Raw genomic sequence first — 71,118 nt, 5'->3', positions numbered from 1 at the left:
AGCACATTTCATGCAGTCCTTCATGAAATCTAAATCTATTTATTACTAATTGTGGTCCTCATTCCTTCTGTTGTAGACTTTCAGTGTACTCACTACACTCAATAAATACCTACATAAATATTTTTAGTAGAAGTGGAGTCTGCAAATAAGTCTTTGTTGCCCATGGTCGTACTTCAAATTAACCAAGATTTGAAAGACAGATATCTTAAGGATGAACATCTTTCACCAATTTCCAGTCATGGTGATTCAGAGTATTTTTTTTTTCAAAATTACAATTTTTGGTTTGCTGAAACTGTATGAACCCAAAATAAACTGTTTTGCTGCGATAAAAACAATACTACACTTTGAATGAATGCTTTGCTAGGTCTGTCTGTCTATTGAGGATGGGGTCTTTGACTAAATTTCAAATGGGTTGCTGTACTTTCTCTGCACTCTTAACTGTTCTAAATAAATACATTGTTAGCATATCATATGCTTAAAGAGCAACAAGCTTTAATCAGTGACTGAATTTCCAGACAGAAAATCACAAAGGACGAGAACTAGAATTAATTCCAATTGACTATTTCCTAGGTGTAGCTCACAAGTGGATGAGAATGCCACAGATGAAATCATTGGTCTGAACTTTCAATCGCACACTTCGGTCTACCAAGATTAAATGAAGTACATTTGATGACAACTCTAATGCTAAGAGCCTTTGAGACTTCCAGTGCAAGTATTCTCATGAGTTCTCCCTCTGTGTTTTTCCTTATTCAACCTAAGTGCTGTCGGTCACTTACTCAGCACTATGAGGCTGATTGTGCTCCAGTGGTATTGTGAGCCAGTCTTGACTTTGCAGCTGTACTCTCCTGAGTCTGCTAGAGACAAGTCCCTGATCAGCAGAGAGGCATCACCTTTTAAGTACTCTCCAGCGAAGGCTACACGGCTATGCTCTTCTTCATTTGGGTCAAAAACCCGTCCAGCAAAGTATGTTATCACCTGTTGGGGGAGGTGAAATACGTAAGTCGGTTTATGATGGAGTATACAAGATAAGACACATACAGTTTATGCCTAAACCTGCTCGGATTGGGACATGCTGGGTATTAAAACGTGTGACACGTTTAAAAAATAAATAAATAAATAGATCCCCAACCCCCGATCGCAGTCTGAAAAGTCAAAGGAACACGAAAAGAAAATAGCCCGGCCGCACTTGAATTTTTCAGGTACTCATTACTAATTACTAATACACAAACCCAGAATTGACCATACCTTATTAGATTCATACAAGCTTGGAGAGTTACAGAGAGGTGTTTTCTAAAACAAATGAAATCAGACTTTGTCAAGTGTAGTTATTAACAAAAAGGTGAAATGCTACAGCTGTGCGAAAAAGTGACGGCGAGGTTTTTGAGGTTACGGGGTTTATGTAATTACATAACCCTAACGGTAAAAGTTTGGATAGGACTCTTTACACAAGCCTTTACTGTATTTCAGAAATGTAAATGAAGTTTATCAACGTTGTTGTTCCGTAGATCTTGTAGGAATTGTCACTTGACTTTTTTTTTTCATCATTTCCTTGGCTTATAGTGGGCGCTGCTGGGCTTGGAGTGCATCGGGCTCAAGAGGTTAACCTCTTGTATGGAGAGGCACTTACCACTCTTTGCTTGTTGGTTGGTTTCAGAAGCAGCCATTCAATGTCAAGAGTGGGGTCATCACCCACCGAGAACTGATGGTAACACGGCAGTGTAGCATTGTCTCCGACAACCCTCTTCGTCTCCGTATGGGCGCATGTCGTCCACAAGCACAGTAGAACTGTAGTAAGACAAGTCAAAGACGATTGTGGTAAACAATAATAAATGATAAAAAGTAAAGTTACATTTATAAATAAGACATCAAACACTTCTGTGGAACTTGGTTTTAATATAAAACTTCTGACTAAAGCACTGAATCCAGGTTAAATCAGCTTTAAGAAATTCTGTGATCAGGATTACACTTCAAGGACACATATCAGCAATTTAATTTTGCACTTGGATTTTTCAGGTACTAATATACAACCCACAAGAATCTATCATATAGAAGTAAATAATTGAGCTGTTCCTATGCCCCTGCTAATAATTCTGCAATACATTTCCAATCTGCATTTAAAGCAAGTAGTCAGAAGAGTTTAATGGATTTGTATAGCGCTTTTTTATACGCTATAGAACGCTTTGCACTAAAAACACTTACATGATTCACCCATTCATACCCTCCTGCCTATCAGGAGTAAATCACATTCAAACACGATAGGCAAAGCTACGAAACACCTTAGAGCTAAAATCAAAGCTATTCAAATCTATCCTGCCGCCTTACCGAGAGCCTAGGTCCATTAGAGGAAAGTTGCCATTAACTGACAAGACGGACAGCTGCATTCAGCCAATAGGGCCTCCCTTTCGAGTCGAGTTGTGAGTAGAAGCAGGGTAGTTGTCAGGAGGGACGGCAGTGAGACAGCCAGATGAGTTTCCTCGACCACTAGCTTAAACAGATCTCCGAACATCTCGGAGATCCGGACTTATTGAACGGAGAGCTGCTTAATTAGATTAGCAATCCCCAACCTTTTTAGCGCCACAGACGGGTTACATGTAAGACAATATTTTCATGGACCGGCCTTCACAAAATTATATGACCGAGATAAAGACAATTAAGTGCATGAAATTACAACTCACAAATACACCAAAATAGTGGGAGCCTTGGGATTTTTCCTCCGCTACGACACCCAACGCGTGTTCTTTATGTTCTGTCTATTTCGTGAAACCTGCTTCACAAAGACAGGATGTTTAAATGGAAGCAGGGTTTTCAGTGCTTTTTTGACAATCGCAGGATTTTCTGCCTTGATTTTAATGCAGAAGTTGAGACAGACTAACCCTTCCGGGTCCGCCCCTGCATTGAAGCGAGCTATGATGTTTACGTTTTTATTAAATTCATAAGCATAGTCAGTGCTGGATGCAATCTTACGCGTCCCTAAGACGAAACGGTGCACAATCAACTATTGTCACGATCAACGTTAACATTCTTTTAGTAAAGTTATGACTGATATGTAATTTACAGAGAGGTTTCACAGCTGCTAGGGTCCAGTGGACAACATGCTGCATCTCTGCCTCGCACGAGGTCACCACCGCCGGCCACAACGACAGCCACTCTAGCACATCCATCCCCACCATATAATAAAACATTTGGTTTTAGACATTTATTTACCATTTTATTCATATATTCCACTGCTTTAGTGAACCTAAGACCTTTGGTAAACCAATTTCTATCCCCAAAGCAGTTTGTCCACACAAGTAAAGTTATGTTTTCAACCGCAATAGGGCCTAGTCCGCTGGCTACCTGGGTTGTTGAGGAAGAAACACTTATGCAAAGGATTTTTCTCCCTTTTATTATCAACCTTATTGCAGGCTCATTAGCACTGAAGGTGGCCGTCCTTGTGACCCCTGACCAAGGGCATATTCTTGTTGGATTGCATGACAAGGCTGTGACTGCTGCACCGATGGGGAAACAGAGATGATGATCGCGGTAATGATGGCGATGCCAGTGTTCTTGTTAAATGTCATATCTGTCCTCATTAAAAGCTTTTGAATTCTAAGCAGACCTCTCATTTGGCTCTGCTGCCAGTTCACATAAATTCTAAAAGGACAGATACATTAAATACAATCTGACGTAATCAAAACAGTTCTTTGTTTCAGAAGGTTGTTTATGATTGTGAGGGACAAGAGGGCCCTGATGGAATGGCTCATGGTGTATCATTCATTATCAAGGCTGTCAACTCCCTGTTATCACCCCTTCTGTTCTTGCCTCACCTTGCCTCCTCTGAGCCCACTACTCGATAAGTCACGTCTTGAAAAACTAAAGTTTAGTAAAAAATAGAAACAACATCAAAACATTGTTTTCAGTGGAGCAAGTATTTTTTATGGAAAACAAAACATATATGTCAAGCCAGTACTTTTTTGTAGCTGTTACGGACACAGGTCTATTCATTCTTGCGTTTAAGGGAGACTGTGGCTCATTGTTGTGCGGGGTCGTCATTCAATCAGAAATTTTGGCGGGTCGATCCCCGGCTCTGCTATTCCATGTCAATATGTCCTTGAGCAAGACATTTAACACTAAATTACTCCCGTAACTGTGACTACATTGTAACGAGTTTCTCGAGTACTGTAGAACTCCTATACAGTATGTTGCTGTTGATTTGCAGAGCATCATGGTCAAAATTCATTCCCGGTGAATCTTTCGGTGAATAAATGTTGCTGTGAATCACAATATAGTAATACATGTTACATGTTTAGCATTTCTTTCCATTTTCTGCAATACACAATAATCCATTTTAGCATTATTTTAAACACAGATGTTTTTGAACTGTATATTAATTACAGACAGCACAGTCTTCGCAAGTAAAGTTACCGTGTAACCAGTGGCGGCTGGTTAAATTATTTTTTTGGTAGGGCCATCTAATCAATTTCAGTAAACATCCCATGCAAAAAAGGTATCAAACACGCATTACTACATTGCAGTTAAATATTTAACATTTATTTCAACATTTGAAGAACATAATAACATAATACAATGCAGTATATATATATATATATATATATATATATATATATATATATATATATATATATATATATATATATATATATATATATTATATATATATATACAGTTATCTGTCCTTATATATATGCAGTTACTGTGATGACAAGTAAAGTATTTTTTTATTTACTCTAATAACAATGATGTTACTGGGATTATTACTATAAAAATGACTACAGTATTCCAATGGTACTGTTTACTACTGTATACTGTATACTTTTTAATTATTAATTACTTTTTTTTAATGGCAGAACATCTAGTTACACCTGTCGATGGCAAACAACAAATAATGCAGTACAGCTCCTTGTCATTTACAAAAGGCCAGAATGACAACACAGCCTACAAATCTGTGAGCTTGGTTAGATTTAATATTGTGAGAAAGCTATTTTGGAAATTATATCAGTGAAAACATGGAAAACTTATGGTCTATAAAGAAACTTGCAGAGAGAATGTTTCCTGTCTTTAATCCAGTGCTTCAAACATTTGTTTAATTTTGACATTTAGAGGAAAAGACATTTTGAAATATCGTCATTTCAGTAAGCATTTTTCTCTGTGTCATAAAAACAACACCTAAAGGTCTATGGCTGCAACACAGCTGATTTTATTAATAACCACCAGCTTTGTATGGATTGCATAGCTGCTCCTCAAAGTCTCCAGATATGCTTTGAGTGATAAAGAGGGATGGTTTTGCTGATTAGGCGCATGGAGTGTGGGCAGAAAAGGAGAGAGGGTGTTGGGTGAAGGATGGAAGATGTGAAGGGGTGAAAGGGAAGAAGGATGAAGGTTGTCACAGTGATTTTTGTCAGCTTGCTGAAGAGGCACTCTGTAGGGGAAAGTTTCCCCTCGCTGCAGTGCTCAGCAAATTATAACTCGCCCCCTTAGCACATGCCTGTGTGCACACATGCACATGCACAGCTGCAGTGAGTTTTAAAAGATCAAGTCTGCTATCAGAGGAATCTTAACTTGTAATTTTGTAAGAGAAATAAAACTATAAGGCTCATACTTGTATCTCAACTAAGATTGTTTATTGCAACAACATAAAAAGTCATTCAAGTTCAGAAGCCTTTCTGCCTGCTTAGAAGGTTTTGTTGGAATAAATCAAAATTATTATTTATGCCTATTATTTAGGGCTATCTTTCCAATAGTGTATAATCACCTGAAACTTAGAAACTACGATTTGTTTAGAAAGATACATTTTTATCTACAAAGAAAGGTTGGTTGGGTTCCCATCCACGGAGTGTGCAGCACCATCTTTCTACAGCAGTCTAGAATGGACAAACCAAATACTGTAGCCTTTCTCGTTTTTGCGTTAGGCCCTAAATGGGCCCCTGTGCGAAAGTATTAAACACTGAATTATTGAGGACCCTTAACGTTGCAGGTGCTGTTTTTTGCTGCCAACATCTCTCTTCTGCTCTCACTGTCGGGGCGAAGTTCATCCTACTACATACATACAAACATACAATCACACACAGGCCAAAGTCAGCAAGTACAGTGTGTGTTGGTGACAGTGAAGTGAACTAATTGAAATGACCATTACTCAGATTGATAGATGCTGGATGAAATCGCAGTGATGCAGGGAGACCAGGAAGAAGCAAAGCAAAGCAAAGTTCGCTCCAAGCCCAGGCAGAGAGGCAGGCCCCCACACTCGAACAGCTCGCCACCCGGCTAACTGCAGCCATGTCGGTGCCGAACCCCTCCACCATGGCGAGGGTGGAATTGCGTAAGGCGGCAGCGGCGGACAACATACATTCTTTCTTGGAGACATTCGAGACAATGGTGGAGGGATGCAGCTGGCCGGTTCCGCCAGGCCACAATGGGCATCAGCTGAGGGACACCGCAACCAGACAGCTGCAGTCTGGAAGCCCAGGAGGGGCATAAGGGGTGGTGGAGAAGATCGTCCTGGAGCAGTTTGTGGGGTCTGCCGGCCAGAACTTTAGCCTGGGTCCGCTTCCATCGCCCTATGTTGCTATAAACCGCCTTCGCACTGGAAGAGGACCAAATAGGGGTTTATCCCTGCGGTCAGGGGGACAGTGATCACACACCGGCTGCAGCCTGCTGACGCCCGCCCCGCAGAGGAAGCTGTTACCGCTGCGCCAATACTACCCCTACCGATTGGCAAGGGGGGTCTGATTAGGGCAGGCTGCAGGCGTACATTCATGACGGACAGGGTCATGCAGTATGTGTGCTATGTTAAGTGGAGAGGTTGTCCGTCACTGGGGACAGGGTGGGGAAACCGGAGGAGCCTTCCATGAAAACTTCCGAATTTCACTCCATGGAAGATTTTCCACTCGAGCAGTCTCAGGATGATACTCTGCGTTCACCGAGTGGCCGACTGTGGCTCAGTGGTGAGCAGGATAGTCTTTCAATCAGAGGATTTGTGGTTCGATCCCAGGCGCCGCTAGCCCATGTCGATGTGTCCTTGAGCAAGACACTTAACCCTAAAATAGATCCCGTAGCTGCGCCTAGTAATTATTAAGCTTTTTATGATTTTTTTTAATAATGGGACCTGTAGTGGCTAAAGTACCGTTATTGTCATTAGTAACTGTTTCTTAATAAATTCATTCGTTTAACCACTCTTGGACGGAAAAAAAACGAGTCTACGCGTGTATGTATTTCAACGATGGTAGACAACAGTGTTTCGCTCCGTCCTTTACTGAATTATTGTGTCACAGTAAAAAAGGTCCGACAGTGTACAACAATACGTGAGCTCAAACGTCAAACTTATCTATCAATGTTCTAATCAATGCATGTACAAAAAACATTCTAACTGAAATACAAATAAAATACAATTATGCAATCACAATAATATGAATCTAAATAATATAATATATACATCTGAGTCTAAATTACTGTTAGAATTATAATATGGAAATTGGCACTAACAGGACCCAATGGAGAAATCTTCAAATCACTTCAAAAGTCTACAGGTTCTTCCATACATTCAGCTAAAGGCAATATTTCAAATTTCAAATGTTGTCAAAACCTTCAGCTATTATTCTACGCTTTTACATTCTTTATATTTTTTCAAATATTGAAATTATTCAGCTTTTTATCAAAACAAAAATGAATGGTTTCCAATGAAGAACATCTTCAAATCCGCTTTCAACTTCTTCAACTTCAAAAGATAAAGGCTCTGCCATGCCTTCAGTGAGAGACACCATTTCAAGTTTAAAATGTGAACAAAGCATCCAGCTATATCACTGAACTTTTTTGATATTTTTTATAGTGTCTTAACTGTCTGCGTTTTCGTTTTATGTTTTTTCCGCACCTTTTTCTGCCTTTATCATTGGTGTGTATTGGGCAGCTCAGAGTGGGTGACGTCAGAGTAGAGAGAGACGTAGGATTTTGTTAAAAACATATTTTAAACTTGCCCTTTACTGGAAACCGTTTACTCTTTGGCCATAATTTATAGCTCAAAACGTGGGAAATCTTGTCTTCTGTCGTAAACTGTGGTCAAAAGGAATCCAACACATTCAGACGTCTTGAAATCAGACTGAATGTGAGAGCAAATCAGTCTATAATCTGCATCTTGTTGGTCTGTGTGCATCTGCAGGCTGCAGACACGTGAACGGCCACGCATGCGAACAGATGCGCTCGTGCATGTAAACGTTCGCGCACGTAAACGGTCGTAAACATGAAACGAACGTTCGCGCGCGCGCGTCTTCACGGCTGCGCACGTGAACGGCCGCCACTGCAAGTGAACGGCCGCGCTAACGCGTTATTATGGTCTCGTGCACGTTCATGTGTGTGTGCACGCGTGTGTGCAGGTCACTTTGGTTACAGACGTCAAGATTAACAGCTCCACTGACACTCACGTTCAACTTCTGAGGTTTAACAGTTGGTTTTGTAGACACTCTGCAACACAATAATATCAATTGTCTCATGAACTGCGCCTGTGGATCAATGGTTTACAAGTCTGTCTTAGAAGCAGAGGATCAGTGATTTGGATCCCAGCTTTGCCAACTTTGATCTGAAAAAAAAAAGTTTTTTTTTTCTTCTGTTGGCACCACTGATTGAGATGATGCAGTTTTTCTTTCAACTCCAATTATACATTTAAACGACAAGGATTCTCAACAGTTCAGTTAAATGCTTTTGGACTGTAACACTTTTCAGCAGTTACTTTGCCTTTTCTATATTTTCAGTAATTATTTGCTATTTATTTATATGTTCATCTATTCCGCTATTTTTTTCAAATATTTCAGCTATAAGTTTCAGCTTTTGGCATTCCAACACATTTTCTGCAGGAAATGCTCTTTCTAGTTTATTTTCAGAAACACTTCATGAATCGTAACTTGCAGAATGAGAACTGGCAGTAGTCTGACACGGTAAGCTACTAAAACATGGCAGGAAATAATAAAGCCTCATATTAGTATTTCGTTTTGTCTCAGCATTGATATTGTTGACCCTTCTATTCTTTGTCGATAGGAAAATGCCACCCAAAATCAAAAGGTAGATATGAAGTTTATCAAGAATGCCCCGGGTCGACAAGCTCCTGGACCGACTGGGCACTGCAACACTGGAGTCCAGGGAATGTTATGTTCATGTTATTATGATAAAAGAAAAACTCACAAACACTGGAAAATATCTGAGAAAATATGATTTTTGTAATTTGGGTGAAACAACTCTGATATATATATATATATATATATATATATATATATATATATATATATATATATATATATATATATATATATATATATATATATTTGTATTTATTGTATTTTGGTATAAGTTGCAAATGATGTGCTCTTATACTCTGCGATGACTCACCTAACTTGTCTGACATGATAGGCACGAAGCACGATACTGGTGAGCATGCAGTAAGACCCAAGGTGAATCAGCCATGATTCGAGATGGCATGTGCATCACAGAGAGAGGGGTCTGAGGACATCAGTCCTTCATTCAAATAACAACAACAAATCGAGTTTTCTACCTATTTGAGTCTCTTGGTGGTCTAAGTCACCTTTCAGACACAAAGCAAAAGCGATGAGAACAAGAGACAAGAAGAAAAGAGAGCAAAATGAAGGGTAGTTGTGGGAGGTTGGATCTGATCTTTAAGTCCAGAGCCCTGCAAGATGTCGCATCCTTGCCTCTGGCATTTGAGACGTCTGTCAGCTCTACACTTGACAGATACGTTGGCCTGCCGCTGGTGATCTACTCATACCGGTGGCACAACAAATGAGTATCATTAAGGTAATAGTCATTTATTCAGTCTCTAGTTTTGATGTTTTTGATATAAATGATGGGTAAGATGAATAAATCCTTTAAAAAAGTTTTTTAATTGTATGGAATTGACCGAGAAGACACTGTCGTTACCTTCATTGTTATTGTCACAATAACTGGCAGTTGTTGGATGATAACAGCTTTCAGCACAGCATGCCTTGGAAATGGTAAAGTCAGTAGTGACCAAAATGCAGACCATCCTCAAATATGTTAATTATTAAATGTGCAGAGCTTAGTGTGTACACACTCAGAGAAAATACAACCGTTTGCATTCAAAACAGCTAAATGTTCATTCAGTTACATATAATTTATCAAGAAAGCAAGGATGTTTTCAATTGCAGAGCAAAGGATGCTGTGCCATGAGATAGAAAATGTTGTTTTTGCCATGGCCTGTCAACCTCAGTCCCATAATGCAACTAATGAAAGCTCCCGTCACCCCATGGACAACTTGACTAATTATAATGTCATGACCCTGTGTGGCTGAGCTGTGGTCACATGTGTCTGATGCATGCTTACTAACACACACACACACACACACAGACACACACACACAGACACACACACACACACACACACACACACACGCACACACACACACACACACACACACACACACATACATGCACACGCACACACACAAAGGCTGATGAAAACCACAACAACATGCATTTCATAATGGATCTACTGATGATGTGCTTTGACTAAGTAAACAAACATGATCAACTTTATAGAGATGATGAAAAAAATAGGTATAACTTATTTAATTTTCACCAAACTAAAATGAACTGTATTTGTACACAAACATATACAAATTCAGCAATATATATTTTACTATTTGGTCAAATATGCAGTCAGCAATCTATTTCTTAATCCTAGTTTTGAGGAAAATCTTAAAGCTTGATCTAATACACCATTTCTGAAATGAGGAGTAGTAAGAGGGCTTAGAATTGAAGAAGAAAAGAACATAATTGAACCGAATACATCATTCATTCAATCAGAACAGGACAAACAATTGTCAGCAGCAAAATCATTCATATTCCATTAATATCCTATTTCTAAAGTAAAATGTTTAGTTGGTATGTATTTAGTGGTGACCTTTGAATAAAGATCCTTGTTATTTAACTAATTAATTATTATGATATTTCTAGCATAAAATACCAACGTGAATCACATTAAAGTGATCTCATTGTTATGTTATTTTCATATCTATCTTCAACATTTCCATTTGAACACGGTGTTCTTGACCTTTTAGTCAATAATATCAATTACAAATATTTTGTACATTGCATGTCACACATTTTACTTTTAGTATGCATTCCATAAACTCTAAAGTGGTTCATGGAATGCAAAACTATAGTTCTTTTCCAAATGTTTAAGCCTACTTTGCAAAAGAAATACAGCACACAAACTCAACTCATATGACTTGTGTCCAAAACAAAACATTTAAAAACTGTCTGATTACATTCATGCGTACACATTTCTCAATAATAGTAATAATAACTTTATTTATATAGCACCTTTAAAAACAAAGTTTACAAAGTGCTTCACAGATAAGCAAAGCATGGACACAACTTAAATGCAAACACATCTATAAAATATACAAACAAAACCAGGGGAACAAAATAACTGCACAATAGATCCTAAAAGGATGACATCACTTAATAGCTATTCTATAAAAACGAGTTTTAAGAAGTGATTTAAAAGAAGTTATTGATTCTGCCAGCCTTATCTACTCCGGTAGGTCATTCCAAAGCATAATAATTCAACATTCTAAATTAAATCAATGATCGTGCATGAAACTTACCAAAAACAAATGTGACAAGAGTAGGGGCAGACATCCTGGCACCCAGAGAGGACAAATCCCAGCAGGAGAGGGGAGTATCTAGACTGTCTCTATGACCGACTGGCTGAATTTAACAGTAACGACAGCGTGACTTGACAGAGGACTGAAGAGTGACGCATGTCTCCGCCACGCTGCGCAGCATACAACGTCAGCATTGTCATCGATTCAAGCGCAGCAGAATCTTCTTGCTCTTTTACACTGATCATCCGCAAAGCGACTTCTCCTTGTGCTCATCTTAAACTGGTGTGCAGCTGATTCACATGAGATCACACGCTGCCTCTGTCCGTCCTGCACTGTGACCCACTGTATGGAAATCTAAAGAGGAGGTGAAAAAAAGGTGATGCCTGCATCAACCGTTAAGACCTCCACATTTGAAATGGGTGTATTATATGATACAGTACTACTGCGTCTCAAAAGAGGCATCATCCAACGGGCAAAGATGACATCATTATTCTTCGGATAAGAGGATTTATATATATATATATATATATATATATATATATATATATATATATATATATATATATATATGTATGTATGTATATATATATATATATATATATATATATATATATATATATATATATATATATATATATATATATATGTAGATAGATATATTTCTTCAAAGAGGTCACTTTAATATGTGTATATATATTTATAGTCTTACACCCTTCTTTAATATTAACACACAATGACATTGACTGAAACCTGGCTGAGTCATGAAGAATATGTCAGCCTAGATTAATCAACTCCTCCAAGTCATATATACTCACATTCCTCGAGACACCGGTCGAGCAGGTAGAGTAGTTGTCATCTTTTACTCAAGCCTATTAATAAATCTTAAACCTAAATTAAACTACAACTTAGTTGATCTTAGTTTTTCACATCCAACCTGAAAAACAATGCAGCCAATTTTATTTGTTTAAGTACACCCGGCACCAAAACAGATGAGGTTATTTTATTTTAGGTAATTTCAATATTCATGTGGATGTCGGCATTGTGAGCATTAATGCTGCATTTATCTCATTGTTGGATTTGGATGGTTTCTGTCAGAGAGTACAGAAACTGACTCACTGCTTTAACCACACCCTCGACCTTGTTCTTTTGTATGAAGTGCTTGTCCCTAACAGGGACCCTTACTACTGAACACACTGTTTATGTTCCCTGATAAAAGACAAATCTTCAGAAAAAAAGAAAACCGATTCATATACTATATATCTAAGTTAACTTGATGTTGCTCCAAAAGTGCCTGTTGTATTGTTCTGATAACATCACTTTAAAATAAAAGCACGCAATACACTAGTTTTTACTTCATTGCGATTAATCAGTTCAATTTTTTTCAACTTTGCCCAGCCCTATAAACAATATTACCTTATTGTTTTCCACAATGAGCTATTTAGTAGCAACTAAATATGAGTTATTTTTTGCACAGATACTCTATTTGCATTGTTCTAACAAAGGGATTGCCCATTTTATTAGTATATTGGTGTATATCTATACATGTTTATTCTTTTAATCAAACTATTGTCTTAAAATTATTTGTCATTTACAGTTTACTGTATGCTTTGGAATTCTTATTGTTAGTTTAAATACTACATTTTCTCACTTTTTCATGAGATTTCACCAAATGTTTGGTCATGTAAATTTGGTTTAAAGTCATAGAAAAATACCATATTTTGATCATAACTATGAACATCCAGCATGATATGACCCAGATTCCCCAAAAATGCCTCATCGAGCAGCCCCCGAGGAGGCATACAAATAAAACACCTTTTTTGGAAGTTAAGACCTAAAGAATCATAGTTTCAGTCAAAAAACTGTTGTTTGTTTCAAAAATGGAAAAATTACTTCTTTTATCGCATAACATTGACCGATATGGACATGGCATATGTACAAACCTGAGCCAGCCTTCACTACACTGCTGACTATAGGCAGAGCCATGTGTCCTGTAACGTCCAAAAGATCTCAGATGACACTGGTTGGTCGACTTACCCGAGGCAATGACCTGGCCTATAAACGGGAGGTTGAATAAAAAGATCAGAAAGGCTGGCTCAGTAATTGACCTTCCCCCGAACTCACTAGAGGTCACTGTAGAAAAGAGAACAAGGGCCAAGTTAAAAACGATTGTTTCTTTTTCAGGCCATCTATTACACTGTGTTTTTAATGGACCCAGAAGCTCTTTCAGTGAGCGACTCAGGATGTCTCCGTGGTTTACTGATTACTAAGAAGGTCCTTTGTTCCGGCTGCAGTTAGATTTTTTTAATCAACATCTTGAGTTGTGTTTTTTTTAGATTTAGCATATTTTTGATGTTAATTATTGTTCATAAGACATTCTCTGGTGTTATTTATTCTTTGTAATGTTTTTTTTTTTGCCTGCTGTGCATTGTGGACTGTGTCTATTGTCTGTATGAGTCTATCGTTGTCTCTATAAATTTTTGTCTTGTTGTCTGTTATTTTTTGTCTTTTTCTGGATTGTCTGATTGTTAGAAAGTGTAAGGTTTTTGGTACATCTGATCTATTATCACTGCAACTTAAACAGCTCTTGTGGCCTCCAGTGTATAACTATATATCTGGGAAGACATATGTATTACAGTGTCCCTGCTCAATACAACAATTAAAAAGAAATAATATGTATGAAACCTGAATTTTTAACCTTATACTTTGACTATGTATCACATGAGAGTCCCTCAACCCAAAAAGTTGATGGAAACCACAAACTGTGATGTCATGGAAGGTCCCTCAGTAGAGAGAGAGTACAAATAGATTATGAGATGAGGAAGCGCAGCAGAGTCGAAGTGTGACTGTTTGTGAAATGGAACTGAAGCTGCAGCTCAACGTCTTCGTGTTACTCATACAGGGTGAGTCCTCCGACATGAAAAGTATACTGAAATGAGACAAAAAGCTGAATCTGATCATTAAAAAGACAGATGAACCAACTTGGAAGTGATGGTTTTGCCCATGACTCCTTTACATATGACAGTTACAGTACTCGTCTTTCTATGGCAATGTGTGATGTTTCAAAATGTGAGTGTTTATCAGGGAATATTTGGGTCAAGTTATGAACTCTGATGCTTCTGACAAATCAAATGGTTACACTTGTCGACAGTAAAAAGCCATGTTGCTTGAGCTTGTGCTTTTTGAGGCATTAGATTTGTTTTACATGTAAAGTTTTTAAAGTACCAGCATCTTTGATGAATTATTTTGGATTTTACTTTTCCCCTTCATTCTAATGTATGCATGTACATCTACTGCAAATATCCGCTTGTTTGATCTTAGGTGATGCCTTTGATTTACATTGTGTATAATAGTTCCTGTGAAATTATATGTTCTTTATAAATCAGTATTTAAGAACTTTAAAAAAATCTGAAGCGTAACAACTAAAGTCTAGAGATAACTCTCAAAAACATGTTGCCATACAGTCAAAAAAGTTCTATGACATCAGATTAGTTGAACATTGGAACAAATCATGTTATAACACGATCTACGTGTGAACAAGTCTCATGACCCCTGACTCTTCAAGCCCACTGTCCTCACTGCTGGTGTCATCAGTGGGTTTTCCAAACAGCTCGTTATTCTCCCCCACAGGAAAGAAAAAAGCACCCAAAGCCCCTGAGAACCACCCGCAGCATTTCTCCAACACCTACCTTTACTTTCTCTTTCACCATGAAACAACTGACCACATTACTTCCTGTCACATCAGAATATGCATTTTGTGTTTGACAGGGGGGTTGCTTCTTTTGAGTTGCTGTACAGTAAAGAACAGTACTTTTTCTTTCCTGTCACAACCCACATATGCACACACACGCATATACACACACACATACACACACACACACACACACACACACACACACACACACACACACACACACACACACACACACACACACACACACACACACACACACACACACGCAGTGTCAAACTGTGAGAAACAGGGTTGGGACACCTTTACTCTTGACTTTAACGCCAATAGTAGGTAGCTTGTGAGGACTAGAGGGGTCACTGCCTGGAATTAGTCTCATTTTATGAAATGTTATGTATCGTTAACCTGCATGGAGTAAAAATGACATTGTGCTCTCAGTGTGAATTTACAAGGAAATTGATGTTTCTATTTGTTTGATTGCAGTTTCCCTTGCGATATGGCAGCATGTGACTGTGAAAGAAGGTGAGACACTCAGCTTAAGCTGCCCAGTCACTGATGCTCACATGACCCATATCGACTGGAAGAACCCTGAAGGATATATTATGTTCTTCAACAACAAGAAAGGTGAATATGGCATATCTCATGCTTTAGTCACTCAACATGTGTATAAGCCGCAAGAACATTGTCTTTGACTTTTGAGTTAAGGATATTAAAAGGTGAATTTAAGAAATTATGTAAAATCAAAAAATGGCCTCTGACTCCAGAGGGTTAAACATTTTTTCTTTTTCCAGCTTTAAAGGACAAGCGCTACAGCATCAACAAACTGTCTCAGTCAGAATTCACCATCAGTATTTCCGACATCACCTTCAAAGATGGAGGCGTCTACACATGCTTTCAGTATGACGCTGACCAAACGCAGAAAAAAGTGGAGGTGACAGTGTTAGGTGAGGATAATTGATTGAGTCACGGATAGCAATCTTGTGACATTGACAATGATTTTTACTACCATTCTGACCATTGGTGATTTGATGAGCATTTTAGAATAATGTCATAACATCTGCTCTGGTGTTGATTGCTTTAAAGGCCATCCTAAAATGCAAGTAACAAAGGATGAAGGAACATCTGTAATAAAATGCACTGCTGAAGGGAACCACCATCCTCCCCAGATCTCTTGGAAATTAGATAACGGACCTGAATTTCTTGGTAAGTTTGTAAAAACTGAATAAGTGGACATAGAATGAACGCGAAAGCTACACTGTAATGAATAAGTGAAACAAAGTAAGGGATTGGCGTTAAAATAACTTGAATGTGGTATCTTTAGCTGCATGTTGGTGTTGCATCTTTGCTGACTGCTATTGTGAATCTCTACTCTAGTTAAAGAAAATGTTTTGCTCCATAGAGATGAAATTTCACCTTCTGTTTCAAACGTCATTCAATCTTTTTGTACCTAGTACAGTGTCTATATGAATAGAATAGCACATTGTCCTTGTTTTTGAACAGCCAGTTTTGAAGGTTAGACCCAGCAACCTCTGAGTGGGCTCATCTTTCCGTGGTATCATCTTTACCACCTTACGTGGGTTAGTGGATTTGCAGATGCCATTTATTTTTTTTAGGGATAGCAGTTCAAACTCTTTGGACAGTTCTCAGCTATGTCATATTTTTATATTTGGTGTTTGTCCTTTTTTACTATTGATGCCAGCTGGTTCACCTATTTGAAGTGATGCTAATGACATCTCTCCCATTCAACAGCTCAGGGCAAAGAAGTTCGAAAATATGAAAACAAGAAATATGTCTCTGTGGAAATGCTACATGTTCGCCCAGAGGAGAAAAGGATCACTGTCAAATGCTTTGTTAGGCATCCAGCTCTACACTCACAACCTCTGATGAACTTTGTCAAAATTGGACGAGACTGTAAGTGCAATTTATTCACTTCCAACTTTCACTAGCAGAGACAATAAGTAAAAATAGTGCTTGTAATAACCAAAAGTTGGTTACATGAAGTACTTCTGCATAAAGGCTGATATTTGAGGAACAGTGACAACGTAGTTATGTCGTCACAAAGCATGGAAAGTACTAAAGAGGTTTTTCTTTCTCCATGACACTGCCTACAGCACCAGGCTGTGAAACTGACCAAAAAACAAAACAGCCCCTTGTGATTTCCTCTTCTGTGTGCTGCAAATACTTGGGTTTCCTGTGTTCTATTAGAAAGAAATACAGATGTGTTATGTGCATTTTGTTATGTTGATAAATGTCAAGAAGGGTTTTCACTGAGACAGTCTATGTATATGTTGTTGCTGCTTAGTAATAATAATAATAATAATATTAATCCCCCTCTCTGTCACAGCAACAAAGCCTCGGCGCACAACCACGACCAGTTCCCCGACAACCCATTCTCGAGGGTCAACACAGGTGCCACGAACAACAACTGCCTGGTTCAGACACGGGAGAACAACAGTGTACCTCACAACCAGAGACGTAGAAGGGCCTTCACCAGAGAGCTCTATAACCTTATCAGCTGCTCCTTCCAATCAGCTGTTTTCCTCCAGTGAGCCAAAGACGCTCACAGCACCCAGTGAACGTCCTCTGATCACTGTAAAACCCGAAGGCTCACATCTTAACACCACTGGTGAGGGGCTCGTTTTTATTTATGTATAATTTTTAAGTTATGTGGACCTTAAGTGACAAAATAATCCACATTGGATGATACGCAGACTTGAGATGAGGGACACAAAAGCAACAATCCACAATAATTTTTAACAACAACAAAAAGTTTTTTTAATGTAATATGACATAATAATTGTCATATCAGATTCAAGTGGATTATGGCATCCCTCAAAGACTCAAAATCCATAAAATATAATAATAATGTCAGTTTTCATTCATCAATATATTTTTCTCTTTCTCTTATTTTTGTCATTATTGAAATACCTGAATATCAAACAAACTGTCAGCCCGTGGGATGGAAACTACAGATATCTCAGTTTACACAATGCATTTAGATCAGGCTGTAGTTCTGATACTAAATCTATTTAGTGTGGAACCCTGTTATATGATGTACAGAGTTGTACATATAGATACACTGAGTTTACACAGTATCAGCAAAGCTAAAAAAAAACAAAAAACTACTGTTTACATTTTCTGAAATATTTAAATAAATAAAAAAGTTGACATTTATAGCTTTCAGCTTCTTAAAAGATTGAGTTCATTCAGTTTATTTTGTATAACCCAAAATCACAAATTACAACTTATCCTTATAGCTTTACAATCTATACACATGACATCCCTGTCCCGGGACCTCACATCAGATCAGGAAAAAACTCCCTCAAAATTAGAAGATACCCTTTCACAGAGAAAAAAGGAAGAAACTTTTGGGAGAGCAACAGAGGAGGATCCCTTTCCCCGGATGGGCAGGAGCAATACATGTCAAATTAATGACATCTATAGATGTCAAACAAAATACAGAAGAAACCTTAACAGGGAAAAAAGAAGAAAAAATAGTTTTGTTTGAAGGTGCAAAATGTAAGATCAGGCCACCTGCTCCAAAACAAAAAGTGGGCAGCATTTCAGTCATTAGTTTTGAAAAAGCTTGGGCTGACTGCTAACTGAAATTAGAAGGTCCATCAGTCCCTCGGAGCTGCTGTACGCTTCACTCTCAGCGAAGCAGCCTCCTTGGTGGCGCGGAGAATGTGGTGAGACTTGGTGACAGTTTTTATTGCAAGTCAATTACCTGTTTCTGCCTCTTTGGATCTAATCCATGAAACAAACTAACAAAATATACACGGACCATGAATGAATTATTATCAAGCCCTCGTGGCAGCTCTATATCTTACAAGTTGCACTTTTAATTCATTAATTTAATGTAACTTTTGTGAAGAAAAAACAAATTGAAGCATATTCATCAAATTGTTTTTATTTCTTACAGATGACTCAACAACGTCTGTGGTATCAAGTTCGACCAGGAAGAGAACCGACACTGTCAGTAATGCAACCAGCACAACAGGTATGATATGAGTGTATGTATTGTAAGAGTCTATTCAAAATATTGTTAACAGATATCTGACCCCACCTAGTGGTACGTCTGAGCACCACAGCTAAGTTGCTTTCTATAGAAAACCAGGTTGACTCATTTACTTATTCCACCTTCCTCATCCATTAGGCCTTCAAGACTGGACGTCTGTGTCTGAGACAACACAAGACATCATATCCAATAACAGTACGGAGGGAAATGGAACAGGTATGTTCATACTGATAACAGAGGTTGACTGAAGTTCAGTTGCCCTGCTATGAAAATGATAATGAGATAACAGTCTTAAAAAAGAATTCAGGGTTTTGCTGAACTAACTAGAATTGTGTCAATGTCCAGGGAGCTTTAATGACCCAAAGACGCGGACAGGAACTGGAGGAAGTTCATCATTACTGGTCTTCCTGGTCACATGCCTGATCTTCGGTCTACTGGTGGTTGTCATTTTCTTTGCCATCAAGCTGAGGAGAGCACACATCGCCTGGAAGAGAGGTAACAGTTCTGAAGAGCATCTTGTAAATACACCGCAAAGATGCAAGTTTCTTTCTGAATTGATATTAAAAACAGTTTTGATTGTTACAGAGAATGAGGACACTGATCCGTCAGAGGAGAGCAGTAAATCAAAATCAAGCCAAGAAGAGAGGAATGCCCAAGGACAGAAGCGAAGAGGTGAGCAGATGATTCACCACTCTCAACTGCAAACATTCTAATGAAACTCAGTAAAACATGGTAAGGTGGAGAGTGTTTGTGGACTGTATGAAGAATGCACATGCTCTCTACTTGCCAATTGTGAAATAAAGGTCATTTTAGGAGACCCAAGCATAAATTATAGGTTCAAAACATTTCAAAACATTTAATTATTTTCAAATGTATTACTGGTCAGTCCTTCTTTTAGTGCTGTTTCTGTACGTGCACATCATGTGTATCTTTATGTTCGCACATATATTAGTATATTCAATTGTTATCCTCAATTATTTATTACCTCCCAAAAAATCCTTTTTTATTTTACATTTTCAGTTGATACATTAAACTTGCAATACCAGTGACACACTTGTCTTTCCACAGAAACAGGGCAATGACCTATTTCTGAAATGAATCACTGATGTAAAAGTCTCTCTCTTTCTCTCTCTCTCTCCCTCCCACAGGGTTCTTCAACACGGCATTCACACAGTACGTCGTTGAAAAACCAGCAGTTTTAACTTCAGTGACAAACACAAATGCGATGGCAGCAGCAGAGATAAATAAAGAGCAGCCTTCTCAACCTCAAACCCCGGGACAAACTTCAGCCAAGTGTGAAATAAAGGAGACAGAGCTATGACAACCCGTACTTACACAGTACAATATCAGTAATATGAGCTTCAATAGAATGCTCACAGATTCAACTGATCAGCTTTGTACTGTAAGATAGAGTGTATGTTTACACAGAAATTGATGTGGAGAAATTGCTTATAACCGTGTAAATATTGTATACATTTTGTTTTTACATGTACCAATACATTATGTTTTGCTAGAACACTGATTTGTTTTGATTCATGCCTACCTCTTATTGTCCCTTCTTCTCGAGTAAACACTGATTAAACATGTGAAATGACAACAATCCTAAAATCAAAAGCTGTGAATGAACAGAAAGAATCGCGTGGGTGGACCTAAGGGTAGGTTTGTAGGTAATGTAGTTGATCCAGCTGGACACAGGGAGCCAGCAGAGGTTTTGTAGGACTCATGGAGCTCGCACTAATGGCTTAGTGATGTGTTCATACTGTACATACTGTTTATACCTGTTAACTTATTCTTAACTACCACTTTTGTTTATAGATAGATAGTATTATTCTATGTATTGCCACCAATACATGTGGACATTGCTTTGCACATACCTCTATTTATTTTCATAATAATCCCTCAATCGGAAATAATATTAACACATTCTATTATATAATTATATAGATACATAGACAATATACATGTTTGCATAACTACATCCATCCCCATATGAAGCTTTTGTCGAGGCATGCGGTCTTTCATTGTGATTGAGATTATATTATTATATACAGATTATGAAACAGGAAGTATGCTGGGTCGTTACTAAAGTCATCAACTATACAGAGCGCCATTGGTGGACTGTTAGGTAAAAACCCAAAGACTTAACGTCTCATTGGTTGCCTTGACGATCATATATACCGATTATGGTGACTCCTCCCCTTCCCCTCTTATACCCGGCAAGGACGAGCAAACCGAGCGGCTACTCATTCCAACGGCACCTAAAATCGCATCGGTTCATCAATTCGGTAAATTATTCTCTAAACAGTTAAAGGATTATTTAAATATGTTGTGGGTCGTTTAATGGGCTGAGTGGCGTTTTGCTCACTCGCTGTATGTTGGTAACGTTATTTACTTTTGGTTTTTAATTACTGGTGCGGAGTTTTATCAACAAAGATGGTCAACAAAGTGAAATATTCTTCTCTAATGTTGGTAAAGACGGGGCGTTTCTCGCGGGCATCATTTAACATTAGCCACTTAGCATCGTGGGAAGGGTGGGGTAAAGATGCTGAGACGTTGGAGAATGTTCTCGAACAAACGGTCAAGCTAGCTTGTTATGAAAAGGTTTCCGGTTACTTTTTCAGAACAAAAGTATCCGTATCGCCATTCGTTTGAGATTATTTATATGCTCTTACAGTTCAGTCTTAACTATTTCATTATCAGACGATTTCATGGTAATGTTTTGAATAGATTATTGCCTTTGTGGAGCAATAAATTAACCAGAACGTGTTTGTTTTTTTTTAACCGTCCGGTCCTAACGATTCAAGGAGACACATATGAATGTCTCATTGTAACATGGTTAGAGCTAGCGCTATGTAGTCAAGATGCATCCTCAGTGGCAGTCGGGGTAAACTTAGTTTATATTCGCTGCAGTGAAGTCAGGGCGATGGTAGTGGTAATGGTGCTTGGTCGCACACCTGCATTATTGTGACTAGGTCAGTATGTTAAGGATTATAACAAGACCAATTATATTTTAAATGCTTTAGAACCGGGTCTCAAAAAACTCTTCAGTTAATACTTTACAACCAGATCAAATCGTATAGAGGATATTCAACCTATTTAAAATGCATTAAATACCCGCCCAATTGTGTATATTCAGCTCCTCAATGTGTCATATTTATGTTTTTAGGATTTGTACTTCAGTATTTCATGTAGTGACTCAATGACACTAACATATAAAACTTTCCTTTTATGTGTGTAGGAAACATGTCCAAAGGACCAGCAGTTGGTATCGATCTTGGGACCACCTACTCCTGTGTTGGTGTGTTCCAGCATGGCAAAGTGGAAATTATCGCCAATGACCAGGGCAACAGGACCACACCCAGCTATGTGGCCTTCACAGATTCAGAGAGGCTGATTGGAGATGCAGCCAAGAATCAGGTTGCCATGAACCCCACTAACACAGTTTTTGGTACGAATTCCATCTTTTTTTAAATTTAATAGTGATATTGTTGTCAGTTGTTCTTGTCACTGCTTAAACATTATACCACTTTTTGCTTATTTTTTCTCTGATTCTATAAAAGTGAGTTTTTTTTTGCACTTTTAACTGCCTGGTTGAAGTTAACTGCCATGTTGAAGTTTTTGCTCTTGTGACAAGACAAATGAATTGAAATATCTTCGATGACCTTGGTAAAGCACTTCCTCACCGTGATGATGATTTTCCTGACATTCGTAGTTTCCACCAGAGGTTGTAAGGCCATCGATGGTTGAATTCCTTCCTCGGACGTCTGAGTGATTTTAATAGAAACTGACATTAAAGTTTATTTCTTTTCACTTTAAAATAAGTTTTCAAATGTTTAATTTTACAGATGCCAAGCGACTAATTGGTCGCAGGTTTGACGACACCGTTGTGCAGTCAGATATGAAGCACTGGCCATTTAATGTCATCAATGACAACACTCGTCCTAAGGTTCAAGTTGAGTACAAGGGCGAGTCAAAGTCTTTCTATCCAGAGGAAGTTTCGTCTATGGTGCTGACAAAGATGAAGGAGATTGCTGAAGCCTACCTTGGGAAAGTATGTCATTTGGCATTGCCCAGGGTAAAAAAAATCTTTGCAATCTTTGATGAAAATTATGCTAATGTATGCCTTGTTTCCTTTTAAGACTGTCAACAATGCTGTAGTTACAGTACCTGCCTACTTCAACGACTCTCAGCGACAGGCCACGAAGGATGCTGGTACAATCTCTGGCCTCAATGTCCTGCGTATCATCAATGAACCAACTGCTGCCGCCATCGCCTATGGGTTGGACAAGAAGGTAGAAAACTTGGGACAATTCCAATTTCACCCATTTGAGGAAGTTAATCATCATTGAGTAGTTTTGGAAAATGTTAACACTAGTTTAATTTCAGGTTGGTGCTGAAAGGAACGTCCTCATCTTCGATCTTGGTGGTGGCACTTTTGATGTGTCCATCTTGACCATTGAGGATGGCATCTTTGAAGTAAAATCCACTGCTGGAGATACACATCTTGGGGGCGAAGATTTTGACAACCGCATGGTCAACCATTTCATTTCTGAGTTTAAGCGCAAATACAAGAAGGACATCGGTGACAACAAGAGAGCCGTCCGTCGTCTACGCACCGCCTGCGAAAGGGCAAAGCGCACCCTGTCTTCCAGCACCCAGGCCAGCATAGAAATAGACTCTTTGTATGAGGGAGTGGATTTCTACACCTCAATCACCAGGGCTCGTTTTGAGGAGCTCAACGCTGACCTCTTCCGTGGCACCTTGGACCCCGTGGAGAAGTCACTCCGTGATGCAAAGATGGACAAGGCGCAGATTCATGACATTGTGTTGGTCGGTGGCTCAACCCGAATTCCCAAGATCCAGAAGTTGCTCCAGGATTTCTTCAATGGAAAGGAGCTCAACAAGAGCATCAATCCAGATGAAGCTGTGGCTTACGGTGCTGGTAAGTGTCTTCAGCCAGATGGATGCACATACCAGTTCATATGTTCTTCTCTCAGTTGCTTGCAGTATGTGAGCACTGCTATAGCAGCTGGAAGTCATAAGTCTTCTTAGGCGTAAACTTCATTTATTTACCTTAAAATTATCTTGATTTCTAACCATTGTTTGTTTTTACAGCTGTTCAGGCTGCCATCCTGTCTGGTGACAAGTCTGAAAACGTCCAGGACCTGCTGCTTCTTGACGTCACCCCCCTATCCCTTGGTATTGAGACTGCTGGAGGTGTCATGACTGTCCTGATCAAACGTAACACTACCATTCCTACAAAGCAGACTCAGACCTTCACCACCTACTCGGACAACCAGCCTGGTGTTCTTATCCAGGCAAGCACAACACAAACTATACCAGTCTTTTATTTCGCAGTGATGATGTTTATTCCTGCCATTCGTAGTTTCCACCAGAGGTTGAAACACCAATGATGGCTCTGACCTTCCTTGGATGTCTGAGCGAAACAAAGTTGTCAGAACTGTAGACGCATTGTTCCAAAATTGTCTGCCTAACCCTGCATACTTCAAACAGGTCTATGAGGGTGAGCGTGCCATGACCAAGGACAACAACCTGCTGGGCAAATTTGAGCTGACAGGCATCCCTCCTGCTCCCCGTGGTGTTCCCCAGATTGAGGTGACATTTGACATTGATGCCAATGGCATCATGAATGTCTCTGCTGTTGACAAGAGCACCGGCAAAGAAAATAAGATCACAATCACTAATGACAAAGGTGAGTTTTTAGTTTTACTCAAAACCTAATCTCAAATGTGTTGTAACACAATTACTAACAATTTGCAATTTGCCCCCAGGTCGCCTCAGCAAGGAGGACATTGAACGCATGGTCCAGGAAGCTGAGAAGTACAAGGCCGAAGACGATGTTCAACGTGACAAGGTGTCTTCTAAGAACGCCCTGGAGTCGTATGCCTTCAACATGAAGTCCACTGTGGAGGATGAAAAGCTTGCTGGCAAGATGAGTGACGACGACAAAAGAAAGATTTTGGACAAGTGCAAAGAGGTCATCAGCTGGCTGGACAAGAACCAGGTAAAGCTATCTTTTTGTAGGCGTTATTTTTTTACTTTGATAAATCGGCCAGAAAACTTAAATGTTGCTTTTGCTTTTGCAGGCTGCCGAGAGGGATGAGTATGAGCATCAACAGAAGGAGCTGGAAAAGGTGTGCAACCCCATCATCACAAAGCTGTACCAGAGTGCCGGTGGTATGCCAGAAGGCATGGCTGGTGGCTTCCCTGGAGCTGGTGGTGCCGCACCTGGTGGTGGTGGATCCTCTGGACCGACCATCGAGGAGGTTGATTAAAAACATCAGTCGCTATTCTTAGATGTTTTCTAAGGAAGTAACCCTCTTTTAGCACAAGTTGCAACAAGCTGAAGAGTGTAATTTTTTTTTTTTAAACGGTTCAGTATCACACTTATTGCAAGGTTTGGGACACAGCTGGGAACTTGTAGTTTGCACAATTGAGCTGTTGGTTCATGTGTGGTAAATCGTTTTTGTATACTGAGATGTCCCTGAATTGAAAATAAAAAGAGCTTGTTAACCCTCTGCTGATGACATTTCCTTTCATGCTCTGTAGAACCCTTTAACTTCCAACGGACACTCACTCCCATAGTAGTTTACATAGAACATACATTTATGATAGAATAATCAGTGTATTCTGTTTCTATATTGGCTGCATTGTGCTTGGTGGCTTTTAGTCGAATTTAAACTACAATACGGTGTAAACGGAAGCCCTTTATTGGTCTAGTTTGCTGGAAGTATTAGAATATTGTGTGTTAAGAAAATAACAGGGAGTTATACTTTCTTTAATATTTGGGACACTCATGTAATGAAAGTACAATACTTTAAATATAGCAGCTGGTGTGAGATCATTTGGGTATAGCGACATCTACTGGTCACAGCGCCGTTCTGTACCATCAGCCAGTATGTGAACACGTACTTGTCATTCACGCTAAGCATCCATTCTCATCAGTGCTGGTGAACCCATGAGGCGTGACGAGGTGATCCAGTCCAGAGGGGAATGATGGAAAGTTGTCACTAATTTCTCGTTCCAACACGACGGCGTAAGCTAAACGAAAGCACGGAAGACATTACTCTGCACAAGATACACCGGGACGGAGCCCTTCATTTGTAGATGATTATAAATTCCTGCACAAAAATAAATATGGTGTATTCTTGGTGTACTGTTTGACCTCTTGTAACAAAAAAAGTCGGAGCTTTTATACGAAGCACTTGAAGGCAGCACGTGTGCGTCTGTGTTTCCATGGTTGCGTTGCTGTATAGTACAGGGAGAAGAACAGGTTAGTATCTGAACGCGTTTACTTTTCTCTCTGAATAGTTATCTAACGACACGTTTTCCTACTGTTTTACGTCACTATTACCACGAACGCGGTGGATATTGTCACGTGGTCTGAACTAAATTTTTCTTCGGTTTTTACCTCAATGCTCTTGCCGTCTGCCAAAGCAGCTGCTAAGCTAGCTGACTGGGCTTTAACGTGATACTAGTTAACCCCATTAGATTAAGTTACTTATGTTGTAGTTAAGCATTGGGAAATAAAGGGGCATACCAACAGGCTATGTCTTACCTGTAGAATAAGTTTCCTCTTTAGAGTACGGGCCTTATTTGGAGGAAAACGCCACAGCTGTTTATCTACCGTTTTCATTTGACGTGATGTAATTCAGGCCTCTATTCCTACACGTCTGTGTGTCCCGTACAGACGTCTAGGAATAGTGACCATAGCTGCACGTCCAGTAAAGCTGCTGTAACGTTTATTTTATTAACACAACATGCTGGCCCTGGCTTTACTGGAACTCTTTGGTTGCGGTCAAAATGACCTCCTAATGTCTAACCCTGACAACTTCTCTTGGACCTCTGTGGACAATGTCACGGGGTCAAGGAAAGATGGGAAGGACAATTTATGAGGAGTTGGGATCTACAGTGTTAGTGACGGTCTGCAGGGGTGAAATACGTCTCTGTTCTTACAGTTTTGCGTCATGCAGACACAAACAACCAGGTTCAAAGTATTACTGTATTAACGAGGTTGGAATAGAAAAGAAAGAATATAACAGTGAAACCAATGGATTGTCACAGAGAGTACAAAGCTACTAAACTGTCTCATTGTTTCGTAACATTTCAAACATGCTGAATTAAACACAATCCCCCTTAACAATACCATATATCCCTTTATGTTGTTATGTTTTACATACATATTATAATCTGCTCATACGATTTTGTGAACTCGGGTTAATTCCAACTTTTTGACAGAAAGGGAGTCAATAATGCATGCTAGACGTTAGACCTGCAATGTTCCCAGACAGAATGGTGCAGTTCAAAGCCTTAAAATCAATACACGGATGCTCAACATACTTCTGCTACTTTTACAGCCTGCTGTTCTTCGTGTACAATATATCTGTTTTTGTTGTTTGTTGTGTTTCTAAGTTGCCATCCTGCTGCAAGCCAACAACACCGATGATCAGATCTTGAAGAAGCAGACAGTCCACCTCCAACATGAACATGGATAAGAAACTAAAACATGAAAAGATGTTTCAAGTGTTGAAGACTGAGCCAGTGAGACGTCCTTCTCCGAGACAGGCAGTTCTGGCCAACCAGCGGGACTCTGTGGAGTCCGACACCGAAAGCATGGCGCACGAGAGAGCTTACCAGCAGGGAGATGACAATGCAGGCAATGATGATGAAGCAGAGGATCCTCAGGTTTATGACAGCCTTGATGCAGCGACACAACCCCATGACAAATGGACCCCCACCGTGTTACAGACCGAATATTTGGACATTCAAACGGACGAAAGAGAGGGAACAAGGTAAGTTACTTTGTCACGTTACGTTCTGTTTGTCGGACACAAGCAAGTAATTTGATGCTGTTATGAAATAATGGCGCTCAAAGTGACACATATACATGTATTACCTTGGATACCATCATTTCATGGCAGCATCAGGTAGTAGTGGAAAGAGGTGTCTTCTGACACCCAACTTTGATACACTGGCAAAAAAGGGCGACCACCAACACTGTTCACACTGAAATTAAATGTAAATTTTCTTTACTTTTTAGTTAATAGCTTTTACTTTTAATTTGTATTAGTTCAAACACTCTCCCATATATCTGATACTGGCCTGGAACGTCACATTTTAAAACTCATTGTGGCCCCTGAGACAAAAAGTTTGCCCCCGCCTGCTCTACAACATAACATAGGTTAGAAAAAACCACCATCACATAATAGAAACTGTAAGCATAGCAAACTGAAAAAAAGACTGACATATAAAAGAAAATCTGAGGATTTTCTTTGAAAGGCACAGAATGCAAAAAGTAAAATCTAAATAAAATAAGATAAAAAGATTTAAGTGCATGGTAAAACAAATGAAAATGTTGAATTCATTCTTTATTTCCTCATGCCTGTGTTGTATTATTTAGTGGTTATTATTAAGTATAACCTTTCACTAACAATTTTTCATTTACACTTCAGGTTTTGTTTTCAATGCTAAAGTCTTAAGCCCCTGATAAGTAAATCTGCTAAGTTTACAATCTCCTGCTAAAAAAGCGTGATAGGCAACAGTCAGATGTCTACTACTCTATATTTTTAAATGATCTTTCATGCTTTTAGATTGAAGAACGTCCTCTTTACAAATACTAGGCTTGTTTCATACATGGAGAACAAAACGCTGTACAAAAGGTCAGACCCGTCTGAGTAGCAGTAAAATAAAAACAGAAGAAACCACCAGTCATAGGTAAAAAAACAACAACTGGAAGCTTGGCATGAAAATGTGTTTAGATTTAAATATGAACTTGTTTCTCTTTCAGTGTCAGAACAATAATGCTTAAAATAAGCAGGAATTAGCAGGGAACGTGTTGTGCTTCCAGCACTACCGGAACTTGATCTGTGACATCAGCTGTTCAGTCTCACCGCTGACTAAACTGCAAACAAACAGCTTCCCAGCATGTTCAAAGCTCAATCGTTCCGTAATGATCTCATTCTGTAATTATCTCGGGCAACTAGGCTTTTCTGCCCTGGAAAACAAGTTGACGGTCAAAGTGTATTTTGGGCAAATGCTAACAGCAGCATTTTACTCATTTCAGTTTTTATCTCAAATGTAAATACCAGATTTGGTGTCAGTATTATACTGGTTTAATTTAGGTAAAATAGTTATTATAACAGGAGAGAAAAACATCATAAATATAACAGGTTTTGATCAGTAGAGTTCATTAGACATTGATACACACAAAATACTTGTTGGTTTTAGCCTTTGATGGAATTTATTGACAATATCAACCAAATTTCTTCTTCCAGTGACATAATAGTTATGAGCTTTGGCCAGTAGATGGCAGTGGTTTATGTCAGATTTACACTTCTGAAAAATTTACCTGCAGGCTTAATTTCTTTGTGATGTTTTTATCACAATATTTGCTGTGTATCCTTGTGTATCACAATAATGGCATACATATGGCATTTTATGAGCTATTCACCATGATGAGAATGAGATGGGCCTGTACTTGTTCAATTTGCCTATTGAACTAGACCGTCTCTTTCAGTGTCTAGGACAAATTAATTGAAATTAAGCAGATAATAGGGCTGCTTAGATGGTACACAGCAAGGAGAATGGCAGCGGCAATCAAACCTTTTACGTTTAAACAGTACATGGATGATGAAAGATAAATAGCCCTCATTCATCACTTAACAATGAAGTGGTGTCAGTTATTTAATGAGATGCAGGCATCGATGGCACATTGTAGTGAAAATAGCCTAATTCAGGAGCTTTCAGAATAACAGCTTTCATTTGAGGTAAATTAGATTTTTGTTTTGTTTGGGTGGATCACAATAAGTGGTCACTCATGCTCCATTAACAAGGATCGTTGTAGCTGTAAAGGAGATCTCTCTTTCTTTCTTCTGAAGGAGCAGAGGTAGGCATCTATGGTGGGAACAACACCACATCTGTTTTTGCACTCTATTCGCTCCCTTCTCTCTCGAGCAGACACAGACACAGTCATTTCCATCCAAAATAGAGAAGGGGCATTCTCCTTTTTCCCGTCATTAACCCGTGCAGATTCATGCCCACCAAGTGTGGGTCCGCTCCCAAAGTACATTGTTTCAGAGGAAAATGACCATGACATATTCTCACAAAAGGCTCCATTTCATAGAGCCACGGCAGTGGACACAGTCCCATTCCCATCATCGTGTTCTCACAGTGCTCCTCAAAGTGGCTAAGCCTTTTCACACAGTGCCATTGCATAGTTTACAAACCCAATGGGCATTTCTCATTCACCAAAAGATTCCTATATAAGCAACTCTATTCATCCTTCTTAACTATGTTTTACACCTCGCTCAAAATATTGTGAAAGGATATTTGAGTATAGTCAGCTTTTTTCATTTTCCCATTCAGTGTGTGTCACAATATTTCTTGGGCTTTTGTATTTAGGTGTCTGTATCTCGGACAAGAAATATTAGGCTGCGGTGTTTTGCTAGTGTTGGAAGCATCACGTTCAATGTCTATAATGCATTCTCCAACTTGTTTGAGTCTGAGTCATTAGAGAGACATCCCTTACCCATTTGGCCTCATCGAACTGAAGGGCCCTACACCTAGGCAACCCTCCCCCCGACGCACAACATAACGGCAGGAGAATCAGGCTCTCCTCGTCCTCCCCGTAAGCACAACAAAGAGGCTCTCTGCTATTTATTTTAATGAGATCTTTTCATCACCATCAGAAAGAGCATTTTAGCCCGCAATTTTCAAGCCATTTCATAAGCTGAAAATTGCCGTTTGTGAACCATTCCCCCGCTAGTAGCTCTCAAATACACTCTCATTAGTGAGCCTGGAGGTGAAAATACGAAAATTATCTGTAAATACAGGCACATAATCTCCCTCATCTGTTTCAATTTCAGAAGTCTCTAATAAGGCCCGGCTCTCTTTGTTTGAGGACATCATCATTCTAATAATTGTCTAATGCCTCTTGTTCCTTTGACCTGAAGGAAAGGCCTATGTGACATGCAGGTGTCTGTACAACTTCCTTTGGATATGGAAATGTATTTAATAAAGCTGCTTACCAACAATTGGATATGATTGAGCTTGTACTGTACATATATGGGCATGTTCGTTGGTAATTCTAAATGCTTTCTTATATCCTATTTTCTTAATTGATTGCACTTAGCAATAGAGTCTTACATTACCGATGCAATTATTAAGGCTAGATGTATTGAACATGTAATCACTATTGCCATTGTCTTTTTTTTTTACCTCGCAGCCAGCTGCGCACTGGCGATGCCTATTCTGTCCTACGCTATGATCCCAACTGGAGGACCAACCTGAGGGGAGCAGGCCGCTTCAACAAGAGTCCACACGTTTCTGTTGAGGACCACTACCAGTTCCCTGAAGAGAAACCTGGTCCGTCACGTGGTGACAGCCAAGGACCCGTAACAAAGGGAGGATACAGATACATCGTCAACACAAGTCCAGCTGTAATCGTGACTGCTGATATGGCCGGCAATGAGCCTAACCAGCCCTACCTCCTTCACCCACAAGATGTCCAGACCAGCGCAGTAACATCTCCCCACAGTCACAACAATGCCTTACAACTTCAATCACCAGAGGCTGACCATTCAAAGCCGTCCAGCAGTGTCACTAAAAATCAAGGTGACAAAAGTTTACTGATAGAATTTAAAGAGAAGTGTATGAGTAGCTGTGACAATGCTGGGGAAAATGCTAGCACGTCATCTGAGCTGACCAAGGATATGCTGAACGGACATGCTATGTACATCCAAAAATTTAAGACCCTCTTAATGCAAGACCTTAAAGGTACTCAAGGGGGACCCACACAAATAAATCAAATGAGCACTTTACCCATGACTTTATCCAACAAAAGGTCAGAGGACATAGTGGAACGCAACAAAACAACCCTGGGACGCAAAATGTCCAAATGTGGCTCCTATGCGAGTGTGCACGGGCGTAAGCAGGAGATGCCTCATAATATCAATAAGGTGTGTATGTCATTCTCAATCAACAACACATGCTGATGGTTTGAATCTCTGAATGAGAATGAGATGTTTGTCATGTGATAAACTTGACAGCCTCATAATGGCCTCTTTTAGGTAGTCCCTCTCTGAAATAGGTTGCAATTACAGAAGCAGACAGCAGGAGCTGCACTAACATTGATAATGATTCTTGGGCTGTCGAGTGTTTCTTACACTTGCAGGACTGAAGGTTATGTCTTACGGGCCTACCGAAAATATTGGAATGAAATATACAATATGAATTCTTTGAATCACAAAATAAATTGACCGTTTTTATGATGGCCAGTTTCATCTATTGGATCTTTTGGCCTCTATGAATGACCTTTTTTTTATTCCTACACTTCAGTTTGTTTTGGAAACGAAGATATTTGTGATGTATTTGCAGTGCAGTATAGCTTTTGTGGTATCAGAGAATAAACGTGATAGTGATGGTTAAACACAGGGGTCAGTTCTGGGTCTTGTTAGTGCCCATGCACAGCACATGCTGTTGTGTCTTTATGTCTTTCAGAGATCTGGATTTACGGTCCACTCAGGTGAGAAGTAGTGTGAGTGTCAGTATATTTACTCCTCTTGGAGACACTGTTAATGGGCGGTTCCTTGAATGCAGGTTTTCCACGGAGCAGAATACAGGCCTTGTTTGTTTGCATCTTCGTTTTCTTTCCCTTCTGCATGAGTCATATTTGTGCTCATTTAGTAATATTATTTGTATCTATATGCCTCATATTGTCATCTCAGATAACTAAAGAGAATATCCTATGATGTTTGCTCTGACCCAGTCTGGAAAATTAATTTGGCAGAGGAGCATAGCTGTTTTCATCTGCCTTCTTCCCCACCATATGAAAAGAGCCATGTCTGGCAATGCAGTGCTTATTATGAGTTGATGTGTACAACAAGAACATCAGAGACGCATGGTTACCAATAGGCTCTTAGACATCCCTGCACCTGGCACAGTGGCATAATTGGTAGGGATGGCCCGCATTCCCCATTTGTTGGGCCACAAGACTGTTTGCTGGCTATAATACCCCCCCACCCCCCAAACCATCTGAGCCCCAGCCCTCGACAATGTCTCATATCATCACCATTTACATAGTCAAGAGCCGTTAGCTTTGTGCAATGGTAAACAGAGCCAGAGCCTTTCCCTCTCCGGAACCCTTGTGTTTTGTCATTTCCCTCTGAATTCGCTTATTAGTTTTCCATTGCCCCATCTCCCAAAAGACGTGTCTCACTTAACGGGGGACATGGGGCACAAAAGAACAGGCACCAATTTGCACATTGTCTATTTTCTGTTTTATCATAGGATTAATCTATGAATTGGGTATGTTCTGGCAATTGTATAACCTATCAACTAAGCTGATCAGAAATAGACATAAAGCAAAGTCATTTTAAACCCTATTTTAAAAACAGACTCACTAAAATAAAGGGATAACAATTGCAGTTCATTGGACCATTCTGATTAACATGCCAATTCACCCCAAAACAGAACAAATATATAACATTTGTATGAACTTGGACTGTTCATTCTTGATATGTTAACAAAAGCATCGACTTCACGGGACTTCTCTTTGACCTGTATTATTGAATAATTATGAAATAAGAGGCTGAATTAAGTCAGTGGCAAATGCTTAAGGCACATTTTTGTTTCGCTGTTAAATCAAATGTACAAATATTGAACTGATTCCACAGATTCACAGTTTCTGGTTATTAAGACAGCACCTTCTGGTGCCTCACGTCTCAGAATGGAGTTTGGAAAAGGTCTGGTTATTTGTACAAGCACTGAATGAAACATTATATTATATGATCAAATAAGTAATATATGAGAATATTGTTATCTTCCACCTTCAGTATTTGATTTTTGGAAATGGAATTTTAAAGGTCAGATAGAGAAACAGAAACCACTTTTCATACGAGGATAACCACATGTTCTTTCACAAACATATTTGTGCTTTCTCCCACCCTTTACATTTGTGGCTCCTTGCAAAAGATAGAAACACTCTATGTATCAATCACATCAGTTTCACAAATCAACATGTGTCCAGACAAGCCTGTTATTACGAGGTCCTTTTTAAAATAGCTCATTTGGCCTTTTGAAGACCGCAGCCATCTGAAGGCAACTTGTGATAATTAGACGTGTTATTAAATGTACACAATTTCCTAATGCAGCAAATGTTTAGCTCAGCCAAGTGGCAGTAGCCATGATTGGCTTCATCGGGGCTCGGGGCTCCTTTGATAAAGACAGAAGTAGCAGATCAATCTTCTGCTATTGCACTCACCCCTTAGAGTCCCTACTCCTCATGCAGGCCCTCACTTCAAAGCCAAGGCAACATAATGTACAATCTTTTAATAGCTTTAGACCAAAGCTCTGGGGAGCTCTCTGCCACTGTATACCCTGCCTCAGTCTAAACACCTAATCAAGATTACCTGGGCTGGCCACAATAGGAGCTAAATGCAATTCAAGATCCAGAGCCCCTTTGAAGTCATCATTGCAAAAAGCAGATGTTTCCTGGGAACAGGAGGTAATACAACTTGCTGCAATTGCCAGACTTTTGTTGTGACATCGTCTCGCAGGGAAGCAATTACGAGCCACCCAATTTAGTAAAAAAGATATTACACAGCTTACCATGCGCAAAATGCAATACAGGCTTGATCATTTGCTCCAACTGATTGGGATGTTTATAATGGGGGACAAAAGGCAATGGCAATGGGTAAAGGTGTGTGTGCGAGTGTGTACACTGCTGGACATGAAGTAGTCACTGACACCTGCTCCTGATCTTCAAATGACTGCTCCATCCTTATTGATCATCTGTAACAGCCCCCACATGTCTTAAAGGCTGTCTGTCATTTCAAAAAGATTCCCTTATTTGGTTGGTGAGTTCATGTATGACTTTTCTACAGTTAATTACAGAAGCATAACAATGTCTTTGAAAGCCAGAGACAGAGGACCATACAGCTTCCATATTGAAACAGCATGAGATCTAGGTGGTTTGTTCAACCGGGCCCTGACTTCCTCTCAGCATAATAGTAGCAACTCAGCCTATTAGAGGCAATCACAAACACACTTATTGATGGATATGTTACAACTGGATCCACTCATTCCTTGTGACCTTCACCTATTCAAGCTCACAGAATTGGTAGCATTCAGTGGAAACGTCTTCAGCCTGTCAATACCATCGATCCACTCAGATGGTCCTCTGCCACACAGGGGAGTCCTGAAGTTAACTAAATGATTTTCATTACAGCATTAACTGAACATATTTCCATGCCACAAACGGGTACATTAGGAACAACTGAAACAGTAAATGGATGTATTATGATGTGGTCCAATAAGACAGACATTGATAGTAATAGATGCAGTATTGATGCCATTGAGTAGGTTTAGTTTTGTTGGTTTCAATGGGCTTCAGTAAAGGCTTCAGTCCCCAGTGTATAAACAGACAAAATATAAAACACTTCTGTTTCAACATTCCTCACTATTAGCACGTTGCTTTCTATTTGTGCTCTCTCGAAAGGTGCATTCAACTACCAACGAGACAGCCAGAACCGAAAGTCAAAAGGACAGTTCAGATCCCGAGCTGAAGACACACCAGTTGAGGGTAAGACACTCTTGATCTTTTATGTGGTTAAATGTCAGCCCAAACAGTATCCTTAAAAATAGTAATATCTACTTCTTTTGCAGTATTGCGTGTAGGATGCCTAGGGGCCACCTGCTGCATAGTTGGCACCCTATCACCATGTCTTCTTATTTCCTAAAGGGAATATAAACACAACGGCGGATGCTGTTGTCGCGCTGGGGCTTGCCAGAGAGAGTTAAAAGAAAATAGAAAAAAGAGGAGCCAGAGTGAAAAGCAGACGATTTTTTAGAAGCATTATTATTTTGAGCACTTGAGCAGCCACCGTGGCGCTGGCAAGCGGATGAGAATCAATATTTTCCCACTGGAATGGGCAAAACTGATGGTTGCTAAATCAGTGGCATTAGATGCATGATGCTATGTTTCTTTATTTGAACAGGGACCATTTTCACTCGCTCATAGACCTCCTGCTAAATAATTTGGTGAGATCATGCAAAGAAGAGCTCCAGTCTTTCTTAGACGTGGGAATGAATTGTGCCTTTTATAAAGAGCTTGTGTTTGTCTGCTGTTGTTTTTCGGGGGTAAATAGGTAGATTCAGAGTTGATGTTTTGTGCTAAAGACCACTTTCAGAAATAGGCCAAGCTATACTCTGCATGTAAGCATATTTCACAAAACTGCAGAGGATCCAGGCAGTCAACATTCCTAAAAGCAATCTTTGCCTATGATGATGGCAAAATGAGATCCACAGTTAGTTTGTTTGCTGGTTTATTTAAAACATTGTATTCTAGTTGGCTGTGGTCTGTCATTGCATGCCTATTTTCTCTTTGGATACGGAGGTTTTATGTGGGAAATCCTGTTATGCTCAGATTTTATGTTTGAGTTTTTGTAAATGAACAGCCCTGCATACCAAAACCACTATCAGTACCCTTTTGTTGCTCTGACTTTTTACATCAATGAAAACATGTTATCCTCAGACTGTTAATCCCGCTCTAACCCCAGGTCACCCAGATCAGCGAAAAGAAGAAAGCCCAGCGGAAAGAATACCACAACCCCCGTCCACCGGGGCAGCAGCATCCTGCCCCGGGGGTCAAGGCTGAGTGGGGAGACTGTCTGAGCTCCCCATCGGCAAGACCAGCCGCCGTAACTCAGCGAAACCCCCCGAAGACGACTCCATCGCAGCCTTTGCTCCCTCCCATCCACCTCAACATCAACCTCAACACTTCTTCCCATCTCCTTCCGTTAATCCAACAGAGAGGCCAGGATGACATCATCAATATAGCATCTTATCATGGTTGTCCACATTGGAGGCCGGCATCTGAAGATGAACTCACCTTGTCCCCTGAATGTCAACAAGCAGACCCAGGAAGGTCCTCCCAGATCTCTTGTGGAGGGGAAAATGTACGTCTGCACCACCAAGACCTGGAGAGTTGCTCCAAACAATGGCAAAGGTAAACTAATTATACAATTTGTTTCATAACCAAACATGAGAAAGATCTCACATTTTAAGAATGTCATTGGGAAAATTGGATCATTACTGCACCAAATAATAGCGGTCAGATAGAAGAAGTTAAAAAACACACAAGAGCAACACAATGATTAAATTAAATAACAAATGTCAGAATACTTTTATTATATGTTCATGTAAACTGACAAGCAATGATACACAATATTACATTGAAAGAGCAAACAAGCATATGCAATATATACAAACATATAATATATTCTCAGTATTCATTCACCAATAACTATGTGTTTCAGGACATCTGCAATAAACTGGCCAATATCCTGTGAAGGGAAAGGCCAGGATTGTCCGTGTGAGGTTCACACAGGGAAATTTTCACAAAGCCTCCCCAGGACACACATCACCAATTTGTCACTGGGCTCTGGCTCCTACCCAGTACTGCCGGCTATAGAAAAGTCCATGACAGGAAAAGAGCCTGAGCTGAGCCCTGCTGTGAATAGAAGCAGCTCTAACGGCTATCTGGATCAGATGGAGAAACGGAAGCAACTGAGGGCGAGAGTCACTTACAAGGTTGGTGTGTCCATGAGCATCTGTGTACCACAACAAGGGATACTAAATGTTGACAGCTTTTTCACCTCCTTTAGAGGTTATGTTACTGTTTCATTGTATCTTAGTACGGCTGCCATCTAATCTGGAATGTCACACAAAATAAAAAACAACACGTTCGTATTTGTTTGAAACGCATGCATTTTAAAACTGTGATTGAACAGGGCTCAGGGGCCACCAAACTCACTCAACACATACTGAATAATTGCGTTCCAGTTAGAAAAATAAGAACTCATTATGCAGTTTCACCAAACAAAAGTGACACATGAATTCTTCAATTGAGTGGCATTCCCCTTTAATCCCCACGTACACGAGAGGTTACACAAATAAATGCCCCTTTGAAGTCTCAGATAATCCCCTCAGCTGTCTCCATGCAGGGACAGCTTAATCCAGCAGGAGTGTTCTGGTGACTAAGGGCACAAAACATCAGGTTAATTGTCTAGCTCCACTAAGCTCCACTTAATTGCCATAAGATGATGACTATATAAACCACAGAGCTGCAGGCTCTGAAAAGCCATTTAAAGATGTGTTAGAGGATAAGGTGATTAGAAGGTAGAGAGTCTGTGAGGCACAGGGCCACTAAAGATGACCATTTGCATTTAATGATTTGGCTGTTGTTGTCTCCTTTGGTTGGCCAGGCTGAGATGGGTCCTGATGTTACTCAGTCGGGAATATATTTAAATACAGGTGACTGTTGCAAAAATACTTCTTTCTGTTTCCAGTCAGGACAAGACTCACTGTTGAAACTAACTAACTAACAAGTTTGATTGACAGATGCTCCATCCAATCACTTGCCGAGTTCATTATTTTTTTTAAAGTACCTTTTCCAAACTGTTTCCAATGACCGCTTGTCAGATGCTTCTGTGCCATCCTACGAGAGGACAATGTGATCTCTGTGTGCACACTGACTGGCCATGCTCTCAGCAAGTGATACCCTCCTCACCCAAAATGTCCCCAACTGCAGGCAAACGGTGAAATTTAGGCACAAACACAGACAGCTTGATGATACGTATAAGCTATGAGTGACCTCAACTTGTTGAGCTGATTTAATGTAAGAAGAGGATTTTACTTAATTGCTTTTGGTTTCTCCCATTAAATCCTGAGATATACAGTATCTTATCTTGGTTTAGTTATCTGTCTATTGAGACTTAATACTAGTAAGTAAAAAAAGTAAAAGTGTTTGAATTAATGTTGTTAGTGTGCATGAATACATCTTGACTAAGTTAAACTAATCAAATGTGCAGGAAGACCGTAGCAGAATCATGGCCTCAGTAAGGCAAAATATCAACAAAATCAGGCTACTGTTTCAAAATCAAAGAATATATGAATTAATCAGACTGCTTACATAAGATCATAGTACTTCCAGAGCTCTAGATGTTTGATGAATTCATGAACAATCTCTAAAATCAGCAAAGGACTTTAAAGTTAAGGGTGACTGTGGCTCATAGGTAAAGTGGCCAAAAACTAGTATATTGCACACTTTTATTTTAAAGTAATGTTATAAGACAAATACAACAGGACTCTGGAGCAACTACAAGTTAACATACATACATATATAGTTTATAAATCTTATTGATTTTTAGAACATGTACTGTTGAGTAGTAAGGGTCCCTATGAGGGACAAGCCACTCCTTCTTTTGTTCATGTTGATTATGTTGCTTACCTTAAAGATGTATGTTAAAGACCAGCAATTGATTAACTTTCAACAAAAGCAATAAGTGCTTTTCATGTTTTCTAGTTCAGTCTTTCTTCCTCAGTGAGAAAGTCCAGCCTGTGTTGACTTGAACATGTGCGCTGAACATCTTCTGATGTGAGGAAAGTTCTCTTATTTGAGAGAAATGTAAAGATCCCGAAGTGATACTGACTTAAAGTGTTCTGCCATAGTGGATCAGACCGCCCAGGTCTGAACTCGACCGTCTGGAGAGATTCAAAGCCCCTCCTAAAGCCCCTTCTAATGCAAAAAAAAAAAAAAAAAAAAGCAAAAAAACAACAACATGCAGTTAACACATAATCAAATAGTTTACGTAGGGTGACCAGGCGTCCTCTTTTTCCCTGACATGTCCTCTTTTCGAGACCTAAAAAATGTGTCCGGCAGGGATTCCAAAAACCTCCGGGATTTTGCCTCGTTGGATATTTGTGTTTCTCTGGGTCTTTAACAAACTAGTTTTTACGCCCATAGAAGTTTTGGAAACGGTATCTCCCTTACATTTCACCTTCTTGCGCAAGCTCTGACTGTAGAGAGAACTGTCATTGGTCGACCGATATCAGTGTTGCCAGATGCACGATAATTATCCTCCAAATATGACCATTTTGAGCCTTTAGTACGCTACTACGCCATCACCAATCTGGCAACACTGAGCACCTTGTCACTGCCACTTGCAGTGAATATCCTGTTACGCTCTGAAGAAACTAGTTTGGCATAAAACATCACCGCATCAATAATCAACTGTAATTTTAGCGACAAACTTTTTTTTTGTAGCTTAGCACGACTGGTTCTTTTTTATGAGCTAAAGATTGCGTGGATGCACGACTGTGGAGCGGGATGAAACGATAACAGGGTTTACCTTACGGCCTATAGTTGCATTGTTTAAACAGCGCCCCCACCCTCCCAACCTCCCGCAACGAAGCGTCCTCTTTTTCACAAACTCAAATCTGGTCACCCTAGTTAACGCCGTTAAAGGATTGCCAGATAATTTTGCGTTAACGCGTTAATCTGCCCAGCCCTAAATAATATAGGATACCTTCTTCTAATCGATGTTAGCATCTTGTCTGTATCTAATCAACTGTCCCTTCATTGATTGATACAATGAAGTGAGCTGTAATTAGAAATTAAAGTTGTTTTTACAAACATGAAAAGCAAGCAGGCTTAGAAACCATGTCTGTCGCTCTGTCTGTCTCTGATCTCTGCTTCATTTTAGTACTTTGAATACTTTGCCCTGTACATAAACACTACGTACAATAAACACAACAGCCCATTATTGTGAAACAACACCTAGACATTTACCATCAACCATATAAAGCTTAAACAGAGGGAGATCAATGAGAAAATCAGTGAACGATCAGCAAGACTTGACCAATCAGATTGGACTATCAATTCTTAGTCTGGGGAACCCCTTGTATAGCGTATTATATGTTTTGTTACCTCAATGAACAATTGAGTTAGCTAGACCCAAGGACGATATGATTTAGGGTTTAGACCTGCCTTCACATATTCATCCTGTGGTGCCCAGCACTCCTCACCCTCTGACCTCCCGTCTCACCATGTTAGCCATCATGTCTGACGAGATTACAGGCTCAATTTGTAAAGCAGTCTTGTTGCAGCGCCTGGGCATGAAAGCAGATGAGCGTGACTTAGAGGTGCAGTGAGAGGGCTTGGAAAGAAAGGTTCCCTTTTGTGTCCACAGCCAATGGCCAAAGCAAACTGAAATCCTCCTTCCGAAAAGCAGCCAGTACAATCTGGAATGATTAGCTCCCTTTTGTCTGGAGCAGCTTGTGGATTGCATGCCCCCATGCTCATATTGACACACACACACATGCACACACACACACACACACACACACACACACACACACACACACACACACACACACCATCATAGCGTCTGATGCACACACACTATTATACAGGAGTCAAGTTTCTGCCTGCTTTGGAATAAATTGGGTGGTTAGCAAAACTTAAATAGCAACTATATGACAAAACACCACTTACACACAATAACCATCAAAATTGAAAGAAAAAGACATCACATGACTGAACAAATTGTTTGATTGATCTCACTGACTTACAGTGCATACACAACGATCGAGTGTATAACAGTCAGGAAATGTTATTCTGATAAATTGTCTGACAACCATGAACGTCTGCACTTAATTGGTTGCCAATTCATCAGGAAGTCTTTGAGGTACTACACTGGGGAAATGAGACATTTGATATGCTAGTGGGACAAGATGATTACCAGAGAATCCCCAAATTCATTAGGGTACAATCTCAGGGCACCATGACTATCACCACTACCATCAGGGGATCATCCATGTCAATGAGCGTGTTAGTAACTAATGTCATGTGAATCCATTCAATAGTTATTTGGTGCTGATATTTCAGTCTGGACCAAAGTCATGGACACGTCTAGTCTGGCTGGAAGCATGAAAACAGTCACTGGTGTGAGGAATTTGTAGAATGGCTGAACCTGAAACACAACCAAGCTGTATCATGTCAAGAATCACCCAAATAGATGCACTTAAGGTCCCATCACCCCATTTGATTAAACCAACGAAGGCCATCTCAGACTTTGATGTATTTCAGCGTCCACTGTTACAAACACAGCATATGTGTTGTAGTCAGGGATACTGTAGTGTAACGGCACTGGAGTCCACTGCATTGAAACGTTTGATGTCTGCCAGCTTGTGAGGAGGCCACACAAGAAGTGCTACAGAACGTTTGGTGAAGACTGTCACTCACATTGAGGCTCTGTCTCGCCATGTCATCCGCCAGGCATTTGTCTATTATTTTGTCCATTATTATTATTTTCTCAGTGCGCCATTTGAACCCAATGACAGACATAAAAAATGCTCCAAATTGCAGTCATGAATTTATTATTCATGGTGCCATTTTGACTGCCATAATTTCTCTCGCTCTCGCTCGCTCGCTCTCTCTCTCTCTCTCTCTCTCTCTCTCTCTCTCTCTCTCTCTCTCTCTCTCTCTCTCTCTCTGTGTCTTTTGCTCTATCTCTCTCTTTCTTGCGCTCTCTCACTCTCTGTCTCTGTCTCTCTCTCAATCAGGCATACAGTCTTAAAAACTACAAGCAGCTGGACACAGATATAAATCTGCGAGGCCTGGGCCCTGACTACACAGCCATGGAAGAGACAGTGAGTATAGTGTCATCTACATGTTCACCCCCCCTACCGCTCTTTCTAAGCATGTCAAAGAACTACGATAAGATTTTAGTGCAACTAGGAGCTACTCTTATCAATGTTATTCTACATTCAATTCAATTCAGTTTATTCTGTATAGCCCAAAATCACAAATTATAAATTTGCCTCGGACGGATACGTGACTAAATACCTAAAGATAGTTTCAAAACAAATAAATTCAAAACAGAGTTAAAAATGTTGTTTAAAATATATCTAAATATTATTTCTAGAGCAGCAAAAGTAACAACAAATTCTCAATATAAAGTCATTCATATCTCACGAAAACAACTAAGCACAAACTAACCAGAAATGTTGGTAAAATAAATAACATTTCTGAGTAAAGCTTATAAAGAATAAAGAACACAGACACCCGTCAGTTATTCATCTGTCCTCATGTCCTCTGTCCTCATGTCTTCTTGTCCTCTGTCCTCATGTCTTCTGTCCTCATGTCCTCTCTCCTTCTGTCTTCTGTCCTCTATCCTACTGTCATATGTCCTTGTGTCCTCTGTCCTCCTGTCTTCATGTCCTTGTATCTTCATGTCCTCTTGTCATCTGTCCTTGTGTCCTCTCTCCTTCTGTCTTCTGTCCTCTATCTGTCCTTGTGTCCTCTTCCTCATGTCTTCATGTCCTCATATCTTGATGTTCTTCTGTCTTCTGTCCTCTATCCTCAGGGCCTATGTCCGTCTGTCCTCTTGTCCACCTGGCTACTTTGTTTCAGCCAACAGAGGAGTTTACAAAAAAATGTTGTGCTTTTAACTCTGTACTTAATTTTTTGTACAATAACAATACATTAAAAAGTACTAATTAAAAGCAGTATCAAACCACTGGGCCTGGTTTATACCGTGTTTGGGAACGCATCACTACCTTCAGTTAACATGAAACACAAAAGTCTCTCACTAGAGCTAGGCTGAACTCGTAAAACAAGCCCCCTCCCACTTTTCCCTTCCCACACACACACACACACACACACACACTCCACATACAGACACTTTTTGCACTTGGCAGCCCATCTAATCCTCCCTAAACTCATCTTATTCTCATCACTTGTGGAAAAGTGCTGGGAAATTTTACCGCCAGAAATATTTATCTTGACAAACCGTGAATGAGCTTAAAACAGAAAGTTAACATTGAGAGAGAAAGATGAAGTCACTCTTTGTTCCACTAGGCGGAGTAGCTAACAGCTGGGAGACACACATCTGCCCTGTAGCTTCCATGTGATCTGTCTGCTACATGTCTAATATGCATTTATACATCGAATGAGAGAAGAATCTGTCGACGACTGTACACATTTTCTGCTTTTTATTTCGAAGCCTCTCTGGTCTTCAATATTTTCTTTCCAGAAAAAAAATATAAGATGATACAAAAGAACTCCATACAAAAGATGCTTTGATGTTATATAAACGTGCTGTTATGGCAATACCAGATGTAAGCAGTAACTCACAGAAACAATTGGGATTAGAATTAGTCTGTGTCTACATCCTGATTATTCGTGTCACTGTGTCCACCGACCCTCTTACAATTGTCCTTGTTCTCCATTTAATGGCCCCTATGCTGCGCCACAGACAAAATGACATCTACAAAGCAAATGAGGATACCTCTAAGAAGTTAAGTGCTTTATGCTGGGATATATCTTTCGTTAATCCCCAGTTCGAAAAAGTGAGCATGTTTGACCAATTTACCTTAGATTGAGCCCTTGGCATCTCCAGGTCCAAGCCTATTAGTGAATGATATGTGTAAATGTTGATAGCCCCGCTGAATGGCTGACTGTGTTTGGTTTTGTTGGGCTGGTGGAGAGGCTCTACCAGGGGAGCACAAAGAGAAGGGCCTTAAGGGAAAAATGGCTCAGTTAATTAAAACCCTCTTTTATAATCTGCTTCTATTTCTCTCTCACTCCATCTCTCGCTCTTTCACCATCATCAGGCTGAGAAACTGAAACGACAGAAGCTGTATTCAAATGTGATCCGCGAGCAGAACAAAAAGATAAGTAGGATTCCCTTTCTACTGGCCAAGGACCCGGAAGGCAATGACAAGAAAGTTCCCAGGATGAAGGTGTGTGCGCCTTTGAATGTGTATGTGTGTAAAACCTAGCACATGTCTTGTTTCACAACAGGCATGTGTGCTTGTGACAAGTTGTGACAAAGCAAAGTAACAAAGAGTGTATGAGATCAGGAGAATGTCCCGACATGGCTCCAACGTTTATCTGGATTCACTGAGCAGTGCAGTGATGATTCTGGATAACTGGTCTCACACAGCTGGTTAGAAAATATGAGTATTAGGGGAAAATACTAAGTAAAAAATATTGAATAAGTTAACATTTGTGCTCTTACTGTATGTGTATTTAATGCCATACTCATTGTGAATAAATATAACATGCACAAAACACAATGATAATTTAAAAGTAGGAAGTTGTGTAGCGAAAGCAGATGAAAGGTTGGATTGATACACTTTAAAGTTTGAATACCTAAAGTCTCAATGTCACACGCTTTGAGAGCACACACTTAGTACACTAAAGGGTCACTGAAAAAAATGAAATAATTTCACCATGTGTAACTTCATTTAATAAATTCCCTTTACTAAGTCAACACTCCAGAATGTGTGACATACTTTGAATTAAGTCTTTCAATGGAAATCATTCTTCTGTTCCTTTTACTCATTTAGCCCCCCAGCCATTTTTCTTAAATTCCGATTGGTTTGCATACCCATACTAAATACAGAATATCTTTTCAATCGAAGAATAATTTAAAAAGCTATAATAACACCTTGTTAACATAGATAATAATAAGCATATAAATGTATGTGTTAGTGGTATGTTTATGATAGTACACAGAAAAGAAAAAAAAGAAAAATAACTAAAAGTTTTTTTTTCTTATCGTAACCATATTAATGAATGCTGTATTTAATATATAACTAGCTCTATATGTTAGGAGTATATGTGCGAAGTTTGGCTTTGATTGCGTGAAGTTAAGTAATCGTTAATTATTATTTTAATTCAGGATTTTAAAGGATTTTTTAGGATACTCTCTTACAAATGATTCTGTTCAGACGGACATTGTCAGCAGATTAATAACGACTGTAGTGAAGCACATCATGAACTGCAGCTGAAACCTTTCACTCTTCTCGTTCAACAAATACAATGGTCTCATCTCTTTGTTATGGCTAGTTTGATGTTCATTGGTCCAGATTTATTTATTCATTACTTTCAATTTGACTTTGAGTTTGAGATTTTCAGTTTGATGCTTTAAATTTGATATGCAGTCCAACAGTTTGCCTCATCGCCTTATACTAAAAATGATGATGAGAAGCCCAGATTGAGCATTTGACATTTTCTCCGGATCTCGCAAGAGTGATGTTGATAATCCAGACAGTTGATTGGTTAAAAGGTTGTTTGTTTACACATCTGTTACACTTTACTTGCTCCGCTGCAGGTTAGCCAGGCAGAATAGATGAGCACCCACTCATCTCACATTGTAAAGATCACATGAAACCTTTGTCACAAAGTTTTGAAATGAAATCAATTAAAAGTTACATAGTCATCAGTGCAGTTTTAGAGACATTTCTGGAGGACCAGTACCATCTTTTAATCCAGTTTGTATTCATTAATCAGGTAGAACATTACCCCCCCGCTCCCCCCTCTCTCTCTCTCTCTCTCTCTCTCTCTCTCTCTCTCTCTCTCTCTCTCTCTCTCTCTCTCTTTCTCTCTGTCTCTCAATCAGGCCTTGGAATATGCCAGGACCATAGCCAAGCCCCCTGTCCAGTGTCAACCACAGAGACAGAAACACCGGTCCAAAGGCGTCCCTGAGCACGCTTCTTACTTGGACGTCTCCCAGCTGGCCACAATGGAAGTCCTTAGAAAGCGGCATGAAGAAGAAAAGCAGGCTGTGGCGCTCTTCAGAAAAGTACATGCTGTCTGAGGCAAGCTGCACTTCCTGTAAGCAGTTATTTAGATTACAAGATGTAGGATACAACATGCAGCCTCGTTCAATTTGTTAGGCCTAGTAATTGTGAAAAGTTAAGTAATAATAAAGATCTGTGAGAAGACTGGCAGCCTCAGCCAGCATCTGTTACTTTTAACATTGTTTCACCAGGAGAGATTTGACAAGAAATGAATGAGACAGCTCATTTCTAGTGTTTGTTTTAGCCATTAATGCCTGAGAGGTTCACAATGGTCATTTTGAAGCTTGGATTTGTTTTTGGAGCCATCGAGACAGATAAAAAAGGAGGAATTTACTTCTGAGATCCTAACATCTTGAGGTGTATACTTACATAAAAGCAGTTTTTTATGGACTGCATGTTAGTGAAACGGACTCTTTTTACTATCTGATGGGACAAATCCTTATCAATGTGGCACCCATATGAAGAAAAATGTGGGTGCAAGTACTGTTTGACATGAGTCTGGAAGGAATGAGGTGATGACCCCCCCCCCCCCGAGAGTTAATATTATGCAATATTATCAGACATAATTGTATGTCTCAATAGTCAGATATTTAACAGTGTCTCTCTGAATGCCATGAAGACCTATGTGAAGTGGTTGTTGTATGTCCAAGTCTTTTCCAATTTTATAATTCAGACCTCCTCCAACTATCCCACACCACTGAATAAAGCCCACACTTTATTTTTTTCCCATATTGTTGTTTCTGCCATCTTATCAGTTGGTCTCCTCTCACCCCATTACACATGTTTAACTTTGAATATTCCACATGGCCTTTGTTGTGGGTCACAGTCTTCCTTTTCCGGAAAAGAAAACCTGCTTAAATGAAGATGACACTTTGAAGCTCCCTGATTTGCTTGCAGTCCCGTGTTTTGCAGCCTGATTGTAAGTAGTAACTCCTCCCTGACACAAAACACTCTCAAGCAGCTCATTTTACTAATTGAACCCTCAGATCATTATCAAAGCACTATTTACCTCCGTGCAATATTTTAATGAGATTATAGTCTCTATTTAACCCATCATGGACTCTTTGAAGCTCTGTGTTTTTAGTGTTAAGTCCTCAGATGCATGGTTGGAAACAAATGACAGCCCTTTTTAATTTAATGAGAAACGCCGCCTATCCAGACTGAGTCTCTTTGCTTCTTTTTTGGGTCCCACCTACTCATTTTTTGCCATTGAAATCCAGTTAATTGAAAGAGTCTCTCGCCGCTATACATGAAGGGGGTCAAATTAGCATCCCTTTCTGCCCATTGGGAAGCTAAGGCAGACGAGGAGGCTTTGATGTGAGAAGCACGCTTTCAGCAGACGGCAGGCTTCCTGAAAATGAGCTGATGGCCCTGCTATTAGGGCCAATGCAGATGCGTCCATGTGTTGCAAAACGCTTAATCTTTTAATTGATCACCTTCTGCATGGCCTGTTCTCCACCTAGTTTCCCCCCACTGCCTGTTAATCACAATCACATTTTGAAGATGACATGGATTGCACGAAGGACAAGAGAGGAACGCATGTTGTTGCATCCCGAGTCAGAGATGCAGCGAGTGGTAAAACAAATGAATACATGTATAGGGCTGTTATATGACTGTTAAATGTGTACATGTGTGTGTGGCTCCCTGGTCATCAAGGTTATAATTGTGAACTGCACTACCCTTCTTGGCTCCATTGTTATCACAGTAATTATTGGACATAAAGAATTGATACAACACTTGCTGGTAGTGATGTGATTTTTTTTATTAATCTGCTTCTAAGTTTTACAGCAGAGCTGTCGATGGACCGCAGGTCCAATGTGGCAAAGTGGGTTTTATGTTGGTTGATATGATAGACATTTGTTTACAAGATTTTTAAAGATTATGGGAATGAGGTTCCTGTAGCATGACCATTGGTAAAAGTAAATTCATAAAATAACACTGAAATGGTGCAAAAACACCATATTGACATTGTAAGGCAATCCTGCACTGCTGAAGGAAATTCCAGATCCAAATGATAATATTACCAGATTACACAAACCAAAAATATGTACAAAGTCCACTGACAAGAAAATGCCAAAGTGTGCAAACAATTATATTTAATCTTTTTCTTGGAGAGATTTTGTGGTTGTTGTTTTGTTCCATTTATTCCAAGAACAATACTCAGAATGTTATATCTTAATATTATATAAATGAAATGTGTAAAAATATATGTTTGGACTGCTCCTGATTTAGAAATAATAATAAAGTTAAAATGTAAATCCATGGGCACATTCTGCAGTGAACAACCATATGTATTTGGCACAAGACATACATGTTTGTATGCTTGAACTACTGCATTTTGATTTTGTTTCTGAACAAATTAAATTCTGCTTTTGTGCGGAAAAAAAACTTTAGGTCATAAATTTCATGACATTAAATTATTAACAGTGATGTTATTACCGTGATTAAAAATAAATGACAAAAACATTTTCATGAAAAATAAAAGGCTACTGGATTTCCAAGCACTTACCTGTAGGAATAAATATTTTCCACACATGGAGTCATTATCTGAATTTTCAGAAACCATTTAGCAGCAGAAACAAATTGCGCAATAGTGGCGCCACTATTCCTTTATTCTGAAAAATAAACCATTTATTTTGGTGGTCCAGATATGAACTGAAGGTTTTTCCATCTGTTGACTGTTATGATGGATTTTCTTGATCGAAGTTCATCATCAAGCCTTCACCACTACATGCATTGCCATGCGCCTCATGAAGTAGACTTCCTGCTGCTGCTGTTGTTGCTGCTTTTCACTCTGAATGAGCATCCCTGAACTAGAAACATTCCTGTTTCATGTGAATGTGCCCAGAGCTCAGAGCCCTGCAGAGGCTGACTGTGTCTTGTTCCCCTCGCGCAGACAGGCCGCTGCTGTTAGCGGGTTACGGCGCAGCGGGCTGCGGGGAGGACGCGCTGCCCGCTCAGAGGCCGCTTCTCCGTGAGGCCGACAACAGCCGACAAGAGCCGACAAGAGCCGCCTGAGCTCACTTCACCTTTGACCATAACAACAGGACCACGTGCAGCTCCAATAACAACACTGCGTTTATATTGATGCAGAAAAAATAACTATCTAAATAATCCAGTTGGTAGATATACGTAGTTATTATTTCTTCTTCAAAATAATCCCTCCAAAGTTGAGGTCTGAATGAAAATAGTCAACATTGCACACACATGTCCTTTCAAAATAAATAAATGGATAACAGAACAAACGAATTAATAACCGATTAATTTATATACTATATATATATATTTACAGACAAATATAAATGCCAGTCACTGAAGTGTCTTCGACCAAAACTTCATTTACAAAACTTTGCACAATATGGACAAACGGAAAAATAAATATAAAAATACACGAACTAAAAAAAAGAGATGACCATAAAAAAGAAAAGCATAGGAAATGTGTTTTGGGATTTAAGTGCAAAAAGATGGGGTAGCGTGATGCGTTCAGGTACAAAGCAAAGAGCTGTTTCATGGGCCTATTTATAATCATCTGTACACAGTTTCCGTCTGGAAATAAAAAGACAGAGCTAGGTGACATGTCAAAATAAACGTCTAGATTTTAGTGATACTATTTCGCTCATAGTAATAATAAAAGTGTAAACTATATTCTGTCAGACGTAACAACACGAAAAGTCTCAATGAGGAAATGTGGCAAATGTTTAAAATCAATTGGCCCACTTTGCATGTTTAAATAAATATGAACATTGGATTGTAAAGCCTGTCCCCTTCCTTTTGAAAACAATAATCGGCGATATATGTGTACTAGAAAGGGAAGGCAGCGTTATGTGTACAGTCATGTCCCGCTGCGGGGGAAACAACCGGCAGCCTACTATCGTAGATGATCCGGGGAGCAAACGTCCTCCTCGATGTCCACGTCGTCGTCGTTTTCCTCCAGCAGGAAGGAGTCCGGCTCCAGCACGCGCGTCCGCTCCTCCGCGCCCTTCTCATTCAGCTCGCTCCCGCTGGAGTTGTCCGCGGACCGGTCCAGCTCCCCGGGCGGCTTCCGCTCGTCCTGCGCCTTCCGCAGCTGCTTCTTGTGCTTCATCCGCCGGTTCTGGAACCACGTCTTCACCTGCACGAGGGCACGCGAGAGGGATGCGAGTTATACAAGACGATTCTACATTTACGCATAATGATTCATCTTCATGACGATGATAATAATAATAATAATAATAATAATAATAATAATAATAATAATAATAATAATAATAATAATAATAATAATAATAATAATAATAATCAGTGACATTCCCAAAATTCAGATCTATAATTGTTTAATTCAATCCAATTTATTTGAATGACCCAAAATCTCAAATCACAAATTTGCCTCATTGGGCTTTATAATCTATAAAAAATAACCTGTAGAATTTGAAATATGATCTATTCTCTGGGTGTATATTATGTATGTGTTATTACAATACTTCATACACATGAGTGCCAAATATACAGCCTATATTCACTTTCTCATAACAGTATATAGGCTCCACATTGTCGATCGCCATGTACTGTTGTATATTTAATAAGCAACATATAAACAACATATACTTTGATGTGTGTGTTGTGTGTGTTCTGTGTGTTCTGTGGTTCGTTAATCGCTGATCTTTGACGAGTAAATATTTAACGAATAAACGAAGGAACCACGTGCAGACACACGTTGCTCCCTCAGCATCCCTGCGTCTCCTGGCCTGCACCTGCTGCTTCCAGGGGAGTGTGTGTGTGTGTGTGTGTGTGTGTGTGTGTGTGTGTGTGTGTGTGTGTGTGTGTGTGTGTGTGTGTGTGTGTGTGTGTGTGTGGGCGCGCGCGTGTACCTGTGTCTCGGACAGGCTGAGCGCCGTGGCCAGCTCCACTCTCTCCGGCGTGGACAGGTACCGCTGGATTTCGAATCTCTTCTCCAGGCCTGACAGCTGCGAGTCGGAGAACACGGTCCGGGCCTTGCGGCGCCTGCAGTGCTTCCCCGGCAGCTCCGCGTGGTGCTGGAACAGGGCCGGCATCTGCATGCCTACAGGAGGTGGGAGCATTATCAACCACAACACTCTTAATATGTCTAAGAAAATAACGAAGTTATATGTATATTTTTACCGACATTACTTTATGATGATGTAAAAACACGACTTACTATACAGAATAATCAGAGTAGCAATAATTACCGATTGGACTTAACTTAAGATGAAAAGAAATGTAAGCAAATATACATTTTAATCAATTCAGTATGACTAACTTATTCGTAATATCAAGTATATTCATTAATAATATAACTGAATAGTTATAGTTATTTCCGGAGAGTTCATTCCCACCTGCAATATATGATTCATTTCACCTACTCATGAGTGGAAATAAGGTAATGCAAATCCATATATCATAAGAGTTCACATTTTGATAATGTCATACAGCCTTTCTGTTTGTATGATCTGACAGAAGTTTCCTTGTCCCTCTTCACGTCTCCTCACAGGCCCCTCGTGCTTACCATGAGTGAAGAAGTACTGGTGGTGCTCTGGTTTGTGGAGAGGATGGTGTGGATGTGGTGCCAGGATGGGGGTTGGCATCAGCGGGTATCCATACTCCAGGATCGGCATCCGGGAGGCCAGAGAGCCGCAGAACGGCGAGGGGAGGACCTCTCTCAGCGGCTTGGGTTTGTGCAATAAGATGTCTTCAATAAAAAACGACGTGGACCTTTGCGTAGGCGCCGCAGACACGTAGTTCATGCTCATGTTGCTGGTTTGGGTTTCTGTGTCCTGCCTTTAGACCTGCATCAGCATCTGCCTCTTTCCAAGTCTCCGAGTGCAGTCCCTGATCAGTGGAGGACAGTACGCCGGGCATGGCAGAGACATCAGAGGGAGGCAGACCTCCGATAAGCGTTTATTCAGACAGATAGCGGATTGGGGAAATTGATTTACGCATCAGCCAATTAGAGCTGTGTATGGGCAGAGGGGGGCCTGCTCTGCGCTCTGATTGGCTGAGACGCGTTCGGGGGAAAAACGAATGAAAAGGCAAACCAGAGTCCAGAAATGGCGCGCACCTGTGGCTGCAGCATCACAGGTCATTTGAATAGCAACTAAAAATCCATCCCAGAATCACCACTCATAGCGCTGCTTATGTGGTTGCCTAGCAACCGTGTGGTTTTTGAAAAGGTTCGTGAGCGCAAATGGCCTTATGGAAACATTATTCTTTATTGAGCCTACGAAACAAAATTATTATTAACTGTGAATTATGGGGAAATTATATGTAATGATGCTTATGTCTTTATGGGTATGTATTTGCGTTAAACAGCAGTTCTTCTAATAATAAATTGGCACATTTATATCCCCAATTTATGTAATGTATAAAATACATTTAGTGAACACTATCTGTTTATTGGAATATAGTTTTTCCGAATTCTCTCTGTTTTTCTCTTTTTATTATTTGTGCGTGATTGTGTGTGATTGTGTGCGTGCGTGCGTGTGTGTGCGTGTGTGTGTGTGTGTGTGTATGTGTGTGTGTGTCATGTTGTCACACACTTTGTCTCGTGACAACATGATGGACACAGAGGAGCTGCTGTCCCTCATGGGTGCAGCACGTCGCTCATCTAGAGATGTAGTAGTTCAGTGGGCGCTATGGTGCTGGAACCCGCCTGTTGGCTGGGCCGCTGTTTTATTTTATCGGGAGAGACATCTACTTTCCATTTCAAGCCTAATGGGGACTTCAATAAAATATGTTTCTGGTTAAAAGATTTGAATATGCTTAGAGTTTTTTTTTTGTTTTTTTTGGGAAAAATCAGCAGTGAGTTAAAAGTGACTCTCTTCTATAGAAAAATATGTATTTTAATATCAGGGAAATAAATTAATATCACGAGGTGACCTTATTGCGTTATTATATATGGCTGGTAAAAGAGCTGCACAGTCATTTATATTCAGGGTCTTTGTGTATACATTGTATTTCCCATGGCATCATTGCGTTTTATATAGCTTCTGGATTATTCCAATGTGACTGTCATCTGTGCTTTTAAAACCTAACTTGATATTATACATGTGTGTTTTTAATATGCTCGGATAGCTTCTGAACTCTCCGCTCATGTTGTGGGTTTGAATGAAGTCGTGCGGCCCGTGTCGCGGGAGGAGTGGACCACTACAGGTCTGTCTAATTCCGCCCAAATTGGCTGTAATTGTCGGTATTAAAATCTGGGCGAGTACAAGTGCCGCTCCTGTGCCCATTTGTGAAAGAAAGCGCTGCGCTGTAATTTGTTGATATGGTGTTGTCATCACATTTCCAATCAGGCCGGTTAATGTGAAAGTGTCTTAATGTAGGCAGAATTCACGCTGCAATGCTATTAGGCAATTAAGCGAGATGTTAAAGCGGAAGTTGTAATCCTGGGGCTGGAGGACAGGAGATGGAGGGAGAACAAATTAATTACTGTCTCTCATTGCGGTGGAAAAGTGCTGCTCCGCTGCAGTTTGCACAGGTTTGTGTTAAATAGATACAAACTCAATATTCAAATGAGCACACGGGATGGTTTCAAATCAAAGGACGACAAGCTCTATCTTAACAATCCAAGCTCCCGTCCTCCATACACATGTGCATACATGTTTCCTCTAAGAAGAGATCCGAAAGTAATGATGAAAACCCATGATCAATTTGTAGTCGTCAAAACCAAATAAATGATTTTTCTTAATAAAAGAGAGGCGCCCTTAGAGACACAGATGGAGCATCCTGTCGCACCGGCTGTGCGCCACTCCCTCAGGAGCTCTGCGGGATAACGCGTTGCTTTTAGGGGGAAATTAGAAAGTAAATGAAACAAATGTCGATGACATGTCTTAAAGATCCGTTCTGGAGGTTAAGCGGCTTTGGCCATTTCATTAAGTCACAATGTGAGCCTGCAATGCGTCATCCGGGAAGTGGCACGTTTTCATAAGAGGTTTGCAGCAGGGCATGGGTGCTTGACTGTAATACTATAGTGCTACAGGGCATGGGTTCTAAAACTATAGTGCTACAGGGCATGGGTTCTAAAACTATAGTGCTCAAGGTCATGGGTTCTAATACTATAGTGCTACAGGGCATGGGTTCTAAAACTATATTGCTACAGGGCATGGGTTCTAAAACTATAGTGCTACAGGGCATGGGTTCTAAAACTATATTGCTACAGGACATGGGTTCTAAAACTATAGTGCTACAGGGCATGGGTTCTAAAACTATAGTGCTCAAGGTCATGGGTTCTAAAACTATATTGCTACAGGACATGGGTTCTAAAACTATAGTGCTACAAGGCATGGGTTTTACAACTATAGTGCTACAGGTCATGGGTTCTAAAACTATAGTGCTACAGGTCATGGGTTCTTAGGAGTGTAATAGTGCAGCAGATGGTGAGCAATATAAAACCCATCCCCCTTGACTTGTATTTATACGATACATTTCTTGATACATTTGTTATATTTATATGATACATTTGTTCGGTCTAAAGCATTTCGTCCTCCCTAAAACAATTGGCTCATGGGTTATGGTGTTTTCTATTTTCAATATGAAATCTTTTGTAATAATTTAGCTCTAAAATGTACCCAATTGTATGCACATTTTTAACGCACTCTCCAGAATAGCGAGGTAATTATGGATGAGTGTAGTTTTTAGGCGTATTTGGTTTTCTTTGTGAGACTCCTCTGAATCTGTCAACAAACTTTTTAAAAATCTGTTTGAAAAATATAAATACATATATATTATAATGTGCTATATGGTGCACATAAACAATCCTAATACTTTCTAACAATAATCATATTTTATAAGAACACTTTATAGTATAGTATATACACATTATAATCACTGGCATAATGCATTATGGTGTAAGAACAACACACACAAAAAAACTCAGTGACCAATGAAGTGTTATGATACTGGACCTTATCACTCTAATGCTGTATAATGTGTTTTATTATATAAATAGTTAAACACATTATTACTGTCTGAGTGCTTTAAACTAATAATACAGTAATACAAGAAGATTATAAGTATGTTTCTAATGTGGCTAACTCTATTGTTATGAACAGGTATCATATCCTAACGTAACAGCGGGGAATCTGAAGAGGTGACTTTGACATAAAAGCAGCTGGCAGCCTAAAAGCATTACTGTACACTGCCAACAGAACTAGAGGCACAGTAACAGCAGATGAGTAAATCACACAGACTTCAAGAGAGTGAGCCAAGTATGCACATGGATGAAAACCAAGAGTCATATTCTCCCCAATTGTTTTATTGGACTCATTCAAACTTTGATGGTTCATGTTCCAGAGGTAAGCTCTGCTTCCACGCTGAAGAGGAGAATGCACACACGGCGCCGATGCCTCTCTCACGAGCACAGTCCATGGCTTGTTTCTGAATGATGGGCTCAGTCTGCTAATGGGAGTTAGTGCTCCTGGGGCATTCGTGCATCCGGTAGGCACACAGATAGAATATACCTGCAGAGAAAGAAAGACACGCCTTCGTTATCAGCAGGAAATGAACCTTTGTGTGTGAGTTAGAGAATATCTGGTAACGTACATGCTTATTTGTTTGTTACTGACACAACTATGTGTGATTTGTGTCATTTTAATTCAAAGTGGTGGTTATTATTGATTGTTGGCCATCTAAAGGGACATTGTGAGAAAATTGCATTTGTTGGTCTTGATTTTCTTGGTCTGCGAGTTGAAAGACCTGCGTCCATTACATCACGTCATCAACCTACAAGACATATTTAAGGTGCGCTATGCCCAAACACATTTGTAGTAGGAAATCTACACAGAAGTCCCTTTACAATTAAGGAATACTAATGATTAAAGTCATTATAAATAAAGGTGTACCACTTCCTTAGTGACTATAGCTTTTTGCAGATGTTTTTAGGCACAGTGTGTACATCATGGTCTTCTTAGCATATGGATGCTGTTTACCTCTAAAGCTTTTTCATATTCAGTGGAGTGAAAGGCCTGCTGAACAGCAGGTTCTGCACAGCATGGCGGAGGATTCAGAGATGAGCACTTACTCCAAGCATCACTTACTGATAATGTTCCATCATTGATTCAGTTGGGTTTCCCATGTTTGGTTTGGACTGTTTCCTGCTCAGGAAGGGAGTCGTTGCATTGTCTGATATGACTTAGTCTCTGTAGTTGTTCTTGATGTTTTTATCACAAATATACAAGCAGTATGGGTATTAGCCAAACATGCATGTTCTAGTTGAGGCCTTGACAATATGGAGGCTCAAACAATTGGATCTGCTATTCTACATTGAATTGTTAAAAGGTACATGATCTAATGTAAAATTATTCCCCAATCTAAAAAGTATTTTGAGCCTGTTGTTTGCCGTGACTTCATAAAATATGGCCTCCAAGCAGAGGTTTCATCTACACTGAGTGCTCTATTTCTATCAAGTCACTCAGGAAGTTAACATTCAGCAAAAAGCCAAATTACACAGCATTTCAAAGAGAAGACGCCCGCGTCACAGGTGCAGGGCTGTGAAAGAGAGGAAACATAATGCAGTTGGGTTCATTGGATGCATGTTTACCTGAAAAAAAGGTGAGCACCACTGACACCCAGCCAATGATGTAGGACCAAGAGAACCTCCAGTTTCCATAGCGTTTCCCATAGTAGTTAATAGTCACACCAGTGTACACCGCCATTGCTAGAAACACTAAAAAGCCTGAGCAGGACAAGAAGAAAAAATTAAATGTAAATAAATGTTTGGAGAATTGGGAAACCATTACGACGAGCTGCTCATGGAATATTTCAGTTCCAAAATCAATGAAATTATGCTTTTTTAGGTATTCCATTTGTGACCATGGATTGATCATTAAAGGCCAAATCAATTGCAAATTACAACTCAAACCAACAACAAAGTAGAAAAACAATGCAACGGAGTTGAACTTACACGAGATGAAAAACAATATGCCTGCAGCAAAGGTTTTGTCAAACCTGTCGAAGGAGGAGTAATGGATGAAGGCCATAATGCCGATGATGATGCCGATGAAACAGGCCAAGAGAGAGAGGATCATGAGGGCACGGGTGGCGTCCAAGTGGGCTGTGGATAAGGTCAAATGTCAATGGAAGTCAGTGGAGGGGTCAGTGCAAGTCAGCAGAGGTGAACTGTGTGAGATGTGACCCAACAAGATCTGTGAGAAGAAATACACCTCATTTTATCCTCATCATATGGAAATCATAAATCTGTCAATCAAGATCTGTGTGACACATGACACACAGAGATAAGTTGTTGCTTGGGAAGCAGAGGCACTTGTTAATTCATTTTTACAGTCAATAAAGTATTATCATGACCATAACCATAACCTTTCTTTAAAATATGAAAGTATCACATCTTTTTATTTGTTATTCAACAAGTGCACATTCTCTGTGGTATTCACAGTATACTGTAATGACAATTATTACCCCAATTTCTCTTGTATTTTATAAGAAACTGTTATGTGTTTGTGACACAAATCTTTCAAATGTTTGACTGACATCCAGTGAAATTGGCAAGCAATATATAAAATCCATATATTCCTGGTAAAAATTGTAAAATGCAGGTTTATTTCTCCCATTTTAGTCTCAATTATATAGCAAGTAGGCAAATCTCTTCCGAATTCACATTAGGAAATAAAGCATTTAGTTTTTCAGTCTGCTGAAGGTTGACCGGTTACTGCTGGTCATGCAGGAACATTTTAGGTCATAATCTTCTGTTTAAAAAAGTTATGATTCATGAAAGATCTATGTGTTCTTGAGACATTTGAAATAACACTGAAGCATGTTGGAATCCCTTTACCTTACTTTTTTTTTAAAGAAACATTTATATTTGTTGCATCACTGAGGAAACAAAAACAATCATTACTTGATAAATATAAATTCATAATTTCCCTGACCATACATTAAATACATACATACGTGGTCTTTAATAATTCCTGTATTTTTTAAAATTAAAATCTCTATTTGTCACTTATCTACCATGACATAGTTTTCTCACATCACACTGAGAATGTTTATGATTATCCTGATGAATCGGCCTCGTTGAGGAATGTTGGTGACGCTCCCGTCATCCAGTGACCCTCTGTGTCCCACGCTTACCGATGCTGTCGTTGTGTGGGAAGCATTTCCCCGGCATGCAGTAGCGCCACAGGCCCTGGTGCATGTAGCTGCTGGACTGCCGGTACTGCATCCAGTAGTCGGTTGCTGTGGAAACGATCAGGAGGATGTTCCCCACTCCTGCACAGAACAAACCTCCACCCATAAAGCTGTACATCCTGCACCTGCACACACACACACACACACACACACACACACACACACACACACACACACACACACACACACACACACACACACACACACACACACACACACACAGAGAGAGACACACACATAGAGGGGAACATAAGGTCACTTAGCATCAGCGGTCAGTGGCAGGGCCTTCTCCTCTCTCCACCATACGCACATGCATATACACACACACACACACACACACACACACACACACACACACACACACACACACACACACACAGACACACACTTCAGGGAGAGAGGCTCTAAGTGTCAGTAATTGCGTTGTAATGAACATATTATTTCCAATGGATTGAGCTGCGGGGTCGGCGTGTGTGTGTGTGCTCCACTTTGTTCTCCAGGAGATCAGTCAGTGAATGCACCCTAGTGCACACACACACATACACACACACACACACACACACACACACACACACACACACACACACACACGCAGACACACACACGCCAGTCCAGCGCTGCTTTGATACTTGATACATCTATTGCTCATTGTTCCACCTGAATGCAATATCCTGCAGCCATCCTCTCCTCCTCATAGAGGACTGTCATGGATTTATTTTTTGGGGGGGTGATAGATAGATAGATCTTGTTATGTTTGAAACCTGAATGTGATGCTTGTTGAAGAGCTCTGTATTTTCACAGGATCACATTTTCCTCTGAGCAGCCTCAGTTACTGCAGCTGTTTTAGTCCAGGCAGAGCTCATAATAATATAATCCATTTCCCCACCATGTACAAAAAACATACAAATGGAGATGGTCTCACAGTGTCGATCTTACGTGGAATATAGTAGATTCTAATCATTGTATTCAATAATCCGCCGGCCAGTTTGATTTCATGATTTCTTTAGGAAGTCTTTTGGTCCCAGCCAGGTTAAACTCATTCAGAGATGCCTTGTGACCTCCAGGTTTCTTCACAACCACATCACTCAACTTGTTCCCCAGAAATTCTTCAGCTCTCACTAAAAAATGTCTTAGATTCCTGTAAGACATCTGAGACAATGGACCCACCGAGAAAAATATAATACGTAAGGAAAAGGCTCCGTCCTCCTGTCCTCAGTCGCTGGCCTCCAAAGGAGCCTGGCCTTTCATTGCCACATGAACAGAAGCCTCGTATCTGTACACTTGTTCCTAATTGGCTGCATGAAATTCCATGAAATTCTAAAGACATTTAAGAAAACAATCATTTAAAAGAAAAGCGGTGTGTACATTGTCTGATACAGAAATATGAATATGTACAACGCTCCCTGTTGAGCTCCAGATGCAGCTGTGTCTCCACATGATGGCAAATAGCAGAAAATTATAAAGAAAAACACAAATAACTAAATGAACAGCAATTGGACCAAGTTCAATATCATCTTACCTTAATCAATGCCTTTTATGAAGATGTTTATGAAAACAGGGTCACCTGACAAAATACAACAAGATCCTATAATGCCAAGACAGGCAGATTTCCAGCAGGCTAATAGCACTAGCGCTTGACGGGTGAACAGGGAGAACTGGGGCTCCAACAAACACAGCGCTCAGACAATAGGCCAGCCGGACACTGGCCAATCAGCACGCACCAGCTATGTGGTTTGGGAATCTGCTGAAAAAACAGAAATGGCTAAAGCTTGGCGAGCTGAAGTAATACTGATGACTTCATGGTTTTGATTGAAAGTTAAGGGCTGAACTGGCTTTAGTGGAGGGCCAGGCATTCAGTCGGTCTTTGGCTCTGCTTCTGATTTCTGTCTAATCTTTAAAGCAAACTCCGTCACCCTGTTTCAAAGTGTCAGGCTGCCAATTTGTGACAATGAACTTTAGTTCCACTTTCAGTGAACATGTATATATTATCACATTTAGGTCCGATAGATCACTAATTAAAAAAATATGTTCCAGTCATAGAGAGAGAATCAGACAGTCAATGTAAAACGCCGAGACAGCAGATGGATGCAGATTATTGCAGCTGATTGTATATCAGCATAATATATATATATATATATATATATATATATATATATATATATATATATATATATATATATATATATATATATATATATATATATATGTGTGTGTGTGTGTGTGTGTGTGAGAGTGTAAATGCAGTAAACTGGGGAGCTACATGTGACACAAGATGATTTAATCAGCAACAACCTGATGCTGCAACACTTAAACTTATCATTATGTTGCTATAATTTCACTCATTGCAAACAGCTCCCCATTTCCAGCAAAATAATTTGGATTAGGACAAACATATTACAATTCTATTACTCCTGATTGTTATTTTATCAATAAGTAACACTGGCCATCTGAATAGCGAGCTCTACTCCCAGTTGCCATGAGTTCGGTTACATAGCAGTATGACAGTGAATATGGAGACGCACTGAGGATGCAGACGCCATCCTGTTGTTCTTTCTGGTCACATGACATCTATTGCTTCTGTGCATGGAGAGGGATCCATGCACATAGTGTGCATGGATCCCTCTCCATGCACACATAGTGTGTCCTCTGTTGCTCTCTCGAAGGTTTCCCTGTGAAAGGGTTTTACTATCTTTATTTGGGGGAGTTTTTCCTTATCTGACGTGAGGTCCCGGGACAGGGATGTTGCATGTGTACAGATTGTAAAGCTCCCTGAGGATAATTTGTATTTGTAATTTTGGGCTATACAAATAAAACTGAATTGAATTAAATTTAATCGACATCTCCATCCAGTTTGTTTTCGTATTTTCTTAAACTGGAATTAGTAAAAAGACTCTCAAAGGTAAACATAATAAAAATACATATGAAATGGTGTACATGTCTAAACATTGGGATCCACGTCATATCTGGAGCTTGAACACTTACACAGAATACATTACGATCAAAGTGGTCTTTAACCTCTTTCAGGACATACAAACAGGGCCGTCTGCTAGTGTTCAAACTATTAAGGGTTAGAGTGCTGACAACAACACATACTCGCGTGGAAAGAGGTCATGTGACTGACGTGGCCTGTCAAACGTGATATTTAAAACAAAACTCCTGTGATCGTTGTCCTGCTTCCTGCAGTGGCCTAAAGTATAGTGTGTTTTATATGAAAACACAACATGTTGACGAGACATGGATGAATCCTAAAGATCTGATGGTTATACTGATGGTTTGTATTATTAGCAACAAATTAAATTGAATTCTGTTTGGCATGTGGTTCCACTGCACATTCAAATATATGAGAGCAAATAAATCCATAAAGGCTTCGAGATGATAGGATCAACATGTTTACGTCAGTGTTTTTACTCATAATAATAATACATTTTAAAGGGTACTCAAAAACACTTTACATAGTAAATACTGTAAAATAATGAAACACTCTAAATATGGATGTTAGGTAACGCTGGAGGTAAAAAGAAGCTGGTCGATGTTTGAAGAAGCAGCTCACCAAACGATTCCTTCCTGCTCTGACGGATGTTCCTTCACTCTGACCGTCGTCTGGCTGCATTTCCTGCTGCTGTGCCTACACACACACAAACACACACACACGCGCGCACGCGCACGCACACACACGCACACACAGACACACACACGCGCCCTCGCATACACGCACACATACACACACTAACACACTCTGACACACACACTACCCCCTAAGATGAAAGGAGAAGAGTAGCTCCATTACCAGCATTACAGCAAGTTGCTCAGACCAATTGACAACAACAAAATGCCCCAGAAAAAGCATTTTTTCTCCCTGAGATTTGAGTGCTGTACTTACATCTAACTTCATTTTTATAGACCACAGGCTATTTTCTTCCATCTGGAGTGTGGCAGCCAGGAGGGCATTTGATATCCTCCCATGCACCATCAAAGTGGACAATATGCCTCTGTGACAGAAGAGCAAATCCATGTTTTCTTGAATCCATCCAGCTTTTGAGAGATTCATTTTGTTATGGAAAGTCTACATTTATGTGCTATCATCAGTGGGTAAGGAGCTCATGCAGCACTTGGTAAAGTAATGTGACAGGAGTAATTACAAACTGTGTCGCACCGCCATGGCTGCATTGTTGTGGATAAGCCGAGGACCGTGTACTCTGGATCCTTGGGCTAGTGGGCCGCTTCACGTGCACCTGCAGGACGAGCTCACACTCTTTACTCTTCTGTAAACTGAGGTAAAGTAGCCGCTCAATCAGCACTCCATTGCAGAGATACTGGATCTCAGGCTTCACTGGTCAGGACATCATGGTGCCTGGAACACATGTCACTGAATGTGTCCTGAGCCATGCAGGTCTGTGATTAACTCACGCTGAGGAGATTCAATGCGTATGTTCTACAATATAAAATAGGTCAGTAAACACCCTCTGGTGACTTTACAAGCTATTACATGTTTTTAAAAAGAGTTTAAATGAGACAATAAAGGTCTCACTAGACTAGACACTATCGTCCTTTACCTCTGGGCTGAAGACGCAAAGTCATGTGACCGTGGTGGAGTTCTTTATAGCTAATGTTATAGCTTCTTACTTCCGCCTCTTGTATTTATGCTTCAACAATCACAAAAAGTGTTCTGTAATGATTACAAAAATTATTTCCTGCAGTGATTCAAAATTCAATGAAAAAAATCTAATTTTTATGGAAGGAACCAATGTAACTTCCTTTTGAACGACAAAAAAATATAATTTGTTCAGCTCTCGACACTGTACTTTTTATGTTTGTGTTCCGCACTATATAAATATATATATGTATATGTATATGTGTATATATATATATATATATATATATATATATATATATATATATATATATATATATATATATATATATATATATATATATATATATCTCCACACACATATAATACATGTATATATTGTTATCATTTCTGCTAATATCTGTTCTGGTGTGATGTATGTGAGGCCCCACATCCATCATGTTAATCAGTGCGGAGTGTGTGAGGCCACACGGCCCTCATCAGGAACAATATGTTTAAATGCCTGAAACTAAACGCGTCAGAGTTATGACGTTTCTCTTGCTTTGCACTGCACCTGTCGTAGGTTTGCTCTCAAAGCTCGTCTCTGGGATTCAGTACATTCAGCGAGGAGAGAAGGGAATCGTGCCGACACCAAGATCGGGCATGGTTATGTATTAATAATAATAACCCACTATTGCATGATACTTAACTTACTGATCTGCATTATGAGTAAGACACATTTTGCTGTTGATGTGTTTGTACTTTTACTTCAGTATGTTTTTTTTAGCCTAAGACCTTCTCCACCTCTTCACAACAAGCTAAAAGTTTCAGTATTGCAGACTGAAAGAGACCAATAACTGTGGCTTTAAAGCTGTTGTAGGTTTCATATGGGAGGATTAGTCTGAAAATCACAATAATTGTTCTTTCAATAAGCTTCCATCATGACTGAATCAGTATTGTGAGATATTAGCAACATAAATGTATGTTTATGACGAGTCACATTCCCACATTACCAGGCCTTTCTTTATAGTTTTTAGTAATCTCTGGGCTCCTTAATAATTAGTTTTTCTCATAATTGCAAACATTATTAATTAATCTGTGTCCACAGAAAAGCTTGGTAAGATGAATGGCAAGATACATACATGACTGCAAGGCTGCGGTGATGATAACATTTATAATCACACTTCATGAAGACCCCGCATCACACGAGTCCTTGAAATGTTCTGTACTTTCCGTATTTATTTCTTCCCATTACTCACCTCTTTCTATACTCTTCAGTACTGTATGTCTCCACATTTCGTTCAATGCAACACTTTGTATGCGGCCCCTTCCAAATCCAGCCCGCTAACAGATCCTCTATCAGTCACAAGCTTCGATCCATCTTCGTGCTAATGGAACTGGCTGAGCATCGGATGACCTTTCATTATAGACAAAATGTTCAAATTATAACAAGGACAGGGCTGTTGACCAGGAACCCGGCTGAGGTGTGAAGCTGACAGAAATGAGCCCAGGAGTGTGAAACGCTGCTATTTTCCAGCTGTGCCGTTCACAAGACACAAGGCCACCAAAAGCTATAATGGCCTCTGAAAGTTATCGAAATGCTTCTAAATCTTTACGTTACAGCCACGCTTTGCCTAAATACTTAAATCAACTCCTCGGAATTGAATTTTCAAGCCTTCAAATGGCTAATTTGTGCAGCAAGTGCTTTCAGCGTTTCCTCAGCAAATGAACGGTGGCTCTAATCATAAGAGCATGTGGATGGCGCTGCCTCTCCACACCCGCCCATGAGACAGCTGCGTGGACGGGGAGAGAAACATTTCCACTTAACCACTTAAATGAATATATCAAGAAACTAATTTGCCATTTTAATTGCGTGATTTAGAAGACGCTACTTCACTTGCCCCTCTTCCATCTTGGTTGATTTCCAATGTGAGCGCACATTAGATTGATCTATGAAAGACTGCAGAAATCACAACACTTAAGTCTTTTCATTTTCCCTCCCTAATTAAATAATTGAAATTCCTGTCAGTGTCTGCACTTAAGCCACACACAGACATGCAGGCATGCTGCCTCGCTGAATGAATCGTGAAAGGCTTGTTTTTATCTCTTCTTGTTTGCAGCCTGTTCTTTTCTTCGCCCTCTACCTTTTTCGTTTTTGTCCTCCAAGAGCCACGGATTCATTCCATCTGTCAAGCCCAGAAATAGATCAGTACATCCATTTTGCTGAGATTTGCCCGTCCCATTAAGTGATTGCTTGCAGAAATGGCAGGGGACATTTCTTCTGATATGTTCCCTGAAACAGCGCTGGCAGACATTAAGGACACATTATTGAGTCCCATTTTCTCCCAGCCACAAGGATATCCATTAGAGTGGCACACAGCCCTAAATTTTTCCATTTTCTCCCTCACCAAACTTGACTTTACACATTATTTCTGCCTCTGTTTTGTAATTTGCAGACACAAATTATATCAGGGAAAAGCCATCTCGTCGCATGTGGCTCCTCATCTCAGGGCTATTTGCCAAGACTTGATTCTGAAGTGTCAAAATGGGCCCATCGTTACGGCTAATCATGACTGACAGCGGAGTGCTTTAAAGTCCATACAAGTTGGCCCACACTGGAAACTTTCCGTGTGTGTGTGTGTGTGTGTGTTTGGTCAGACCTGTGGATTTTATTTTTATTTCCGTGTACAATGAGGGAAATGCTATCTTTCTTTCTGATACTGAAATTATGACGGGGGCTTCATAAAGCACTACATAGGGTTTTATAAAACAAACGTAAAGATTCAGTCTATATGTGCACAATGTTGTCAGTAATAACTAAGGCAGTAATAGGGGCAATAACAATGATTCAATTCCTCACACTGAACCGCCAATCGCTTTGTGTCGCTGTTTGAAATACAGATTTTTTTTCTTAACTGTTCTGTTTTCAAAAGTGCATTCAATTAAACCTGTTTTTTTTTTTTTACTGTCTACGTATATATTGTCTGCAACAAGAAACCATTTATTTTGCTTTGTGGAAAAATATTTCCATTCATCCACCTCAGGCTTACTGTACTCAGCTTTTTAGAGGAAATTATTTCTGCTTCTTCACCTTTACTCAATTGTCTTTCACTACGACACTGCATTCATTACAGCAAGTCATGACGACCTTATATTCAAGATACAAGCTTCCTGGTGTTTCTACTCGCCCAGTTTGACTAATGTTAGGATGCTGCCTCCTTTGACCTCAATCCACTCAACGTGGTTGTGTTGATGTTGTTTTGAAGAACATTATCTGACTGTATATGTGTGGATTAGACAAATGAAGCCCACTTGATCGTGACCTCATTGCTTTACTCCCTCATTCAGAGACAACTCCAGGGTATTGCGCTATCATAAGCACAATAGCTTTGTAAAAGAGGAAATACATTCCAGATCAGATCCACCAACAAACAGGCCAAGCCTTTTCACCATGTTGTGGAGAGCACAATCACAGAGACGTCAGAAGGCAGCTCAAAGGCCACAGCAGCCCCCCGCTGAGCTGACATTCTCATCGTGCCTTGCCCATTAATTCTGTCATTGTTGCTGCCCTGGCCTCCTGGAGTCCTATCAAAGACTCAATAACCACTGCTTAACCAAAGTCCATTGGCAATTCCCTCATCTCTCTCTCCCGTCTCCCTGTCGCTCACTCGCCGCTACAAATCATCTGACAGCATGCGGGTGCGCGGAGCAAGTGCCTTTCACTTCGACATGGCCGGGTTGAAAAGGCCATTATTACCCTGTAATTGTGGGAGTCAAACCCAATTAAGCAAATCTGTATGGGGGCAGATGCTGCTCCCCCCCCTCCCAACCCCCCGACACACATACACTTCATTTACCATGTTCGCTCGCTTGCTGTCACTTCACTTAGGCCGGCTTGATCTCTGATACGGGCTGAACAAGGGGCGACTAGGACCTCCGGCCGGGGGGGACATGTTTCTAATTGAGTTCTTGCTGGTCATTTGCTCCTTCCAAGTGAGCAAGAAGAAAAACAGAAAACTGCTGCCTCATCTGCTATGGGGAGGCCATGGGAAGGAGAAGTGAAATGCCACTCCTGTGGGCAGCAAGCGAAGGAACAAGTGGCGAGTGAAAGCCATTTAATCCACAGGGATGGCAGGGAGAAAAGAGGGGATTAGGCCTGCTCGGCTGCTCCAGCAGGGAACCTGCAGCAGAGGAGGACTCCGCCTCCGAGTGCAAGCGCTCCCATTCAGTCAGCACGCCACCTCCTGAGTCCAACACTTCCTGTCTCTGGGAGGGTCGCCTTTGGAGAGTCCAGCCAAGGCGACGTTCACGCTTACATGGATAAACCTGAAAATGCATTATATTCTCTCTCTTTTCCAGACCCACTCGGCAGGTGTTTTTGAAAAGGAAGCATTTAAAAAAGTTACAGCGTGGATACATTTTCAAGAAATACTGTAAAGTATGCATATGTAGTTAAATATACATTTTGTATCTTTGTTGTTACATAGCTATGTATTATAATTCTAAATAAATCGCTAAACTACTCTTGGATGTGTGCAGGCTGGCTGATGTGTTATAAATAAATAAATGTCTTATAAATCTATTGGTGCACTTTGTTCTTTACTCCTTTGTTCTGTTCTGTCAACAACAAAAATTTGATAGTGGACCAGTAGACATGACGCATCGTGAAGTGACCTCTTGGCCTAAACTAGGGCTGTCTACATGTTCCTGGTCTTAGTGCAGCAGTAGCATTTAGATGAATGGGTGGATGGATAATATTATATTTTGATATTTCTAGGCTAACCATTAAAGAAGCAATGGTCTAACAAGGTTAATTTTAATGTATAAAAATGAGAGATTTAAGGATATTTCAGATGAAATACAAAGTTATGAAATAATTGTGTAAAATGTCTAAATAAAGCAATAATTTGTGAAATAACGAATTATTGGGAAATGTTATTCAGTCAGTCATCACAAATGATTTTCATGATGCAGATTAAGAGGACATTTTTATTCCATAATGATTTTTTTCTTCCAAATGATGCTTTTAATTCAAATATATTTTTATTCATCTTTTTACTCATCTCCAGCCAACATATTTTAAATGGAGTTACAAACTACATGTAAAACATGCCATAGGTTTAGATAACAATTTAAACCTGTTTCCCAGAAAGGCAATCTATTTCCTGTTTTTAAGCAGGTTTGCTTGTGTTTAAAAATGAAACCTAAAATTTGGAAAAGGGTTATTGCTGAAGAGAAAATGTCACTGTCAAGCCACAATTAGCACGGCAGATCTGCTAGTTAATTGTGTTTCCTAGCCAAGGGCGTGTCTAAATGCCCAAACTCCCAACGCCATTGAGCTCCATCACCAGGGACATTCAATTCTTGTGTGATTCTTTTTAAGGTAATAACAACACATTTTCACTCCCACCTCATCAAATATGGCAGCTGCCTCTCTGGTTAGTTTTGCAGGTTGAAGACGTATCACTTTCCGTTAGTTACAGACATAGTGTTTAAATAAAATACAGTATAATGTCCCATGGGCCGCTGACCAAACGGCAGTATTTGAGGAGTTTCGAGTGCGACCTGGTTGCTCATACCAGCGGTATTAGAGCCCAATGGTTTTTTTTCAGACCATCTTCTATCCTATAACCTTCAGATTTTTGTTGGGTCTCTTCTATTTTTGTGTCCCCCAGTTCCACTTCATTAAAAAAAATCCTGGAATTGCTCCTGCCAAGAGCACCACAGGTGCGCCAAGTAAACATGGCCATGAATTACCAAAAGTGCGTTGGTCACACTCCCAGCACACTTGGCAGGATGCCCCTGACTGCAATCTGGCCGGGCCACCAGGCTCACCAAAATATTATGTGCAACAAACCATCGACTCGTGGAGGTAAAGAGAAAATAAAAGAAAATACCAGCTGCTGATTCTGAGGAAGGACGTGATTGACATCATTAATATGTTAACTAAAACTCCATACAGTATGTGGTAACCTGTGTCCTGTGTGCATAAATACAATACTGCGTGGAAGCTATCTAATATAAATATGTAGCATGCATGCAGGATTGTGTTACTTATACTCATCAGCATACATTTTTTTTCCCTATGTAAAAAAGGGACATGTGGCACGAGAGCAGTAGAAAAGTATCAAGGGTCAATTCGTTGGACAAGCTGTCAGAGCTACCATGGAGCCCACACGGTCACTAACTGCACACCCTTCATAAGTATTAACCATTTTTGGGATAAAAAACTAAAAGTGTCATCAAAAACAAGCAGACAGAAGGGTCTAAAATATGCATGAAGATGTCAAACTGATTCAGCAGTGAAAACAAGGTAAAAAAGGGTAAAAGTGAACCACCACATCACCTGAAGATGGACAATAGTCATAAGCGACAATGTTTCTGGACATCTTTATTCACTGTTATGACAATTTAAAAGAAAAAGCAGCATGTGTTTCCATTTAGTATACATACATTTATTAGGGAGCTAGCATAGAAACCTAAACTTCATCTATCTTCTTTAACCATGGAAACGTGCACTTCCTCAATATTAAACAAAACAAAGTGCATAATTTGCCATTGCAGTTCTTCCAGTGGACATTTGAGGACCAGGATGTTCACATAATAACCTCATAATCAATCAGTCAATCTTTCCAGTCTACACATCTGCTATTGAAGTAATTACACAGCGAGAATGTCCACATTGTAAAACAATGACTTAATCTAATGAGCAGTGTGGCCGTTACTGCAGCCACTTCAGCCTGCTGCACTAATATGGAGGCAGTGGACAAGCAAGACATTGTCAACGTTCGGCCCAGTGGGTATCGCGTGAATAAGAGCACTCATCCAGTTGATTTAAATGTGTGTGATCTCACGCCTCTTTCACTCCCACCTTTGTTGCCTTCAGAAAGGACAGGTCATAATGGGTCAGTGGACACACACACACGTTAACAGGCTGCGTATGTGTTTATGGATGGAGGAGGGGGTCGGCTGCCGGCCCCTGTTGAGCATGGTCCTTTTTTTTGTTCTGGGGTGCAAGATATACAAAGCCCAGACCTAAACCGGAGGTGCAGGGACTCATGTGGTTCTGACTAACCCTGGCCCACACACACACACACACACACACACACACACACACACACACACACACACACACACACACACACACACACACACACACACACTGCACATCTTGGTCGTGTTCTCCTCCCTGCCTCTCATGCTTTAACCCCCTTTAACCCTCTGATAAGTCTGACTACTTGTTCTCCATCCTTCCTGGGTATTAAGTGAAGGATCAAACAAGGATACAAAAGTGTGTGTCCAAATACTCACTTTGTGTGTGGACATTTTTCTGTTCAGTACCTTTGATTTTGCTATTCAAATTATGAGTGTATAATTGTTCTTCTATAATCATGGCAATAATGTAAATAGATACATTGCAATTATAGTGACATGTTCTATACTTACAATATTATAAATATATGAATATATATATATATATATATATATATATATATATATATATATATATATATATATATATATATGTATATGCAGACAATGTACAGCTAAAGTCAAGTGACTGCGTACAAAGTCTGTGTACAAAGTTTGTTTTCAATACATGAGTGTAAATCTGTGGGAGATGTTTG

General features: G+C 39.9%; 6 protein-coding genes and 2 non-coding genes across 9 annotated transcripts in view; 5 read left to right on the top strand and 3 right to left on the bottom strand.

The window, feature by feature from the left end:
• Positions 1–3,161, bottom strand: part of LOC137802299 (CXADR-like membrane protein) — a 5,790-nt gene extending 2,629 nt beyond the window's left edge. The window contains exons 1-3 of the mRNA XM_068600096.1: positions 3,056–3,161; positions 1,628–1,785; positions 777–975 (exon numbers count right to left, since the gene is read on the bottom strand). Of these exons, the coding sequence (XP_068456197.1) occupies positions 777–975; positions 1,628–1,785; positions 3,056–3,161 (463 nt within the window). The remainder of the gene's footprint in view (positions 1–776; positions 976–1,627; positions 1,786–3,055) is intronic.
• Positions 3,162–14,480: 11,319 nt separating this feature from the next.
• LOC137802415 (cytotoxic and regulatory T-cell molecule) lies at positions 14,481–20,653 on the top strand. Its single transcript, XM_068600252.1, has 11 exons — positions 14,481–14,526; positions 15,798–15,947; positions 16,106–16,258; positions 16,398–16,517; positions 17,064–17,225; positions 17,659–17,951; positions 19,278–19,314; positions 19,480–19,548; positions 19,678–19,827; positions 19,903–20,004; positions 20,481–20,653. Exons 1-11 carry the CDS (start codon positions 14,481–14,483, stop codon positions 20,651–20,653), a joined length of 1,455 nt encoding a protein of 484 aa, XP_068456353.1.
• Positions 20,654–21,500: 847 nt separating this feature from the next.
• Positions 21,501–25,871, top strand: hspa8 (heat shock protein 8). 2 transcript variants are annotated; one of them, XM_068600250.1, is made up of 9 exons: positions 21,501–21,617; positions 22,571–22,780; positions 23,178–23,383; positions 23,472–23,624; positions 23,719–24,274; positions 24,448–24,650; positions 24,847–25,045; positions 25,125–25,357; positions 25,440–25,871. In XM_068600250.1, the coding sequence occupies exons 2-9, from the start codon at positions 22,576–22,578 to the stop codon at positions 25,626–25,628; spliced, it is 1,944 nt and encodes a 647-aa protein (XP_068456351.1). In that variant the 5' UTR covers positions 21,501–21,617; positions 22,571–22,575; the 3' UTR covers positions 25,629–25,871. The 2 variants fall into 2 exon arrangements, with proteins under 2 accessions (XP_068456351.1, XP_068456352.1); XM_068600251.1 differs by lacking the exon at positions 21,501–21,617 and adding an exon at positions 22,155–22,304.
• Positions 23,012–23,104, top strand: LOC137803167 (small nucleolar RNA SNORD14). Its single transcript, XR_011080030.1, has one exon. It is a non-coding gene; the product is annotated as a small nucleolar RNA SNORD14 (small nucleolar RNA).
• LOC137803155 (small nucleolar RNA SNORD14) lies at positions 24,685–24,777 on the top strand. Its single transcript, XR_011080019.1, has one exon. It is a non-coding gene; the product is annotated as a small nucleolar RNA SNORD14 (small nucleolar RNA).
• Positions 25,872–26,542: 671 nt separating the features above from the next.
• Positions 26,543–46,926, top strand: jhy (junctional cadherin complex regulator). The gene is made up of 9 exons (XM_068600736.1): positions 26,543–26,626; positions 27,766–28,145; positions 31,577–32,309; positions 35,849–35,932; positions 36,909–37,357; positions 37,668–37,941; positions 42,757–42,843; positions 44,809–44,937; positions 46,602–46,926. The coding sequence occupies exons 2-9, from the start codon at positions 27,835–27,837 to the stop codon at positions 46,797–46,799; spliced, it is 2,265 nt and encodes a 754-aa protein (XP_068456837.1). The 5' UTR covers positions 26,543–26,626; positions 27,766–27,834; the 3' UTR covers positions 46,800–46,926.
• Positions 46,927–50,650: 3,724 nt separating this feature from the next.
• bsx (brain-specific homeobox) lies at positions 50,651–52,599 on the bottom strand. Its single transcript, XM_068600094.1, has 3 exons — positions 52,286–52,599; positions 51,630–51,820; positions 50,651–50,893 (listed from the first exon to the last, which is right to left on the bottom strand). The coding sequence occupies exons 1-3, from the start codon at positions 52,527–52,529 to the stop codon at positions 50,651–50,653; spliced, it is 678 nt and encodes a 225-aa protein (XP_068456195.1). The 5' UTR covers positions 52,530–52,599.
• A 3,576-nt stretch (positions 52,600–56,175) lies between these two features.
• Positions 56,176–59,038, bottom strand: lim2.1 (lens intrinsic membrane protein 2.1). The gene is made up of 4 exons (XM_068601121.1): positions 58,864–59,038; positions 57,680–57,829; positions 57,317–57,451; positions 56,176–56,237 (listed from the first exon to the last, which is right to left on the bottom strand). Exons 1-4 carry the CDS (start codon positions 59,036–59,038, stop codon positions 56,176–56,178), a joined length of 522 nt encoding a protein of 173 aa, XP_068457222.1.
• Positions 59,039–71,118: the final 12,080 nt, after the last annotated feature.

This window comes from Clinocottus analis, unplaced genomic scaffold, assembly GCF_023055335.1.
Source record: "Clinocottus analis isolate CAN_PGR_092001 unplaced genomic scaffold, fCliAna1.0.p SCAF_5, whole genome shotgun sequence".
Classification (NCBI taxonomy): Eukaryota; Metazoa; Chordata; class Actinopteri; order Perciformes; family Cottidae; genus Clinocottus; species Clinocottus analis.
This window is presented reverse-complemented; position numbering and strand designations above follow the sequence as displayed.

What these genes read in the sequence shown, in the direction of transcription:
- LOC137802415 (XM_068600252.1), top strand. Translation starts at nt 14,481, where the DNA reads ATGGAACTGAAGCTGCAGCTCAACGTCTTCGTGTTACTCATACAGG. An exon ending in TAATGCAACCAGCACAACAG is followed by an intron (nt 19,315 to 19,479) that starts GTATGATATGAG and finishes TAGGCCTTCAAG; the next exon opens with ACTGGACGTCTGTGTCTGAG. An exon ending in CCAAGGACAGAAGCGAAGAG is followed by an intron (nt 20,005 to 20,480) that starts GTGAGCAGATGA and finishes TCCCTCCCACAG; the next exon opens with GGTTCTTCAACACGGCATTC.
- jhy (XM_068600736.1), top strand. Translation starts at nt 27,835, where the DNA reads ATGAACATGGATAAGAAACTAAAACATGAAAAGATGTTTCAAGTGTTG. An exon ending in TGAAGACACACCAGTTGAGG is followed by an intron (nt 35,933 to 36,908) that starts GTAAGACACTCT and finishes CTCTAACCCCAG; the next exon opens with GTCACCCAGATCAGCGAAAA. An exon ending in AGAAAGTTCCCAGGATGAAG is followed by an intron (nt 44,938 to 46,601) that starts GTGTGTGCGCCT and finishes TCTCTCAATCAG; the next exon opens with GCCTTGGAATATGCCAGGAC.
- lim2.1 (XM_068601121.1), bottom strand. Translation starts at nt 59,038, where the DNA reads ATGTACAGCTTTATGGGTGGAGGTTTGTTCTGTGCAGGAGTGGGGAAC. An exon ending in CCCACACAACGACAGCATCG is followed by an intron (nt 57,830 to 58,863) that starts GTAAGCGTGGGA and finishes CCTTATCCACAG; the next exon opens with CCCACTTGGACGCCACCCGT. An exon ending in GGTGCTCACCTTTTTTTCAG is followed by an intron (nt 56,238 to 57,316) that starts GTAAACATGCAT and finishes CTTTCTCTGCAG; the next exon opens with GTATATTCTATCTGTGTGCC.
- hspa8 (XM_068600250.1), top strand. Translation starts at nt 22,576, where the DNA reads ATGTCCAAAGGACCAGCAGTTGGTATCGATCTTGGGACCACCTACTCC. An exon ending in CTGAAGCCTACCTTGGGAAA is followed by an intron (nt 23,384 to 23,471) that starts GTATGTCATTTG and finishes TTTCCTTTTAAG; the next exon opens with ACTGTCAACAATGCTGTAGT. An exon ending in AGCCTGGTGTTCTTATCCAG is followed by an intron (nt 24,651 to 24,846) that starts GCAAGCACAACA and finishes TACTTCAAACAG; the next exon opens with GTCTATGAGGGTGAGCGTGC.
- bsx (XM_068600094.1), bottom strand. Translation starts at nt 52,529, where the DNA reads ATGAGCATGAACTACGTGTCTGCGGCGCCTACGCAAAGGTCCACGTCG. An exon ending in CCAGTACTTCTTCACTCATG is followed by an intron (nt 51,821 to 52,285) that starts GTAAGCACGAGG and finishes CACCTCCTGTAG; the next exon opens with GCATGCAGATGCCGGCCCTG. An exon ending in TCAGCCTGTCCGAGACACAG is followed by an intron (nt 50,894 to 51,629) that starts GTACACGCGCGC and finishes GCCCTCGTGCAG; the next exon opens with GTGAAGACGTGGTTCCAGAA.